This window comes from Calypte anna, chromosome 1 (assembly GCF_003957555.1).
Source record: "Calypte anna isolate BGI_N300 chromosome 1, bCalAnn1_v1.p, whole genome shotgun sequence".
NCBI lineage: Eukaryota > Metazoa > Chordata > Aves > Apodiformes > Trochilidae > Calypte > Calypte anna.
The window spans coordinates 19,144,418-19,216,506 of record NC_044244.1 but is presented as its reverse complement, the minus strand read 5'-3'; positions in this window follow the sequence as shown (position 1 = coordinate 19,216,506).

Genomic DNA, 72,089 nt, shown 5'->3' with positions numbered 1-72,089 from the left:
TTCTTAATGGTCATCTTAACTGCACCAGTTTTAAACCAGTATAATTATTAACTTCTTTTGCTCACCCATGCAAGCTGAGTTAGATTTGAGCCTACAGTATCTCTCTGGGTGTGTTAGCAGTCTGCATGTTAAAGATGAGTTCTTTTAATTGTTCCCAAAGCTGTTCTTTAAATATGGGAATTCCTCAGTGAATGAGTCCACCAATGTGTAAGTACATAGCAAATCAGTGGTTACGTTTAAATGATGTACATGACTGCACCTAGATGATAGCAAGGACTTCTTTCTGGACAGAAGCTTCAATGCTGAAAAGTAAATGTTGAAGCTTTTTTTTTTCATTCTGAGAGTTTTCAGGGTGGGATTTGTGACTGAAGACATTTCTTTATGTAACTGAAAATGACATTTGATACCAGTAAAATAATCACGCACAGGTAATTTTTATGAAACTCCAAGGAAGAGGCTAGATTTCATTTCTGCACACTGAAAGAAGAAAAAATTGCAGTAATTTTTATTTAATTTCATACAGTCACTGTGCTTTTTTCCCTTACTGAAATACGAACAAACAAACCCCAAAACACATCAAAGGTGATCATGTTCATTAAATTTTAAACTACAGATGTATGCAGACATTTGCTGCTTGATTGGATTCTGAAAGATTAACTTAGCATAGAATCTGCCAGTTCAGTTAGATGGCTCAAGTGGCTAACATGTGGCTGATTTATTGCTCTCTGGGGACAAAGGGAATTGAAATTTGACAGGCAGGATATGCTGTACCCACTTACTGGCAGAACATTAATTCCCAGATGTCAGAATGTGTGCATTACAACCAATGCATCTTTTCATTTTGTTTTGTTTCTCGAGCAGTATACAGCTGAAAATAACACATACGATTCCTGAATTCTTAAGTAACTCCTATATAGTGAACTCCTGCACAGGAAAAGGAAGTGTGGCTGTCCAAGAAGCACTTCAAGGAAGCCTTGCAGGCAGTGCTTGATTTAATGCAATGTTCAAGCCAAATCTTTTGAGTTCCTAAACAGCACAGGTCTCTGAGCAGCTGAAGCAACAGCAACATGCTTTTCTGGGAAGTAAGCATACAAGAAAAAATGTGTGAGTTATGGCAGATAAACTAGTGTACAAGTTGAGAGTATCTGTAAAATGTGATCCATAAAATGCTTATCATACCAAGTTTACTTCTTCCTTATTACATTTAATTCATCTAAATCCTGGATCATACTTGTTTAGGAGGAAAAGAACACAAAGCAAATGTACAATTTAAATGTGTTACACATATTTGTATTACCAAGTTTTTCTTTGACATACATAATCTTACATCATTTAAAATTAAATATCTTTAAAAATCTGAATAAAAACTTTTAGTTGTACATTTTCTTGCCATATAGTACTGCAACACCAAAAGTAAAGATTTTTATTATTCCAGATGTTATTAATTCTAAATGAAATAGACTGATTATGATAAAAACTAAGAATATCAATGTGCCATGCAGCACCTCTGGAAAATAAAGTGTCTTTACATAGCTAACTATATTCAATGAGCACACCCATATGGAGTCTGTAGACACCACAATGGGTAAAAATAAGAAATTCAAAATTATTTGGATGTTTTTCTGGTTGCTTTTGCAGCACTTTTTTCAAAGTCAGGTGATGAAATGTTTTAGAATGACCTACACTTACAAGAAGTTTATCATCAACAGAATCAGAGCTCTTAGTTTTCTTCTCTCCACTCTTACTCAGATTAGCTATGAGTACAATATCCCACCTAGTACTTGGTGAGCCAGACAAGGCAATCAGTGAAGCAAAGGGGACTTTTAAATGCTATGCCTTCAACCACTCTTCTTGTAACTGCCTCCTCTTTTTATTTTATCACAGGCCATTAATGTTTGCACAATACTTCATCTCTGTTTTGCCCTGAAGATGGAGCATTTGCCATAGGTATATTTACTTCTGGAGTTTTTCCATCTGTGGGGTGCTGGGTTTAGGGCTCTCATTTCAGCTACAAACACACCTTGCACTCTGTGAAAGCATAAAATGCTCTGACTAGATATCTAATGATTGATTGTGGTCAACAATGGTTTTCTAATTCCATTGCCATCATTTCCACTGAAATTCCATTTACAGCACTCTATGTTTAGACTCCAGGTAAATAAAAGTTAGTAATTTAGTGCTGTGAATGTGCCTACCATTCTAATTAACATGTTACTTGTTATAGGCCTTCTTCTGTCTTTCCAAGAGAAAAGATCCCAGAGAAATAACTGCCACATATTTTACGAAAAAAACAAACGAGGGGACTTCAGGAGTTACACTACATATATCACATAAATTATACTCTATTCTTAATACAGTCTGTGCACTGTAATTTAAAGCCAACATGCAATCACCTATTTTCCACTGCTGCTGAACTGTGTTACCACCTGCTTTGATTCCATCCTCTGGGAGGCTGCCAGCATTGTTACAATTTAATGTTATATCCCACTGTGTCAGGAAAGACATGACTCCCCAGCCTCACTGTCAAATGAGTGCTTGTCAACATCCCTTAATTATTGCTATTATTAGGAATGAAGGTTAAATATGTGTGCTTTGTGAATTGTTATTTTTATTGCCTGTTTTAGTTTTGTTAGGTTCAGTTGTACTACTAGGAAATAAAATATTTAGTTGGGAGATTCTGTTAGAACCAGGTGTCTCTGATTATTTGTCATTTTTTGCAGTGAATTTTCTGCAAGCTGTGTTAGCATTTACATTCCAAAATGCTGGTACAAGTGGAGAGAATGCATGTTCAGCAAACTGGGAAAAATATCTCTCTCAGTAAAAGTAAGATAAAACAAATCTCAAATCCCCAGGACACAGAAGTATACAGGGACATTTTCCTCCCAGTCTGGAAGAGGACTAAGAGAAATGATGAGGACTCAGTTGGAAAGTGGGCACAGCTCCCATACCTGATTACTTTTTTTCTGTACACAGGCAGATGATTACTTCTAGGAACTGTGGTTTTGCAAACAGTTGACAAAAGATTACAGGTCACAATTTTTTTAAATGTAAGTGGAAATAAGTAAATTCTTGCAAAATTTCCTCAGATAAGGCCTAGTTGCCCTTGAAATTATTGCTCATGTCCTATTTGCTTCTAGTATATATTTAGCCTATATATTCTAGTTTATGAGAAAGATATATTTTAGTTTCATTGTCATGACATGCCACTTAGTATTATAGTCCTGTTATGAACACCTTAATATCAGGCAAGACACTGGCTTATGGAGCAGGTGTGGTATCTGTGCTGGCACATCATCTCACCACAGAGCTGTTCTACTCTTTATTATTTGAAGCCTCTGTTCTAGCAGTGTAGCTCTAGCTCTTTATGCAGTTCCAGCTTCTATCTTTTGGGCTTTGGTACTCATTATTATTAAATCTTTTTGCTGCATTAGCATTCTTCATTCATAAGTTTAGCTGGCTCACGGAGGGAACTATATGTTACAGGCAGTGCAGGAGAGAAAATTAGTTTAGTCAAGAATGAGAAGGGAAAAAAACCCTGCTAAATACTCTGAAGCTGTCATTCTAACAAACTGGCTACCTGGTTAATTTCAGCCACATTCAGCAGAAGCACAATTTAGGTCAGAGTGAACTTTCCTCACCACCTGCTGCTCTTGGTCTTGCTCTGTTCACCTCATCATCACAACACTTTATACACATTACATTTTTAAATCTGCAGTATCTGTGAACTCAATGAGCTGATTAATCTGATCAATATCAGCACAAAATGGAACAGCTTTCAAGATATACCAGGTCAAATTCATTGTGTGATCACACAGCCTTCAGATCTCACAAAATGGGACTAGAGTGGTGTTGCATGCACTTGATCAGACATTGCTATTGGTCTTGCCCCTGCAACAACAGCCTGAAGCTGGTTGTGCCACTGGCAGGTTATAAACCATGACAAATCCACCCTGCTCTCAATGGGGTGATCCACAGCACTCCACATTCCTATGGCACAGCAAGTGGTCCCACCAGCAACATGACTTGTGTACATTCAGGCATTGTATCTTAGCAGGGAGCCAGCTGAGGAAGCAGAAAGAAACAATGCTTGACACTACATTACAGTAGACTAGAGGAACCTCTTTCATCAGACCAGACTGAAATACAGAAATAGTAGGAGTATTTTAAGTAGCTGTTTTATTATTATTTTCTTCAATCAGGAGTTTACTGGAGTATCACGTGGCACATTCTCAGCACTGCCTCTATGAGAGCTGTGGCAAGATCACTCAAGGGGCTTGGTCTTCTCACATTCAGACATTCTTAACTTCTTCCAAACAGGCCAGAAAGCACATCCAGGCAGTACTACTGTGTTTAGCAGTTTGGTTTACTGGTTTACTGAACAGAATAAAGCAAAGATTTTACTTCCATCTAGCTAATTAGACATGTTATTTCTAAAACATGATCTAATATATTGAGTAGGAATCTACTTACACATGCACAGTAAGTTGTGACAGACGCAGGGGAAGCATCCCATCTTCTTGATGGGAAGAAGTTCTTGCTTGCCTGAAGTGCATGTGACTGATTCAGAGCTGTGCTCTGGTCATTTCCATCTAACTTGGGAATTAGAAGAAATTCTCTTGTTGAGTTTGTTTCTGATTTGGGAGGAAAAAAAAAACAAAAAAATAAAACAAACAAACAAACAAACAAAACCACAAAAAAAAACCAAAACAAACAAACAAACAAAAAAACTTCAGCTTACAACACACCCTGAGAAAAGGAAGGTATTGGAAATAGTGCCCAAGTTTTCCATAGTACTCAGGTGTCCAATCTACTCATTACAGAAACAGGGAGATTTGAGTTCCACCTCATTCTCAATTAAAGGGTTCATACCCCTGTATTCCCCTTACTAGGAAGCTAGAATGCATGCCTCCTACCAGATATCCTCTGCAATCTTGAAGTGCTAGTTGAATACAGACATATAAACACCTCAACAGCCATGCATCATGTGAGAAAAGGCTTCTTGACTTAAAAGGCTAAATTCCCTCCAAGTGTTGTCTTAGGTCCTAAAGAAGATGGTCCTAATTCATGTCCTTAAATAGTTGCCTAGGTTTAAGGCAAGATCAGATCAGGAAAGCAAACCATCCAAGTTTCCCACCTTCCTTTTAGTAACTACTGCCTTCAGTTTCTGTGCTGTCTCTCTACAGTAATATGGAAGGAAAATGGCAAATCTAGATCCATTGAAAATATTTCAGGAATTTGAAAACAGAGTAGCAAGTATTTGACCATAATTATCTTCAAGGCTTATTTTGTTTCAATCAGGAATTTGCAGCAGACTAGACAGTGGTTAGTTTGAAGGATATAGAAATAAACATAGGATCATTTCATAGATAGTGAACACACAGCATTGATAATCAATGAAAAGGGGAAAACAAGCTGAAAGTATGCAATATTTTGCTAGTTGTTGTCCCTGAAGAGTGTTTATCACGGGCACTTTTATTTTCATATTTTAAAAACTGTATCTCCTTGTTCTGTTAAGCTACCCCTTATGAATCTGAACACCAAAACATCTCTAGAATTTTGGAAGCTTCTGGAAATATTTTAAAATAATTATTTTTGAATACTGATTAAATCAAGAATTATTGTTAATACTGAGATTTTATTTTTATTTTTCTATTGCAGAAAACAAATATTCAAGATTTTTATACATTAACTACACTAGCCTTTTAGTGCATTCTCTTAGCTGGAGTTTAAAATACTAATTTAATTTAAAAATAAAGTTGTATCCTGGAAGTACTACTCTTCTTTCTTTCACTGACATTTAATCCAGCAGCTGATCCCATTAATATCACTTTCTTATTCAATTATCAGTGGTGTTTCTCTCATCCCTTGTACTACTGAGCCTGCTTTAAGAATACTGAATATTTTCTTTTTCGTATGTATTAAATGTAGAGCCATCAATAACTCACCACCACATTTGATAAAAGACTGAAAGTCATATGCAGTGACTTTCACATTCACCAAGGTGAGAGAGGGTTTACAGCTGCAGGCGGTTGCAAGCTTTTGTCTCTTAACTCCCACCATCCCTTTTTTGAAGTTTTTTCTTTTAAAAAACCCCAACCAACCAAACAAAACCCCCCAAACAGACTATGCTGAATTTGGCAAGGAGAGAATGTTTTGGTGACTGTATCAGACCTTTTGGAGACCTGCTCTTGGCTATTTGTTACCTTTCGTAATAAGAGATTCATCTATGCTCAGTTGTTTCCCTGTCCTTTTAAAAGTCCCAGGACTCCTCCATCTCAGCAGTTCTGTCTGGGCTCCTGCTTAACTTCAAACACTACATCTTCCTGGGAACAACTTTCATGTCATGAGACACAGTTCCTAAATACCATCAATGAAACAAAGCTTCGGATGTTGAACTAACATAATCTCATCTTTTCTCTAAAAATATAGTATGTACAGGAAAAAGAGCTGGTGTTTTTGTTGTTAAAAGTAAACTGTGAATTGATGTGTTCTCTAGGCAAATATTTCATTAATTTGTCTTCTCTTTCTCCACTTCTCACTTTTCTTGACTTCTTTCTAAAATCTGAAACTCTACTTGGCAGCTTTTTTCCTTTGGGCTTCTGAAAGCTGCAAGCAGATCATCTGCTTATTGAATCCAGGCCAGGGATCACTCATCCTCTCAATATTGAGGAAAAATAAAATTGCAATAAAAAATCTCAGGTTTTTTTCTCCCCTGTAGGACATCTCTCTTATTGCTTGATACCACTGTTGCTCTTCTGTGTCCTTTGTCTTTTAAATCTTCTGTTGATATAATTTTTGTATTCTGCTCCGAATTTCTAGGCAAGATTTCCAGAAATGACTGAGTACAGGATTCTGAACCTTTTGAATGTAGCTTACAAGTCTAAATTTAGGTATTCATTTTAAAATCTCTGCTCATTCAATTCTAGCATAGAGAATTAATGCATTAATTCTGCATTATATGTCATCTGATCATAAAAGTAGAGTCAAATTTCATATTTTGGATACATAATGACTACTAAAACTGTTGGATAAAAGAATTTTGCTCTATTATTAAAAGATATCCAAATATCAAGAATTTTTTTATATTCTAAGGATAGTTTAATTCGTCTCTGTGAAGCATATGTGTGTATGCAGGAAGGAGAAAAGACAATGGAAGTGGCATAATCACCGGGTTTTGATTTGGGTTAAACTATAGTGGTCTCCTAACACCATTTTACACTTCAAAACCACTAAACATAGACGAATGTCAGCCTGATTATTCTGGATTGAGTCCTGAGTAACCCTGTCTAATTTAGCACAAATAATGTGAAAGAATAAAATAATCCAAGGAAAATTAAGACTCCTGGGAGATACCAACAGCAGAGCTACAAACAGTTTTAGGTGGCTGGAGCCTGTACTGCTCTTTCCCTTCTTTCCTCACTATATCACCCAGAGAACACATCACGTCTGGGAGCACAGGCTACAGCCTCAGTAACTTTTTACTAAACACACTTTTTCCATCGAAGGATTTTCTTAAAGGAGTAAAATGAATCCAGACAACATACAGAAGGAAAAAAGCAAAACAAAACAACCCCAAAAAGCCTGTAAATATAGACTATAATAGACTATTTGTTAGATATCCTTCCTTCTTCTTGATTATACAGCTGTTATTCTTTCATGAGACTTCCTTGTCTTCAGAACAGTTCATTCAACCATTCCTCATAACTGTAGTTTTCTGAGCTTCAAATTTTACCATCCACACCTGCTTAGAGGAGTGTTTAATGTTCAAATATAATTCTACTCACTCATATCTGTGGAGATGGGCTCAGAAGTGCTACTTACCATGATAAAAGTGGCAAAAAGCAGTGTATGTGCTGGTATTCTTATCAACCCTCTTTCCTGTAGCTGTGTTTTCAAATACAATATCCTCCACTGAAATCCATCTAAAGCAAAATAAGCTGTGAACAGAGCAGGGTAATTACTTGGTTTGCTTTACTCAGGTCACTCCTAATCTTAAATGCACCATACTTTTTCATTGATATCATTGTATTTGTTGGTCATGGTCAGTCTGTCACAAACTGTGACCTACCACCATTCATCTGTTTCCAACTGAGTCAGTGTTTTCTTTTATGTTCCTTTAAGGACTGATCCTGAGAGACACAAAGAACCTGCATCTGCAGTGAAGTTCAATACACTGCCCTGCAAGATGTGACACTTAATCATTTCTTTCTTCTTTGCACATAGTACATCTGCCTATATTGACTCTCATTATATTCCAGTGGTTTTCTGTAATAAATATTGCCCCTGTTCCTGACTTCTTCTATGTTTAGCATACTGTGTGATTTGTCATTTCCATTTTTAAATTAAAATCTCCAATGACACTGAATGTAAAATAGTCTCTAATGTCAAGGCTTCCTGTTCATTTCATGACAGCATCCCAGTTATGCTTTCTGATTAACCTTCTAGCCAAGTATGTTGTTAAATATACAGTATTCCTGTTACACTTGCATCCACTGTGTAAATGGAAAATACATGATATTTGATCTCTTTCCATCTGCTATGTTTTAGGACACTTCAGTCTGTAGTTTTCTTCAAACTGATCCAATCCTGCTTTCAGTGCTTTAAACATTGAAATTTCACTATCTAGCTTTGAATATTAACTTTGTTTTTTAATATATCCATCTTTTCCAGTAGAAAGTAGGACTAATTTCTGATGATACTTGCTGCTTCTTCAGCTAAGGACTGGAAAGACTTACTAAATTAATGTCTTGTGTTACTTTGTATGTTCAAGGCATCCTCAGTATTTAAACCTACCTATTCATCCAGTGTCTTCATCTGCATATTGATAGTTAATTTTTACATTCAAGAAGTTGAAAACTTTAGTGTTTTTAACCTTCTGTTCAGTGTCTTTAGTAAGCTGGCTACAGTACCTAGCAGTTAAACTTGTAAATTGTTATTATTATATTGTTATTGTTATTGTATTTGTAATCATCTTATACTTTGATGAAATTCTGAATAAGTGACTGTCTGCAAGATTCAAGATTTTATTCTTAACAGACAATTCATATTTGTACAAATGTAATGGATTTTCATTTAAAAGTCACTCTCATTTCCAAGGCCTGTATTTGTATCAGTGTTCCAAAAAAGAGAAGAAAAAATGGACACCAGTTAGCCTGTGATTAAATAAACTATTTAGACTATTAACACGTAGAGTGATCTGACTTCCTTTGACATTAAAAAGCCTGGAGGATTTTCATTCTTTGCAAGAAAGTAATTGTATTTCTCTACACGTGTCTTTACTGGATGAAGTGGACCTGTAGATGTCGTGGTCACAGGGGGAGTTGCTGTACGCGTCATGAAAACAACCATTCACTTCAGGTATGATGCAGCATTACAGTTACATTGGTATGGGGCCATGGAATATTTAATTTAGGTTATTTTTTTATTTATATAACCTTCTGCATTACAGATAGGGGTTTTTTTTGTTTTCTTGGAAGTGAGGTGAGCCATTTTCCATCTTCCAATAAAAGATTTGCGCAGAAAAATGCCCTTGTTTGGCCAAAACCTTAACACTCACAAGGGACCATGTCTTCAGAGTTATTACTTCTTAGGACTGTCTTCACTGCTTTGAACAGCATGTGACCATAGCAGTTACTGGAGAAAATTCTGTTTTCTATTGCTCCGTCATTAGCAACACAAGTTCCTAACTGCTCATGATGAGCTTGGGAACCTTGGTTCCAAACTCACACATCTTTTATAGTAACGGAATACAATATTCTGTTCTCCATCTCTATTCCTTCTGTAACAAAACCTTTCATTCTGGGGTAGTTTTTCTCTTCAAGAGGGCTGACATTACAAAGTATATACACATACACTACACCTGCATGGAGGCTTGACTTCTCTTACTTGCATTAAGACTAAAGGGAGCTATGCAGGCTGCAAATATATGGAGGTTTTCCAAACATGGAAATAGCTTAAGTGGTCCTTTTCACTCTCACTAGATGGTGCTGCAGAGTAGTTTTGTGAAAAATAAATAAATAAACATAAATATGAAGCATTTTTTTTCCTAGAAACTGCTGTTTTACATTTCACTTTTATTGTTGGTAAAATAATGTCTCAGTTATTTAGAGGCAAGAAAAGTCATAGGCAATGTTTGTGTGATGGACAGAGATCTCTAAAGTTAAGATCTTTACAGATTGTTTATGTCAAGTGCAGTGTAAATTAGGGTATTAAAATGCTAGGATTATAATAAGAATGTTTCAATACAAATATTTCATTGTGTTTCTTACAGTGTGCTGCAGTGGAAAGATAGTAATTCTTTCTTTATGTACTCCGCAAGTTAGTATCATTATAGAAGACCTTAATGGCATGGTGTCTTCCCAAGTTAACTACTTGGGATTCAGAATTTGGCTTTCCTAGAGCTTTTAAGATTCATCTGTGAAATTCTCACAGAGGCTCAATCTAATGCTCAGTAGCCACAAGACAACGTTTTCATTCAGAAACGCAGGGGGAGAATGTGCCTTCTGTCATGTAAAGGCTTAAAGGCTATGGCAGATTTCCAGCAACTGGAAGGTTAAAATACCACATCTTCAGCCTGATGTGCTGCAAGCTGGCACAGCCTATCTCCAGAAAGAACAGTAGACGAGGGAAAAAGGGATCAGAGCACTCATCCAATTGCTGGGCTGTGGAAGACCAGACAGAAAAATACAGCTTCCTGTTGTAATTTATTGATGTTAATATTCTCTGAGAAGAAGTTTGAGAAAAATAAGAATTATTTTGGGTTCTGATCTGAAAATTGTTTATGCTATTTTCATTAAAACGTTTTAGAGAAGATATGGAAGCTGCTGTGGACCAGAAAAGGACTAGAGATCAAGCTTTCTAAAGCAGCATCTCACCACTGATGTATGTTCTCAGTCTCCCCTCTGCTCTTACTTTTCCCCACCACGCAGTTGCATCCCAGGAGCAAGAAGCTAATTTCTTCCTTTTCCAATAGGGATGAGAAAATAAAGGAGAGCCTTGGGTCTTATGTTTTAATTTCCGTATATCTGTCTAATCCAGGTCTACAGGTAGATAGATGGGGGAAATTTGAGATACACATCTTCTCTAGCATTGCTAATGACTATATCCCTCATTTAGTATGTTGTACATGTGTGTTGCATTCTGAGGTACCTGGTTAATATAGTGTGTAGGGAATACAGGTATTTCCCTCCAATCCCATCTCAGTAACTGGTAATCTATAAAGAAAAATAAATGAACAGGTATGAAATGCTGATCAAGAAACTCCAGTTGGAACAACAGAAAAAATCCTGGCTATGCATCATAATTATCTATAAACAATAATAATGAAAAAAAACCCCCCTCCACCTATTGATCTCCTCCCAAGACAACTTTTACAATTAATTGCATCAAATTTATCAGACTAACACTGCTTTTTGGTTGGTTTTTTTGCTTGTTTGGGTTTTTTTCTGACTTCTGTTAACTCCTAACTATTGAGAGTACAGCTTACATCTCAGTTACAGAGTACAGTATTTCTCAAGCATGACTCTCTTTTTAATGTTGGTGTTTTGGCTTTAGAGATAAAGGATTAATCTATATAGCATATGTATTGAGTAGCAATCTGACTGCCTATATTGAAATCAGGGTCAAAGTCAGTTTTAAGAATAATTGACAGTATGACCTAATACTTATGGGTGGCTAAGTATTAGGAAATATAGTGCATATCTTTGAACTGGTACACAGGGAAAAAAATGAGACATCCTTGTATATACAATACCAATACAGATGCACACACAGTGCAGACATATGTAAAGCAGACGCACATATGTCTGGTGTAAGAATGACTACACAGAAGCTGATTTTTCCCCATTGCCTGTCTTAAATCTGATTCCATTAATTGCCAGCTGGTTGTGAGCTGGAAGAGGGCTGTCAATAGAAACAGCAAAAACAGATTCATCCCTTGATTTAATAAGGATGGTTCAGTACATATCGTCTGCACTATGCATTTATTCATGCCCTTTACTAATTGGTCTGTTCAAAATGTAGAAGATTACATAATTTTAGTCAAATTATATGGAAGGAAAACATCAAATAAAAGAAAGGGAGAGAGATATTATTAATTTATATTTAGTTATATTTAGTTATAATTAAGTGTAGTTAGATATTTTGAAATGTTTAACATTTAAATGAAAGACAAATGAGAATTACTTCAATTTCCTTATATTTTAATTCAAAATGTCTACCCCTCACTAAAGGCTAGAGCATAAAGAAAGCTATTTCATGTGTGAACTAAGAAGAACAGAAGGCGTGTTGACATAAAAAGAATACAAGATACAGTAGTTTAAAATTATAATGTTAAAAAAATTTAAAATAATTAGGATTTTAACTGGGACAATGAAAGACTTGCACATTCATGCCAAACTGTACCACCAGTTCTATTGTATGAAACCAAAGAAATTCATAAGTATTCTAGCTCCCAGAACTGCACCAAAATTTACTTGAGGAGTAAGATAATGCTTCAGTGACTATGTGTTTACAGGCACATTCAGTCCTACTGAAAAACTGCTTGATCATAATCAGTCCTGAGTCCTGAGCAGGACACTTGGCTGATGCTTTGCGTAAAACATCCCTACCCACAGATGCTGATTCATATGATGAAGCTTAGTCAGGCCTGCCTTTCTCAGCCCTCTAATATAGTGAAATATATAACATAATTAACTTGCATATATGGAGGCAGAGAAGAATGTCACTTAAAGATGTCAGCTGTGTCCACGTGAAGGTACCAAGGTAAGGTACTAAGGCCCCGCCTGATCATAAAGTCCAATTCCTTTCTCCTTTGATGTTTCCTCATTTGTGCAATTTGTTGTGGGCTTTTTTGGGATTTTTTTTTCTTCTTCTTTGGATACTTTGTTGGTATGCAAAAGCAGAGCTTTGTTTTGAATACCTATATACCTCAATTACTAGTTTTGAAAAGGTTTTCCATGTGAGAAAAAGCTTTCTCTTCCATGGAATGTTAGCACTTTATACAAGACCTCCTTCCATGTTAACAAGGAGCAGGTATTAGAAATACCTGCCAAAATTAAAATTTCCAATATACTTTACAGTTAATATAAAATAAATAAAAATGGTTACATTCAAAATCTAAAGAACTACCATTATGCAATTGTGAAGGGTTTATACAGTTCTATACACTCAGCCTTTACACTGAATGAAAGTTATTAAAGTGCTGAACATACAATTTCAGATTTTCATACAATTTTCAGGTTTTCCACAGATCTATGCCCTACCTCACTTTTATATACACGAGTATGAGAGTAAGAGACATACTTTTTTATTTTAAATGAGTTTTCACAATTGCATGGGTACTTAAAACTGCCCATGGGTACTTAAAACTACAAAACTGCAATACCTAAAATACTCTGGTAATAAACTAATTAACTGAATGCAGTTGCAGTGTTAATATAGCTTATATTTATCTAATTGCATATCTAATTTGAAAATGTTATTCAAACAGTGTAGATTTTTGCACAAAAAAACCTTACAGCTTGGCAGAACGGAAAGCCAGAAATGAGACTTTTGCTTTACTGTGCAGGATACAGGCTTAGGTATAAACACTGTTCATTTTACATATCCTTCTTGCACACAAAAATGTTTTACACCACTGATGTGCATGGCTTGTTTCAACTGGCCTTGATGTCACTAGGAGCTTTTCCATGTACTTAAATGGATATAGGAAGGACTGGCTATATATTTACTGAATATATCCTGCTAAGCAACCCAAAGAATGGTTTACCAGATGTTTTGCAGGATGCTGACCTTTTTATTAAATTATTTATTTTCCTAGCATGTCACAGTTTTAGGACAATTACATAAAACTGTGTGCTGTGTTGCCTGAAGGCCATAGCACAGTCTACAGAATTCCCCTGTAGACATTCCACAGTCAGAGCCCACATATTGTGTAACTGGGCTGTAGTGAGTGACTTATCACAGCAAATTATCCAGGGAAAGTGTTTAGCTTTCTGTACCCACATTTAAGAATAAAATGCAGAGACTGAAGGACTCTCTATAGGCATCAGGAACTTTTAATTTGATTTTCATAGCCGACACTAAGAGACAAAAAAATCCAGTTCGTGAGTTTATTGCACAGCTTTTTCCAGAACTGGTATATTGACTTTAGAAGAAATATTATGAGATTGAACTGCTTCTTACCCATGGTGACAGCAGTCCTGCCAGGCTAGACCTAGTTGGAGTTTGGAAGTCTGTCCATATTCATCTGCATATAAATTTTTACAAAAGCTTTCTTTTGCAGTTGCAAGTTATTTAAGTCAGAAAACCAGGCATTGGAATGGGCTGCCCAGGGAGGTGGTAGATTCCCTGGAGGTTTTTAAGAAGAGACTGCATGTGGCACTCAGTGCCATGGTCTAGTAACCACGGTGGGAGTGGATAAAGGGTTGGCTGATTCTATGATTCAACATCAGTGTTTACTTGGGAAAATCACACTTTGGAAAGGAAGGGGAAGCTGCAAGTAAAATTTTGATTGCAAAGCACAATTCTGAAAAAAAAAATTAATTTGAAAACCTATTAAGCTATGGGTGAGCAGGAGTGGAAAGTGTAATAGCCCTATTTTAAGTAGGGTTTTTCGCTCAAGCCTCTCTTCGACTCTTAATAGATAGCCCAGCTTCATTTCTAACTGAAGTAAGTTTGTGTGTCAAAACAACAGTTTAATTACCCAAAAATGGCCATGGGAATTGACTACAACTTTTGGAAGAACTGTAGCAACCACAGCAACCTGGCGTGAAGTGCATTAATTGCGCTTCAGTATTGCCTGATAATAGTGCCATTAACATACATCCAAAATGTAGTGTGTTTCTTCATCAGTGGAAGGGAGACCTAAGAAAAAAGAAACAGAAAATCTTGATCAGTGGTGTGAAGTGGCATTTTTCTTCCACTTCCTTACCTCTTTTATTCAGCAAGAAGGTCTAGGCACTGAAAACAATGTTTCCCAAATGAGTCAGTCATGATTGTGAATTAATACTAATTGCTCACACATCAGCAACCAAAGTCCTTTTTCCTGTTTTTCAGAGTTTGTAAAGGATAAAATCCTGGAGCCTGATGTTTTCCTGAGTGAGAAACATATCATCCTTCCGGAAGCAGACAGCCTTGTTTTCTGTCATTAAAATGGTCTGGAGAGAAAAAAATTTAATTGTTCCTGTCTTTTCAGGTTTAAAATAGATCTTTGAAGCGTGTTGGCATAACCTGCTGAACCTTTCTGTCATTTACTGTCATAAGAACTCTACCTTCTGGACCAAAGTTCAAATTAGAGAACATTGTATTTAGAAAGGAAAAGGGTAAAAGTATAATCTTTTTTTCTCCTGTTATTATATCTTGAACTAATTGGAGCTTTTCTGTGTTTTAAAGGCTTCACAGATTCTTGTTTATTTATTCTGGAACCTTGGAACAAGGGTGGCTTACACATTTCTCAAAGTGGTGTAGCATTGAGTTTGCTTTCAGTTTATAATTGTTTAAATTACCAGAGCTGGGAAAGGAAGATGGGGTGTGAACAAGAATTAGGTCCAAAACAAGAGATCCATAAAAGACATGTAGGCTTGAGAACATATCACAGAATCACAGAATTACTGAAGCTGGAAAAGACCTCTGAGATCATCAAGTCCAGCCTATGAACTAACACTACTGCTCAGCTGGGCCATGACACTAAGTGCCACATCGAGTCTCTTCTTAAGCACCTCCAGGCATGGTGACTCCACCACTTCCCTGGGCAGTCCATTCCAATGCCTGATCACCCTCTCCATGAGGAAGAGCTTTCTGATATCCAACCTAAACCTCCCCTGACCCAACTTCAGCCCATGCCCGCTTGTCCTGTCACTAGTTGCCTTGGAGAAGAGCCTGACCATCACCTGACTACAGTGTTCCTTTAAGAAGTGGTAGGGAGTAATAAGGTCCCCCCTGAGTCTCCTCTTTTCCAGGCTAAACAACACCATCTCTCTTAGCCTCTCCTTACAAGACTTTCCCTCTAGTCCCTTCACCAGCCTCGTTGCACTCCTCTGGACCCATTCCAGCACCTCAATATGTGAGGGGCCCAGAACTGGACACAGTAATTGAGGTGAGGCCTCATCAGTGCTGACTATAAGGGGAGAATTACATCCCTAGTCCTGCTGGCCACACTATTCTTGATACAAGCCAGGATATCATCTTACTGCATTTGACTTCTATATGATGACTTGCCCAAATTCATAACCTAGGTTTGTCATCCATGTTCCCAGTGCACCACATGCAGAGACTGAAGTTGAGTGGGATCAGCTGAGAACAGTAAATTGATCAAAGCAGCTGCTTAACCTATATCTCACATCTCTGATGGGGCATATCATTAGCATTCTGCAGGGTATCTATTTATAACATTGGTTCAGTTCCCTATCCTCTCATCTTAAGCATTTATATTATATCTTTAAATGTAGGTGATTGGCTGATATAAATGTTTTCCTCAGCCATCCTGTCCTCTGGAAAACTAAAGTCTCACAGCTGAAGGACTTGATCAGGAAATTGAAGACTTTTGTTTCTTCTCTGCCTGAGCAACGTTACATAGTTTGATAAAATGCACAGACAGCGTTCAAAAGGGAACAGAATTACCCCTTGCTAGATGAATGCTCCTATCACTGACCCAAAGGACTGACATTCTGTCTCGCACGCACTGTCTTTCTCTGGATACCATTCATTTTAATTTTGTTTCCTCATGGTAATAGTATCAGCTAAGGCAATAATTTTAAATCACTTAAGTATGATCATCAGGATGGCAAGGCTGAGGACAGGCAGGGCAGATCAGACTGAGAACTTGGATTATGTATAACTTCACACTCTCTGGGTTAATTATCAACTACAAATTTCATTTTATGAAAAAGATGTTTCCATTTTCTAGATACATTTTGGAATGGAATTCTTTTTTTATTTTTAGAATTCATTACATAGTAGATGAATTCTGGGCATCCTGTCAAGGTAGGCCTTTCATCAAACATAAATGGAGCAACATTTGGTCCAAATGTGAGATTCATATCATACAGCTTTTGGTCCTGTACTACAGGTTTTTATAAAGCTAGTTGTTTTGCATAGATGAAGATTGAATCACTACAGCCAGTGGAGAACAGAGAGCAAGCCATCTAGCCTTGAAATTCGACACAAATATTTAAGGAATTGTGCTGGTGAAATCTTATATTCAGTGGCTAAATGAAGCTTTTGAGGAATGCTAATCTTTCTCTTAGGAAGCTGAATATCACCTAAACCCTAGCAAATTTTAGGGAACTATCAGATTTCTGACTAGAGTGTGCAGCTGACATCTAGCATGTCAGCATTAGAATTCAAAAAGGAAAATGCCTACTTTGTGCTAGTTGTTTCAACGGAAAACAGAATCAGCTTACAGGGTTACCTATCAGCACACCTGTTACAGGCTGGGTTCACAGGCATTCTTGAGTGTCTTCCTTCCTCCATTCCCTTTAGACATCATAGATAAATAGCTTGCAATATATACATTTTTCGCAGAAAAAGTTGATTGCAGGGAGTCTAGTTTCTGTGTCCTACCTTCATAGCAATAATCTGTGAGTTAGACCTAACCTGGAAGTCACATTACAGTGGCTGCTGTGCCAAAATGCTCTAAAACCTTAAGTTCTGCTGAACGGCAGAATTTATTATCTTGGGCTTGTTCCCACACTGATGCAAGTAGGCAGCAGCTGGACAACTCAGAGGGCAGGAAGAGAATGCTTGAATCTGCCTTCCGAATGTCTTGCTGACATACCCTTGCAAGTGTTAATGGGAAGACATGGGTGGTAGTGTCTTTAGTTCTACTTCATTGGAGTTAGGGCAGTGGAAAAAAAAATAACCAAGTGCTTGAAAGTGATTTAGCTGGGAGAAGGGAGAAGTAGATGAGCTTCAGTCCACTACTTGAGTCTACAGAAAGCTATTACTCGATTAAATATTACTGAATATTTCCTAATCCAAGATATACCATCATTGAGTGTGGTCCTACATAATTTGGGATGTTCGTGGATGCCGTAACAACTAGAGGAGTATTGTTCTATTTATTGTTATCAGGGTATTCCAACTCTTCCATACATAGGCATTGTTGTCAATCACCCACATTTCTATTGCTTTGAGATAGCTTTAATATATAAAACTTTGTCTAGGACTGCCCCCTTAGGAAATGATGGTGAGACAGAATGTAGATACTACTTATTATTTAAATCATGATTCAAGGTTTCCATTTTCATTCTGTAGGTATAGAATAAAACATTTAATATACTATACAACAACATATGTACTATAGCATACTACTATGTCTCAAACAAAGGCATTTCCAAAATCTTGCATTTCTGGAAAGTTTTGGACCCTAATAAGCACTATATTACTTCAGATAGTCATTACAGGTTCCTACTTATAGCATACTATATTGTTTTGTTACATGCAAATTGTTAGGCATGCAGAAATTGTTCTTCTATGTTATCTATTTTAAAGTACCTCAGAATAGATGCTTAATAAATCAAGCATAGCAAGAGTGCATTTTCAATGCATGAATGTAGTGCTTGCGTAACCCCCTACCATAAAGAAATTTATAATAAATCAAGCTCTTTTTCAGGTACACTAGTAATTTATCAAAACTAAAATAAGCTGTTTTAATGCAGTTAATTATTGTAACTGACTTGTGGAAATGGGTTTCTTACAGTTCACTAAGGTCAAATAACTTCCAGGACAACAGTACCAAAATATGTTTCATTAATTCCTAGTCTTGAGTTTGCATCCCCAGCTATGGATTTAAACTTCGTTGCCAGTGCACTTAACATCTAAACTTGAAAGATTATTCTTTCAACTAGTCACACATAAATGATGAAAATTATGAAAGCCTATTCACTCTGATTTCTTTATCTGTAAGTCTGATTTGTGTTGTCCCTTCAGCCATTTAATTTTCCTTTAAGTTTACACTTCTTTAAGTTCCTTCCAGTTCTACAAATTTTAAATGTACAGAAGTCCTGTGAAAATCACTATTTATCTCACATTAGTAGAAAGTATTTTATTATCTAAATTATACATGTTATGCTCTATTTGTTAAGCCCTAAATTATACATATTATGCCCTATACATGTTATGCCCATATTTGTCTGATACACTCCTGGGCTGTTTTAGGGCTTCACAATCTGCCATTTAGAACCAATGGGAGAATATCCACTCAGTCTTCATTGTATTAGATTTTCACTGAATCTATTTAGTAGAGCTTTTTTGATAAGACTAATCTAAACCTGGGTAAGTATTTTCTTCCTCAATTCTTTTAGAAGAATATTATTCCATAGAACACAATATGAAAAATACCCGTACAAAACCACTTTCCTCTCAGCAAAATGGAATGAAATCTCCATTCAACCATTTTGATAAGGAAAAAATAAATTTCTTCTTTACTGACTTCTGAAATCATAAGTAATTCACAGTACTTTAAAATGGTAAGTATAGAGGGCACCTGCTTTATGGATGGAAAGTTAAAGTTCTCAAAGGCACACATGCAGCAAGAAGAAGAGTCAGAAGTCTCAACTTTCCTGCTCCTGCTTGAGCCACCAGACACAGGCCCACATATAGTTCAACTTTCTGTCGAACCTCATGTCTGTAATTAATCTTTCCTTTAACAAAAAAGGAAGTCCCTATAGACACCTATGATTTATTTCTTGGAATCCCACCTTCTGACCCTTTCCTGGAGGTCCTTTGCAACTTGAAATAATTTCTCTTCATGCACCAAAGACATCACTACATTCCTTACTGATGAGATGTCATATGCTTACAGGCACTAGCAATTTCTTGCATGTCATGGCTCAATACACCTAGTAAAGTGAAAAAAGTCAGGAAATCTATTTTCTAGTCTTCAGCAATCTGATAGACAAAGGCATCTCTGTATATAAAATCAGCCTCATAAATATGTATAGATCTCCAGATATTGATGACTACAAGAAAAAATAGACCTATAAAAATCACAGTGTCTCATTCCAATTCATAGTGTAAACATTTTGTGAAGTAAGCATGGCTTTAAGAATAATAACAGTATGTGCATATTTTATAGCTACATTTGATGCTGTGCAGCTGCTTATGATCCTCGGTTAGACCTGATGGCTAAAATGAACAGAATTAGCAGAGTATCTTGGGAGTGTTTTAGGAAATCTGAAAGCTTCAGACAGGTGACCCAGATCTATAGAGATGTCAGGTTGTTCTTACAGCCAGATTTTGCTAATGCATTGTCTAAAATGCTCCTGCAGAGGTTAGGTTTTTTAATTAGAGTTCAAGTTATTGGCAGGGCCCTTGGCTTGGTTTGTACCAGACTTAGCCTGCAGTATACAGTTAAATAAAGGACTACAATTTCCACTGCATCTTGCAGTGCTCACTGCAAGAATTATGCACAAGTGCTCACTGATAATTATTTATAATGGATTAAAGACTATTTTTTATGTGGTGCTTTTCTTGATTCCAAAATCTCCATCACAAGAAATGAATGCAACCCATCATAGTAGCATACATTATGGAAGTGATTTTCTACCAGCCATGTACAAGCTGATCTAACAAAAACAGAACACTACTTTCTTAAATTATATTTGTCTGAAGTGTAGCATAGTAACAAACCCACCTTGCTGCTATGAAGTGTCTGATTAAATTTAATGATCAACATGATCTTTTATGTAAAATCAATAGAAAAATATATAAAGAACATTTAAAAATATAATAATGAACAATTTTGTCAAGTGTAGCTAAAAGCAAATCAGAAGGCAGAAGCCCTCAATGAATATCATTCCAAGAATTCTGGCAACTTGATCCACAATCCCAGAAAAAAATATTTAAAATTGTCAAGTGAGGAAGTAGTACACTGAGATGTTTTTCTATTCTTGTTTTATATCATTCTTAAAATGTATTTGTGGATGGCTTAATGTCATTTTACTTCTTGTACTAAAGATACAAGCTGAATGGATTAATGGGTGTACATTCTTTTTAAGAGTCAAATGCATTCCCTACTCACTCATTCTCAATTAATTAATTTATATGGATGCTAATTTGCATGTTTCATTCAAGTGAGCAAATCTAGATGGTGGCACACCATTGTTTTTCTAAAAATGCATGAATAATTTATGGTGATTTAATTCTTTCAAAATATTTTTTTTTTAATGTTGTCAATACCGAGACATATTTTAGATGCAATTCTCAACAAAAATATTAACCTAATTGTTATCCCTTTACTAGTTCCTTGAATATTCAATAGTCAAAAAATTTTGGAGGTTTTGGAGGATTTGATGAAAGAAAACATCATATTTTTGTTTTCTCTTAATAAATGAGCCTTCTCAAGAAACTCTGTGTTCTGCCTGTCATGTCTCTTCCTCTTATGTAGCATATCTGTGGAGGTGCAAGGTGTGTTGCTGTCACCCTTTTGAAGGTGAAGTTTTTTTCTGATCCTATTGACTGAAAGTGGAAGAACTGGAGCAGAAAACAAAAATCTGTGTCCAGTTTCCAGGGACGCAGATGGTTTTTGCCATGAAAATAGACTACTCATTCCATAATACTGTATTTTCAAATCAGGCTCATCCTGAACAGTCTCTACCAAACTCCCTGAAAAGTAGATTATTTTAAAATCATGATAGAGTTCATCCAGACTAAAGACAGCTTTCCAAGGGGAAATACCATGAACTTATTTTAGAGGTAAAATTTGTGAGAGTGGCACAAAACCCGCATCCCCAAAAAACTAAAACTACTTTCAAAACACTGAGTTTTAAAAAGAAAAATGCTTTTCAGGAAATAAATCAGCATGTGTTCCTGCCAGATATTTTCAATGCAACTTTCAAATTACTTGAGTTGTGGCTCTGTTTTAATCTCACACAAAAAAAAAGTTACTGATGTCATAAATGTAACTACCTTTCATAGTCTTTCAATGCATTGAGCTAAAAACCACATATTTTTTGCTATGCTTTCAAAACTCTCTAGGGTTTTTTAAATACCTGCTCCCTTAATTAAACTTCCTTGTGATTCTGGGCTTCAAAGTTCAGTTTTTTGAGGAAACTGCACAGTCTTGCTGTCCTAGTGTGCAATCTTTCCTGTCACCCACTCTGGGGGCCTGCTAAGCATGGCTTGCTGCACACAGATTGTTTGTGAAGCTGCCAAACGGAAGTCAGTAGCTCAGCTTAGCTGAAAGAGATAAAAACAACATTATTTCATAGCTATAAAAAAACACAATAGACTTGTAAAATGGTGCCTTGTACAAACAGGGCTTTTCTTCAGGAAAAGAATAGCTCCTTCAACAGAGGCCAAGACATCTGCATTGTTCATTCACCTCTTGTGCAATGAGTTGCTATAAATAGTTCTGCATTAGAAAATCTTTCTATAAATAACATCTGAAATCTACTCCCATAATACCCTTTGTCCTTGATATGCCTTCATTAGGACAATTGTATATTTACCACGAATAAGAGAACAAAACAACTTTGGATAAAAAAGGGGCTATGACTATATCCAATGATTCAGTTCTTGGGATGGCTTTCATTTGGTGGGGGGAGGAGGAGGGAGGAGAAAGATATAAACAATAAACATCTCTCTGACTTTTCTCCAATATTCTAGCTAGACTAGCAGGCAAATAGACACAGCTTGACAGACAGATGATTGTCTTATCAACTGTAACCATCTTGGAAAGAGTACATCTAATTCTCCTAAAATAACTAATTAATTGGGAACCAGTCCCTCTGTTCTCTTGATATGGGAACTTTTCACAGCAGATGGTCTGTTCCATGATACAAACTGTATAATACTTTTCACATCTTCCTGAAATGGAAGACATCACTTAGCAAGCCTTTCCAAATGAATGATTCGAGTAGGAAAAGGCTAATGGATTATCTCATCATATAAAGACTTGACAAGATGTTTTATAAATTTCATTTGCACTCATTTAATTTGTTTGGTTTTTTGTTGTTTTTTTTTAACTTGCATAATGGTTTTGTGGTATGTCTTTAGTTGGTTGGTTTTCATCTGTGAATATGAGCAATATACTATTTGCTCTTCTCTTTTTATATTGACAGTAATGTTTATTGTAAGAGTGATGATAGATGGACCAGATTTTAAACAAGTATTTTCCTTACCTGTGGCCCTTAGTTGTTGTTAATCAAAAAGCAAAAATGCTGTCAATGTCTGGTTATGAACTTCTAAGGTTTTCAAGGTCCCGCTTCTTGCTGGAATTTACCTTCATTGTATCTTCTCTACTGTATGTCTCAAAACAGGATAGATAATGAAATAGAAGTAGATATTAAATACAAAAAGATAATATCATAAGATATGTGATTATTGTTCTTCATGTCCTCAGAAGAAAGAATAAGAAGAGAACAGTTTAATTTGAGAAAAGTGAGGTTTCCTTCTGTCTCTTGAAATTTGTTTTGCCTTCATTCACAACACTCACTTCATCTTTCATCGCTGAGTGGATCCTAGGCTTACAGGCTTTGGCTGACATCTCTTTAAAGAAGCTCTCTACAAAAACAACACCAATTTGTGCTGCAGCTGTTTGCCACAGCTGTTTCATTTTTATGGAAGAAAACATTCTCATTTTGCTTCCTTTCAGCTGGTTTCCTACTTCCAGGATGATAAAATATTTTATCCTTTTTAATCACTCCTATGGTTTCATACCCCTGTATAGTTCCTCCAGGTGTCTCTGCTGTGCATCTAGAGGAAGCATGTCATTGTACCGGGGTAAGAAATTTGAGAAAGGTAACATATTTCCTGTTTATTTCTCCTTGTTTGCTTCCTTATTCCGAAAATCAAATCATCTAGATGTCAAATCCCACAATGGAACAACTATGCAATACTGCAGCTACATACCAACATATGCTTTTATCCCTTTATTGTAAAAGGTCCCACTCACAGAGGTATAATGTATAATTTTAAACCAAAACAGTGTAGAAGGGACAACATATGTAACTTTATCTCTCATGTCTTCAGGTGATGCAGCATTTCTATTCCAGATATTTTGGTGTGTGTGTGTATGCATGAAGGTGCTTGTGAAAATATGGTTCTTCGATGGCTCAGTTTGCACTTCAAGTCCATGTTAACAAGACCACTTACAACTGGAGTAGGCTAGGAAATCATGGTTCCTTTTTTTCACACCTTCATCAGCCACCAGTGGCACATCAGCCACCAGTGGCACATTCAAGTCTCTGGATGTGCCGAATGTTTAAGCCTCGTCTTAGCACCCGCGGACAGTGAAAATAAGCCCTGTGTAAGATGCGAGCAGGTCAATGACTTGCTGAGCATGGTGGCAGAGCTTAAGGAGGAGGTGGAGAGACTGAGAAGTATTAGGGATAGCGAAAGGGAAATTGACTGGTGGAGTCACACCCTTTCGACTGCATTAGAAATGCAACAGGATACGGTAAAGCCCTGCCCCTCCTATCAGGCAGCTGATGCCGACCAGGTGGATAGGGGAGAATGGAAACAGATCCCCCACCGGAAAGGCAAAAGAATTCTCCCCCAACCCCCACCATCCCCCCAGGTGCCCATAGAGAACAGATATGAGGCCCTAGACCCAGAGGATCAAGAGGAGGACGGACAAGAGGATGATCTGTCCAGAAGGTCTCCCGTTCGCCCCCTGTCTAGCAGCCAGATTAAAACTTCACCCACAAAGAAAAGAAGAAGGGTAGTCGTAGTTGGTGACTCCCTTCTGAGGGGAACTGAGGGACCTATATGTCGACCAGACCCATCCCACAGAGAGGTATGCTGCCTTCCTGGCGCCCGGGTGAGGGACATTACTAAGAGACTCCCTCAACTAATTCGACCCTCAGATTATTACCCACTGCTGGTAGTCCAGGCTGGCAGTGATGATATCAATGGAAGAAATACTAGGGCAATTAAAAAGGACTTCAAGGCCCTGGGTCGATTAGTTGGTGGATCAGGAGTACAGGTGGTGTTCACCTCAGTCCCTGCATTAGAGCAGATGAATGAGGAGAGGAGCAGGAAAACATATCTCATCAATAGGTGGCTAAGGGACTGGTGCCACCGGAAGAACTTTGGGTTTTTTGACTATGGGATGAATTTCAGCATATCAGCTGGACTGCAACTATCTAACAGGGGAAAAAGGACTCTAGCCCACAAGCTGGCGGGTCTAATAAGGAGGGCTTTAAACTAGGTTCGAAGGGGGAAGGGGTTGAAACAAGGTCCTCCGGAAAGGAGCCCAAGGGTGGACAGCGCAAGTTAAGGGACAAATCAGCAGCCCAGCTGAAATGCATGTACACCAATGCACGCAGCATGGGCAACAAACAGGAAGAGCTGGAAGCCACCGTGCAGCAGGAAAGATATGATGTAGTTGCTATCACGGAAACGTGGTGGGATGACTCCCATGACTGGAGTGCTGCAATGGGTGGCTACAGGCTCTTCAGAAAGGACAGACAGGGTAGAAGAGGTGGAGGGGTAGCCCTGTATGTTAGAGAGTCTCTTGACTCCACAGAAATTGAAGTAGGTGATAATAAGGTGGAGTGCCTGTGGGTAAGAATCAGGGGGAAGGCCAACAAGACTGATACTGTGGTGGGAGTCTGTTACAGACCACCCAACCAGGAGGATGAGGGTGATGAACTCTTCTACAAGCAGCTGGCACATGTTTCAAAATCGTCGTCCCTTATTCTCGTGGGTGACTTTAACCTGCCGGACATCTGCTGGGAATTCCACACAGCAGAGAGGAGGCAGTCTAGGAGATTCCTAGAGTGTATTGAGGATAATTTCCTGATGCAGCTGGTAAATGAGCCTACCAGGGATGGAGCCCCACTTGATCTACTCTTTACAAACAGAGAGGGGCTGGTGAGGGATGTGGTGGTCGGAGGGCATCTGGGACTTAGTGATCACAAAATAATAGAGTTCTCAATAATCAGGGACACAAGGAGGGTTGTCAATAAAACCTCTACATTAGACTTCCGGAGGGCAGATTTTGGCCTTTTCAGAAGACTAGTCCGGAGCATATCCTGGGAAACAGCCCTTGAAAACAAAGGGGTCAAGGAGGGATGGACATTCTTCAAAGAGCAAGTTTTGAAAGCTCAGGAGCAGGCTATCCCGGTGTGCCGAAAGGCGAGCCGGCGGGGAAGACGACCACTCTGGCTCAACAGAGAGACTTTGAAGGAAATTAGGATAAAGAAGAGGGCCTACCGGTTATGGAAAAAAGGGTTATCTACTCAAGAGGAATTCAGGAATACAGTTAAGTTATGTAGGAAAAAAATTAGAGACACAAAGGCACAACTTGAACTAAATCTCGCCACCTCTGTGAAGGATAACAAGAAGTCCTTCTACAGATACATCAGTGGCAAAAGGAGGGGCAAGGAAAACATTCATTCTTTAATGGACATGGACGGGAATGTAATTGTCAAAGATGAAGAAAAGGCTGAGGTATTTAACACTTTCTTTGCCTCAGTTTTTAACAGTAAAACGGGCTATCCTGATGACAGCTGGCTTCTGGAGCCTATAGGAGACAAGAATCTAAACACTCTCCCTGCAATCCAGAAGGAAACTGTCAGTGATCTACTGGGCTGCTTGGATCCCCACAAGTCTATGGGACCAGATGAACTCCATCCAAAGGTGATGAGAGAGTTGGCAGAAGAGCTCGCCAAGCCTCTCTCTATCATCTACCAGAAGTCCTGGCTCACTGGGGACATCCCAGATGACTGGAAGTTGGCGAATGTCACGCCAATCCACAAGAAGGGCCGGAAGGAAGACCCGGGAAACTACAGGCCTGTCAGCCTGACCTCAGTGCCTGGCAGGGTTATGGAGCAGATCATCCTGGGGGCAATCACACAGCACCTGCAGGATGGACAGGGGATCAGACCCAGCCAGCATGGGTTTAGGAAGGGCAGGTCCTGTCTGACCAACCTGATCTCCTTTTATGATCAGGTGACCCGCCTGGTGGATGAGGGGAAGGCTGTGGATGTGGTCTATCTGGACTTCAGTAAGGCCTTCGACACCGTCTCCCACAGCATCCTCCTGAGAAAGCTGGCTGCCCACAGCTTGGACAAGCGTACTCTGCACTGGGTTAGGAACTGGCTGGAGGGCCGGGCCCAGAGAGTGGTGCTGAATGGGGCTGCTTCCAGTTGGCGGCCGGTCACCAGCGGTGTCCCCCAGGGATCAGTACTGGGCCCAGTCCTGTTCAATATCTTCATTGATGACTTGGATGAGGGGATTGAGTCCATCATCAGCAAGTTTGCCGATGACACCAAGCTGGGGAGAAGTGTTGATCAGCTGGAAGGCAGGAGGGCTCTGCAGAGGGACCTGGACAGACTGGAGAGATGGGCTGACTCCAATGGGATGAGCTTCAACAAGGCCAAGTGCCGGGTCCTCCACTTTGGCCACAACAACCCTATGCAGCGCTACAAGCTGGGGACAGAGTGGTTGGAGAGCAGCCAGTCAGAAAGGGACCTGGGAGTCTGGATTGACAGGAAGCTGAACATGAGCCAGCAGTGTGCCCAGGTGGCCAAGAAGGCCAATGGCATCCTGGCCTGTATCAGAAACAGCGTCACCAGCAGGTCCAAGGAGGTGATTCTGCCCCTATACTCAGCCCTGGGAAGGCCACACCTTGAGTACTGTGTTCAGTTTTGGGCCCCTCAGTTCAAGAAGGATATTGAGGTCCTTGAACAGGTCCAAAGGAGGGCAACCAAGCTGGTGAAGGGACTCGAACACAGATCCTATGAGGAGAGGCTGAGGGAGCTGGGGCTGTTCAGCCTGAGGAAGAGGAGGCTCAGGGGAGACCTCATTGCTCTCTACAACTACCTGAAAGGAGGATGGAGCCAGGCAGGGGTTGGTCTCTTTTCCCAGGCAACTCTCAAAAAGACAAGAGGGCATGGTCTTAAATTGTGCCGGGGGAAGTTCAGATTGGCTATTAGAAAGAATTTTTTCACAGAAAGGGTGATCAGACATTGGAACGGGCTGCCTGGGGAGGTGGTGGACTCTTCGTCCCTGGAGACATTTAAAAAGCGACTCGATATGGCACTCAGTGCCATGGTCTAGTGACTGTGGCGGTAGCTGATCAAGGGTTGGACTCGATGATCTCTGAGGTCCCTTCCAACCCAGCCTATTCTATGATTCTATGATTCTATGATTTAGCCAATAAAGTACTGTTAGTCTCTAAAATAGTAGTTCAATGTTATTTATGCAGCTGTTTAAGTACTCATCTTTCAACTATTCCCACATCTGAATGGTTGAAAATGAATAAGAAGTAGCTGCATGAAAAGATATCACAGCAACAACATTTTGTTATGCAGAGAGAGGTGTTAAATGTGGGCCTTTAGCTACATCATGTGAGATTGTACTCAGATCTTCAGACCTGAGTATGTGCAAAATACAGTCCATTTGGGAAGTGGCCCTTTCATAATTACCTACCAGGGATGTGTAATGCTATACTGTGTCTGATGATAGAATGGGATGATCAAATTTAGAGCTTATGTGGAAAATTTATCTCAGTTCTTGAAATCATTACTAGATTATGAGTAATTATAAATGGAAATATTAAAAGAAACCCATTTTTTCTCATTATACTATACCTGCCTTGAAGGAAAGAAATTGTTTCATTGCATACAAGTCATTTTCATCACAGTAATTTTTATTCTTAACAAACTGTTCACTTAAAACTGTTACTGTTGCATTGCTATAAGTGATTTGCCCAGTATTTGTGAATCTAGACCTAACTAGTGCTGACTTTACATTATTGCTTTTAATAGTGAATTGGAATTTTCTTTAAACACTTGGATTAATGAAAACAAAGATAAATAATTCAAAATTCATAGTTTGGTAAATAACACCAGCTCTTTGTGATAATATCTCATGCCTGCTGACCTTGTAATAGACATTTATTGGTCATGAAGACATAATTCTGGTACACTACAGATAGATGCCTGTGGCATGAAGCTAAGTTCAATAAAAGTGTATCCAAAGCAGACAGCTTGTCTTTGTTTTTATAAGCAGAATAGAAAAGGTATTTCCAAAAGAAACCTAACAGTGGTGTTAAATTTATATTGCAAAGTTTTATTTATTATTATCAGCCAAATTTTTTTGCTTTTTTTGGGTTTTTTTTTTTGTGAGAACTAAAATTTATTAAAGATATTAAAGAAGAAAACCTGCAGTGAAACCTTCTGCTTTTTATGAGATTACAACTGATACAAAACACTGAAATCAACATATAAAAGAAAAATTTATGAAATATACGAGGTTTGTTTTTATTGCATGAGATACTTACTGGAATGAGTTCAAGAGGATGCATTATTTGTGAACTGTAACCCACAAGCAAGTTATCTCATTTTCTCAAGCAAATATTGTAAAAATTTTTCATGCTGCACATTGTAGCTAAATAAAATTTAAAAGATACTTCTGAAGAATTCAGACTACATGCCTAAAGTTCAGGACATCTGGTCAGTATTCATTATCACCTTCTCTATCTCTAGAAGCAAAGTATACTGACAAAGAGGAAGACAGGAAAGAATGCTAGGAGACCTACCTGGATGAACAAGGAGCTCCAGGACACACTATCAGAAGAAAAGAAACTCTACAAGGAATGGAAGAAAGGACATCTAGAATGTGGGGGATATAAGGAAGCTGTCCAGGCATCAAGATGTGATTAGAAAAGCCAAAGCTCAGTTAGAACTAAGTCTAGCCAGGGAGATGAAGGGGAATAGCAAAAATTTCTATAAGTATATTAACAGCAAAAGGAAGACTGGGGAAGGTGTGGGCCCCCTCAGAAAGGAAACAGGAGAACTACTGACAGGTGATATGGAGAAGGCTGAAGTTTTCAATGACTTCTTTACCTCAGTCTTCACTGTCAAGTACTCCAGTCATACTCCTGAAATCACAGAAGACAATGGCAAGGGTTGGAAGGCAGAACTGCCCATTGTAAGTGAAGATCAGGCGTGTGACTATCTTAAGAACCTGAAAGTGTACAAATCCATTAGACCTGAAGGGATACATCCATGGGTACTGAGGAAACTGGCAGATGTGGTTGCTAAACCTCTGTCTACTGTGTTCCAAAAGTCATAGCAGTCTGGTGAAGTCCCTGCTGTCTGAAAAAGGGGAAACATAACCCCCATTTTCAAAAAGGGAAAGAAGGAAGACCCAGAGGGACCTTGACAGGCTGGAGAGGTGGGCCCATGCCAACCTCATGAAGCTCAAAAAGACCAAGTGTAAGGTCTTGCACTGGTTAAGGAAATCCCAAGCAGTGATATAGGCTGCGCAGTGACTGGCTTGAGAGTAGCCCTGAGGAAAAGGAGTTGGGGGTGCTGGTGGATGAGAAGTTCAATGTGAGCCATTAGTATACACTTGCAGCCAAGAAAGCCAACCAGATCCTTGGCTGCATCAAGGGCAGCATGCCCAGCAGGTCGAGGGAAATGATTCTTCCCCTGTACTCTGCTCTCATGAGACCCCACCTGGAATACTGTGCCCAGTTCTGGAGCCCCTACTACAAGAAAGACATGGACGTGCTGGAGTGTATACAGAGAAAAGCCACGAGGATGATCAGAGGGCTGGAGCACCTCTCCTATGAAGACAGACTGAGAGAGTTGGGGTTATTCAGAAGGCTCCAAGAAGGCCTTGTTGTAGCCTTACAGTGTCTTAAGGGGGCCTACAAGAAAGCTGTTGAGGGCCTTTTTAGGATGTCAGGTAGTGACAGGATTAGGGGGAATGGATTCTGACTAGAGAAGGGTAGATTTAGATTGAATGTTAAGAAGAAGTTCTTCTCTATGAGGGTGGTGAGACACTGGAACTGGTTGCCCAGAGAGGTGGTGGAAACCCCATCCCTGGAAGTTTTTAAGGCCAGGCTGGACAGGGTTCTGAGCAACCTGATCTAGTGGAAGGTGTCCCTGCCCATGGCAGGGAGTTAGAACTAGATGATCTTAAGGTCCCTTCCAACCCTGAAAATTCAATTATTCTGATTCTAATTTAAATAATTTAAATAAATAAATTTATGTAATTTAAATTTAAATAAATTAAATAAATAATTTAAAAAGCCACTTTTGAGGATTATTTTTACATGTCATATTGAGAGAATGGATGCCTTGTTTATCATGAGTCCATTCAAGACACCATCTTGAATTCTCTAAGAATAAGAAGGCACATAAAATATAATGGATTATTGGAGTCTTGAAATTTTTAATACAGTTTTTTAAATTTTTCCGAGCCTTACTAATGAATTTTTGAACAGTTGGACTTAATAATCTTTCCTCTCTCTCTCTTTGGCATAGACTTTTCTATCCATACTTATTTTCTTTAGTTTTCATAAAAATGTCTTGGTAAAAAAGGAGCATATTAACTTCCAGGATGACTGAAATTATCAGCATACCCATCTCAAAGCTGAAGAATATGAACAGAAAAAAGAAAAATATTACTTATAGGAGTCTGCTTCAACTGTATTTGTATCTCTGAATGAAAAAAAAAAAGACATTATGTAACATACTAAAATCTTTCCATAATTTTGAAACTAAATGAACCCTGTATCAATATCCCAAATTAAGCACTTAGAAATAATTTTAGGAATCGGTAAAGTCAATTTTTTTTAAATAAGGGAAACGTAGAATATCTAATTTTTAAATAGTTTGATAGTTATTTAAATACTAAAACAAATGGACCTACTACAGAATGTTTGGGAAACTGTTTGAAGTCAAGCCATTCCATTATTTAGTATAATTTAGAAAAATAGAATGTCTTGATCTGTCTATAACAGCATGAGAGGGAGCTTCTGTACTTTCTTGCCTCTATGTACTCAATGGGCTTCCAGTCCAATGACCAAAACACACGTATATTTATCCATGATGGATAATATGTGTTGGCCACATATGCACAAAGATCAATATAACCCTGAGGATTCCAACTGAACACTGCAAGGTGCATGGTCCTATAGAACAGTATAAGATTTTAGCTGGTGCTCCACGCTGGACAGTGGGAGCTGTACCACTGGTGGAGTGGGATTAGGGCTATCCCCTGGATGTGTTGTTTTCATGTAAATTTTAGAATAACTTTTCTCAGGAATGAGTATTTTTTTCATTTTCATATTTATGCAACTTATACTGAAGATTGCACTTTCTCTTTTTGTTCTGTTTCATTTTGTTTTTAGGGCTTTAGACAACTCCGATACAACAACATGTGCTATCACATATTCATCTTCCAAAATAGGTGATGCCTTTTGCACTTTATAGAGTTGCCTTAAGTTTTGGAACTGTTCTGACACAGTAAATGCTGTATATAAGAGCTACAGACAGAGTTACATGTCAAACACACAGTGAGTTCAGACAGTAAAACCCAGTAGTCCCAGACATTTCCAGTAAGATACATGGTCGCTCTGAAATCAGATCTCTGAACTGTAACAGATTTCTATGCTTTCTAATTTCTATCAGCATGAATCCTTTACAGCCCTACTACACTAAAGCTCATTGACCATATCTTACTTTCTTGTTAATACAGAAAGCTCTGAAAACATTTTTACAGTACAAAGTAATAATTGTAAATTGAGCCTTTCTGAGCAAAAAAATTTGTTTTATATAGAGGATTATATTCATTTCAGCTTTTACAAGATTTATGAGCCCAACCCCCTTGGAATTCAGAGAGAAAATGCAAGGGTGATGCTTAAGCCAAGTGCTAATTTCTTTCTAATGAATTCACATACTTTATGTGGGTGGGCCAATATAAAGATCCTGTGTATATCTATGCAATAGATCAATACACTCTTATATTCAGAAGTGCATGCTTTCACAAGTGTAGGCTTAAGAAATTTTTCACTCTGTGCTGGCCACCAACTACTACTGGAATGTGTAGTGTGTTCTTGGAGATTCTCAGTCTGGTCAAAGAAAATGTTTGGGGGTTTTATATTATTTTAGGTGGGTTTTTTTCTAGACCACAAGTTAAAAATGACAGAAGACTGCACTTCTAGATACTCCTTGAAAACTTTCTACTGAATATAGGGCTCAATCTCTTGCTCATTCACTACAGACATGTACCACAGTGATTTGTACAATAGCATGAATAAGAATCCTAGAATCTGAACCCTATCTATGATAGTTTCTGTGGATGATGATGAAAGTTTAACAAAACAAAGAATATAGTCATGTCCAGCTGCACGATCATTCAAGTAGATAATACTAGAACTCTTGAAATTTGCCACAGACATATTGCTCAATGTAATGATAAAGACATTTCTCTTTCAAAGGGCAAGAAACATAATTTTGTACTGAAAACTTTATACTAAAATGAAATATTTTATTTCTTCATTTTGGAATTTTTAAATATTTAAGCATCTTTATATTGTTATTCTTTCTTCTGCTTCCATTGTCCTCCTTAAACACTAGTCTTGCCAGTCTGAAAGGTCTATGTTGTATCTTGAAAAAACAACAGAGTACATGTCATTTACACGCAGAAGCATCAGAAAGGAACAGGTCAGTGCCTTTGTCTATAAATATTAGACTGATATCACTGCTTTTAAAAAAAACATTTTGCCTTATAAAATGATTGTAATCAAACACAATTCACAGCTGTCTCTGCCCTGAGTCCTGATATAGCCAGCTACTAATAGCAATTCTGTTACTCATTCCAGCACTATAATCTTGCTTGGACATCAGGAAAAAAAAAAAAAAAGAAAAAAAGGGAATATAAGAGAATGGAAGGCAAAATGCACTTGTGCTATATGTCTGCGGCTCTCTTAATATGGTCTTGAATATAATGTGGAGCCTATTGTGCAAGGTGCTTAACAAATAGTAGGAGACAGTCCTTGTATTAGTTCAGAGGCATAGAGCTAACCTATTGGCCTACATATGACACTTGAGAATTTCACCTCTATTTTCCAAAGAATTTTCTTAATGAAATGAACCATTAAGACCAGTGCCTGAATCTGAACTGTATGTACCACACTACCTACTATCACTGAATTTTAGAGCATGAGAAATGTGAACATGTTCAGGCATCTGTGAACAGAAATTGCAAGTTGTGGAAAATAAACCCCTTTGTCCTAAAGAGCTTTCAAGCAATAGTTCACTCTTATAGAAAGGTCTTTCCTAAGGTCATGCTACCTTTATTTCATAATCCCAGAACACAGCAAGGAAGTGAATCTGGACACGACCTCTTTCAACTCCTGTTCATTAGAGCAGATGATACAAACAACACAGGCCTTTCACAGCAAGGCCTGGGAACAAGCTGCAGTCAGGGCATAATCCAGCTAGAAAGACAAATCTGTTGAAATGGAAGCAGTATAGTTTATTAACGTATGTTTTCTGTTGAAGTTGTCTTTAGCCAGAATGAGTTACTATACAATTTTCAACCAAAAAAATGGACTCAGGTAGAGCATACTCTAATTAACAGATTTCTCCATTGGTAATGTACATTACAGTTCTTTTAGTTCAGTTGTCTATTTCTGTCTAGCACCACTATCTCAGTGAGATAAAAAGCATCAGAAGCTGTCCATGGATTGTTAGGTAAGCCAAAATCTTCCTTTCTGACTATATAAAATAGAGTCAGTCCTTCTTTCGAAAAAGCAGGGAGCATTTACAGCAGACAGCTGAGACAACCAAAAGAAGTTTAGGTAACAATTAATGTGATCTCAAGACAGGTCCTGTAGTGTGTTTAGGCACACTTTGTGTTAATTCAGTGTCTGTTTTACCTGTTAGGGTAAACTAATGAATGTCTTGCAGACTGCTGCATTACATTCCATACACTGTGAGCAGGGTCAACTTAATTCAATAGTTTGACTTTTTAGATGGTGAGTATCCACCTTTCACTATAAATCACTGAGACAAGAGGGAAAAGGTGGCTGAAGGGCAGAGCAAAACCAGAAAGCAGATAAGATTATTTTCAGTTTAGTCCTGAAAAATGGCGGTAGAAACGTGAGGAGCCTTTCAGTAAACTTAGGAAGTGATCTTTTTTTTTGTAAAAAACTGTGGATTTCTTACTTATTTCAATTTGCTGTAGGTTACATCCACTGCTAGGACAAAGCATGGGGGACACATTCATTTCTATGGTATAAAATCATAGAAAATTCTTGAGTACAGAAAGGATACCTGAAAAGGGTTTAAATTGGTTCAGGGCAGATAACATTTCTTTTGTTCTTGGAAATGAGCTCAAAGAGACTGATCCTGGGCATCATGCAGTAATTCTCAAAGTCTTCTATTACTCTGGAAAAACATGCATATTGGTTGTTTACCCTATCAGCATTAAGAGCTGTGGGGCCAAGTGATGTGGTTTAACACCAGTCCGATCTAGCACAGTCATCCAATGCACTGCTATGTGGGGAGAAGGTACAAATCACCATAGTGCTGTTTTGGGCTAAACCTTAGAAATTCTCTCCGGGAGATTTTTCAGGGCCACACTCTATCTTCCTAATTCGGCCATTTCTGAACCCTGTGTTTTTTCTGTTAGTCTGAGCAATTAATTACCCCTTTATGTACAGATTTTATGCATCCATAATGTAGATGAAAGATCATAATACAATTATTCTCTTAATTACTTGTATTCAATCAGCTGCATGTTTCAATTACAATTCTACAAAGAAGAAGCAACACACAATTCCTGTCCCATGCTCTTAGAATCCAAGTGTAGGAGTGTTTTTATTACTTTTTCCTTGCAGAGAAAGTTGCAAATACCTGGAGAAAAAACAGCCAACTTATTTTACTGTAGTTTTGTTACACTATTCATATTTAAGGATCGATTATTACAAACTGGAAATTAACTGTATCATTGGATATTTTTTTTATAGTTTTGTTTTAGTTTTTTATAATACTTATTCACATCAAAAATACATTTACATTGGTGGACTTAGCTGTTCTTTAAAGCTGACATTGGATCTCTTTAAGGCCAGACATCCTAAATCAGTTGTCATAAAATGCTGAATTCCTAAACAAGTTTCACCTTATTCTAAATATAGAAATTATTTAAATGAATAGAAAAATACCCATGCAATGCAAATGCACTAGCATTTTCCAATTGCTACAATGATGTTGTAAATGCTTATTGACACCAGAGCTGACAGCTAAACTTGAAGAAGGTATTACTTTTACTGTACCATGGAGAACAGTGATAGTGGTGCTATGTGGTGACATGTAAGCAATGTCATAGCATTAGAGGACATTATCCCAGTGAAATAGAGAACATTATGGCGTATATCAGCAAGTAGCTGTGGTGAACAACTACTTCAAAAATGTAGGTTTTCATCATGTGTGTGGATTTTAACTCATGTTCTTGTGAGAAATTACAGGAGTGTATAAAATTCTCCTCATCAGTAGCTGGAAAAACTGAAGATAAAGCAGCCAGCAACTGATTGTTAGACTGGCTATCCTTTAGTTGTCAATATTATATTTTTCCAGTTTACATGAGTGGTAATTTCTCTTAACAAAGCAGAAGAACTGGGATGTCTAACTTCTGAGAAGAAATCTAATTGGCAAAATTAAAAGAGCTACAGGATTGAAAATTGTTCTTACCACTGATGTGGAGAGAAGTTAAAAGAATTCTGCAGCAATGGATGGAGCATATGCACCTGTATTGTGGCAAATAAATATAAAAGAACTAATTATTTTGTACCAAAATAAAAAAAAAAGCAAATTTATCTGTTTAATATTTCCAGCTGAACAACAGGAAGAGAAAGTAAATTTTTACTGAAGTCCCTTAATCTCCATTTATTCTTATCTACACAATTAAACATCTGCAAGGTTGCTTCTTTTCCTTGTTAGGGAGAATTGACATCATGGACAAATCTGGGTGGTCACTTTGGGATAAAAACTGAGGTAAGTGTCAGAATAAAATGCTTGGGGTTTTTGTTTTTCTTTTTTTTTCCTCACAGGTTGTCAGAAATGTAAACTATACTCAAGATCCAGAGGCCATTTTAATCTCATTTCAGACTTGAATCACAAAATATTGAGATGAAAACCATGAGACTGTGAAAAGTCCATTTTGTTTTTCATTCATCTTGTTTTCACCAGTCTACACACTTTTATGCAACCAATTCATTTATTAGTGTTGCAGACTATAAGAGCAGAGCTGCATGGGTTTAAGTGGGGAGTCTTATCAGTAACTACCCAAGCTGCATTTCCCAAGAGATGTGTGAGGGTGTCACATCTACAGAGATGATGTCATGGCAACAGCTGAAGAAAAAAATGGACAAACACAGATTCAGATCTCCAGTTTCACTGCTGGGTTGAACTGGATTTGGACAATTGTCACCTATTAGAATGGTTACTCTCCCAGTACACCTTTGGTGATCACTACCCCTGAGACAATTCTTTCTTTTGATACACTGACAAGTTATTTGAGTCTGTGGTTACTGGGTTGGCTTGCTGATATGCTAAAAATTAAACCATCACAATACAAGCAGTTTTATGCTGAGTGCATGAGCAGATTCTGCTCTGGATGGAGAACAGACTCATGGCTATGGGTATTTAGTAGGAATTGCACTAATTCAGTTTAATCTAGTCATGAAACCTTCTTCACTGCAGATGAGGGTGTTCGTGTTAAACAGCAGTACTTCAATGATGAAGTTATCATTTTATACGGGGCGCTTACTACTAGAATAGAAAGATCAGAAAGGAAACGAAACCTCACAATTACTTTTAACTATAAAAACAAACAAATACCCCACCAACACAGCAACAAATAAATAATAAATATATTTATTTATTTATTTATTTACTTATTTACTTTGTTTTCCCCATGAAGAAGTCCTCAGCCTGAAAATCACATGAGTTCACTGGGTAAGCCCTCACATTGCTATGTGTCTGTGAGAAGAGAAAGTATCTGTAAGAAAGATGCTTTAGATGTCAGGGGGCACCTGAATTGGTAGGCTATGATGTTGTGTGAAAGCCAGTGAACAAGCAAAAGAACAAAGAGGGAAGACATTTTGCTTCTTTTTTTTTTTTTTTTTTTTTTTTTCTTCAGTTTTCTTCCAGCCAAATCATCCCTCATTCTCCTGGGATCCTTGTGTGATCTTCCAGCAATAAATTTTAAGAGGAATACAGGACAAGAATTTAGAAGAGAGACGTTTGCTGTTGCTGTATCATCACAACTTAATGATGTTTTCTCTCTCTTATTAATAAAACTTGATTTGTTTCAGACAGAAAAAGGAATTACATTACATGAGCCAAGTCAATGCCAAGATATTTGGTCTTTCCATTTCAGAAGCACAGGCTAACTTTGTGTTTAACAGTGAAAGAAACTGCTATTAAAATTAAGCCTTACCTTATGTTTAATAACAATTTCTTTGGTTGGTTGGTATTTATGTTTTGTTTTGGTTTTAATCAGATTCCTGAAAACAAGTCTCAGAAAGAGATTCTGGTTGGATCCCCCAGAAAGCCTCTAGTTAATTAGTGTTGTGGCTCTCCAGTTGTTAAATCTTAATGCAAACTTGGATGTGTCCAATATTATTTTTCATGGGAGCTATCAGGTGCAGGTTTGAAGTTGGGAAGGTGTTTCCTGTAAAATAAACGTAGACTTGAAAGGTATCAAATTAAGCAGAAAAATACAGGAAGGACTCCTGAACACCTTTTTGCCTGTAAAACCAGGTCATTTAGTCACAGGAGACTGAAGCTAGGGCAATACTTTCCAAAAGTTAAGCCAATTTCTGAAACAAAATTTTTACTACTCTAAAATTAAAGATACTATTCTTGCCATGGTGTAGCTTACTGGGATCTAGTTCTTTTCAGAACAAATCTTAATAGGAAAAAATGAACAACCTACTGGACTGAATATGATGATTTCCTAAGTACTAGTGAATTGACCAGATTACTGCGGACTTCCCACCTCTAAGTGTTCTACATCTATGAGAGGACCTACATGCAACATAATTAAAAAGGAAATTCCAGTCAAAAGAAAATGTTATATATTAGAAAAGGGAATTATTTGAAAAAAAATGGCTAAAGAGGTCAAGACCTCATATACATGAAAGAGAACAAGTTTGATATCAAACTCATCTGAACCAGGAGCAAGAAGGCACCAACTGAACACACAAAAAAAGCAATTTACTGATAAGAGAAAGTTTGAAATGGCAGTGAAGATAAATGAGAAATTCAAATGTATGGAATGAAAATATAAAGGAATCAGAGAAGTTAATGATATAACAGTAAGACAACAAAACCTGTGGCAGCTAACATCAAGGTGGTTTTGTGGTGTTACTGGGACATTTATTGCAATCCTGGCAAATAGTATTAGACAACAAAATTACTAAAAATTAACTCAAAAAGGCAGCATTGTTCAACAACTGCATCTTTATTTTGGAAAGGAGCAAGCATAGAATTTGTCCTTACAGAGCTCTAGGTGCACTAGACTATAAATGACAAATATTAAACAACAGCTTCTAGTGATGAATATATTTTTATGAATAGAACTGCATAGTATATTCCTATGAAATCTCGGATGATTGAACAAAGGGAGCAAATTTAACTGTGTTGCATAAGTAATAAAGAAGCAAGAAAGTGTAAATATTATGGCAATATTTAAAAGAGTAAATATAACTTGAACAGGTGTAGTAGTAAATCTGGCATCAATCCAGGCCACTATTATTAACTGTGACTCAAGAAAGTACAATTTTGATACACTTTATAGCCTCAACTTATTTTAAAAACACAAAGAAAGGATGTAGGGCTTATAATTCTTTGATTTCTTAGTGATTTGCCTGTTCATTCAAGATATAAAAGATCTGATATCTTTGATCTTCTTGTTCTGAAGCCATTTAAAGTCATGTTCCACCTTTGGAAGAGAGCTGTTTCTGTATCTTACCCAGTGGCTCCATAGAACACACAAACATGGTTTGGGCCAAAATTCATGATTTTGCAATCATCTGAGTGTTCCAAACATTAATGTAAAGAACTGTGTTCTCTCTTGTGTTTTCTTAACCTGATAATTCTTGCAGCAGGGTGTCACAGAAGGTCAGAGTAGTTGTGGAAAGTTAAAGGGCTGATGGTAAACCACAGGTCAGATCAAATGAAGCTCTGATTTCTTCTGGCTTTACATGTTCTTTGCCTTTTAAACCTGTATGTATGTCATCAGTATGCCAAAGCTTATTTCAATTTTTTCTTGATAAATTTTCTGCCCAACCTCACACAGATATTTATAAAACAGGAGATAAGGCTAAACTTTGTTGTCCCCTAGAAGAGAGTCATCAAGACAAAGAAGTCCATCACCGGACAGTCTCAAAGAAGCCATCCAGTTCTGTAGTCTCCATCCAACACTACCAAGTCACAGAGGTCTTCCCACGTAAAACCAGGACAGAGATTCATAAGGTTACTCTATCATATTAATCTATCCCAGAAGGTTATCTGATAAACACAGTCCTTTCAATTTCTCCACCATATGTTGAAATCTAGTTAAGAGAGCTAAAGAAATACTCCACTATGTGTACAGATAAGCATAAGAAATTTGCATCGTTTTCAGGTAAGTATGGGCCCTGGGTTATGGTGAGGAATTTAAGCTCTCAGATGTCAGGAGACTCAGAGCATGTACTGAAAATTCAATTTGTTTATTTCTGCACTTCTGCTTTACTATGTGCACCCCATTAGCTCACTGGAGCTAAGGAAAAATCATTAAAACCATAGGATCAATCAATATTAAGGATCAACCAACTGTACTGATTAAACAATCAATAAAGTAATTTTTCAGTGATATATTATCTAGAGTAATATAGATACTTTGATTTTACATATACACATATATTGTATTAAAGACTGGTGGCAAGATACACAGAATTTTGGTAAAAAGAGATTGTTTTGTTCCACTCCAGATTTAGTTCATGATAAAGTTTCATTTAAAAACACACTACTTGTATCTGTTTACTCCAGAGAAAGTACTGAAAAAATCAGAAATCCAGTTTTAAATTTATATTTCTAAAATTCGAAATCTACTGACAATTTGAGATTTTTCTTGATGCTTTTGTCACTCTTAATGACACTTCCACTTTGCTTGCATTCCCATAAATAATATTGAAAAAAGTAAACTAATACAGTTACCACTGTTAAACACTGCTTCTCATTTTCAAACCCCGTGTGTCCAGAGGGATGCACAGACTTGTTACATGATGTAATTTCACAATACGCATTCTAGAAAGGATCTAATATAGATAACTGATTGTCTTGTTGGCAATTATTTCTTCTTGGGGTTGTTTTGATTTATTTATGAAGGTTATTTTCTTGAGTTGAAAAATTTTAAGATTCTATTTTCTTCTCATTATATTTATGCAAATCCTCCGCTTATTATTTTATTTTCTTAGCTCCTTGAAACTTATATTTTGACAAGTACTCTTTACAAGATGCAGTAGAATTAGTACCATTAGCTGCAGTCTACACAGCACCTAGCATTTCAGAAAGAGACTTGAGCCCTTTCTTAATCGCCAGCCTCCCTAATTGTCCTTCTTTTCACAGGTATAGTTGCAGTTAGGAAGCATTTCTACCTCCCAGCCTCTCTAGGCTATCTGCTTCAATAAAGTCAGTGTCCTTTTTCTATAAACTGGGAGACAGCTAATCATGTTGACAAGTCAGATGATATAGCTGTTAAACATACAATCCTCTTTTTACCTCAGCCTAAAATAATCTCACTCTGACAGTAAGAAAGCAAAGTTTTTAACCGGTACAAGTATAGATATTAGGCAGTCATAAAAAGAACAAAAATCTGTACCTTGAACAAACATTCCTGGGCAATTTATTTTATTGGAATACTATGTTAGAGGATTTATATGGCTTCTTACTCTTCACAGTCAAGACTGAAGTGCCAGTTTGTCCTTTTGCTCACTTCACATTCAATGACTGGAGTGTAAAAGCTTATAAATGCACAAAACACAAAACACAACTTTTCTCTTTTTCTCTGCCCATCCCAACTCTGAAGATTCCTCAATATAACCTTTTACAGATTTGGTGATATTGCCTCAAGGCATAGACAGAGAAAGCTTTTTCCCTAAGGGGATGAGAGCAAAATTTGGCTTTTCTTCACACTGAAGGGGAAAGAGCATTACTAATAATTATGCTGAAAAAATAAAATGCATTTGTGTACTTTATTAATTTGTGATAATTTAGTGCTGCTTCACAAAATTCTATTCAGTCAGGCAAGCAATTTTTTCTTTTGACAGGCCAGTAAGATATCATTAATTTTTAATTCTCATCAATCACCATGGTAAAGGCTGTCTGAGAAGGTTTTTGTGCTTTGGCTGGTAATTTGTCATGACAATTTTACAAGGCTGTTTTAATGCCTTCTCTTAGTTGATTGAAAGTGTCTTATTTACTTCAATTAGTTTTGCCAGTGAGACACTGTGGTTTTATATGAAATGAATTGTTAATTGCTCCCGAAAGCCTAGGTAGACACCTGCTTTTCCATTAAAACACAGATCAAACTGCAAATGTGGTGAGATCTAAAATTAAGTGAATTTTGCAGGCTAAACAGAGAGACTTAGTGTCCTTCAGCTGTGATACAGTCAGTGCTATTTGTTACATAAAATAATTTCTGATTTTCAGTTAAGTATTATTTTGTACAATAAAGAAAAAATTTAAAGAAGCTGGAATTAACTAGGTTTTTTCTGCTTTCTAGATACTACTATATTAAATACATATTTATGTACTACTATATTAGATACATATTTATGTATATATCTGCATTGCCCTAAATGGTGGGTAGGCGCTTCATAAATTCTCTTTAAAACTGGTGAATTAAGCAATTTTTCAATGACAATCTTTTAAGTTTAACTACTCAGCTCTTTATAACATGTTTAATACTGACAGATGATATAGAAAGTAAGAAAAAAGATTTAAACAGATGCATTAAACAACTTTGAGGCCCCACAGCCCAGTGTCTGATGATGCGACAGTATTTGTTTTCTGTACAAACTCTATGAATTCTCATAATGACATTAATATTCACACATAGTGAAGTTGTACCACTACAGTATGGAAAGAATTGTCCACAGCTGATTTCACTAGGTCACCAGCACATTCTGCAGCTGGTATGAGGCCATAATTAGTGAAATTAATTAGCCTTAGGAAACTAAGCCATGTGACCTATACTTTAACACACATACTCGTTGCTATGGCAGCCCAAACAGGAGTATCTCTCAAGCTGTTAAGGCCCCTGATTTCCTTTCAAAATGAGCAGCTACAGGGTGTGGAGCTGTAGATAAAGTAAATCCATTTGTTGGACATGGTAAACTGCAACAAATAATAAATGAAATGACACCGATACCTGAAGGTATCATTTGATAGAAACCCTAAAATAGCATTTAAGATTTGTGATGAAAAGCTTGACTATTTTTAAACTTCAGGCACTGGCAGAATTTTATGGCACTGATCAGAAAGACTAGAGGCAAAATGAGTGCTGCACTGATTTTTTCCTTCTCTGTATCGATTTCTTTGCTTATATTTTAAATCCTTCTAAACTCAAACAAATGAAGGCTTTGGGGCAGATTTGGCAGAAAGACCTTTTTGATTTTAGATTTATGCTTTTTTAAACTTCCTGTCATTTTCTAACCATTCCATATATTGTCCTCCTTTTTTCATTTCTTTTCTCTACAAAGTCATATTTACATAGTGATAACCAATATATCTGTCACAAAAATAACTCAAAAGAAACAAAAAATGAACTAAAAAAAGAAAAAAACTTGTCAAATCAATGATAAAATGCTGTCAGGACACGCATTCTCATATTCTGAATAATTTTATAATTTTTCAATAATGTGAAATGGCAAAGTATTTTTCCAGATAGATGTTCAAAGACATATGCATTTGGAAAACTTATAAAATAAGAAAACTTGGGACCATAAGACATTTGTGAAGCTTCTTTGACTATAGGAATGCTTCATTTTAAAAGAAAGGCCCAAGAGGATTCTGCATGTTTTTGTAATTTGTGCAGTTTTTGCTGGCTGACACAGAATTTCCTGCTTTGGGAATTTCGAATTCCATTTTCTGCTTTATTATGTCAACTATGACCCTAAGCATTATTAGTCAACTTTCACAGTTTAAGAATATTTTAAATAAATGTAGATTAAGGGAGCTTTTGTTACAGTGAGCACTAATAGTGGTACAAAGGTTGAAAAGATAAAAATAATACTGGGAGGTGGTTTGAGGTCTCATGTATTACAATCATTCAGATGCTCCTTATATCAGACTTACTTGTGGGTTATATTTGGCTTCTGTGGTATGGAGCTGGGTATTTCCCCAAAGACTCTGCTGAAATAAGTGGTTCAGTTTCTAGCAACATCTTATAGGATGCCTACATTTCTGCTCAGATTCATTGAAGGAGTTTATCTGTTTTCTGTGATCATCTGAAAGGGAAAAGGGGTCAGATACCCACTGTCCTTACAAAGGTTCAATGTCAATAAAGTAAAAAAAAAAAAAAAAATTATTGTAAATAGATCTTTTCTGAGGACTACAAATAACTACATGGCTGGCAGTTTTTTAGGGGTTCATGAAAACTTTGTTGTGTTGGGCATTGCTGTCCAGGTAGTGGCTGAAGGATGTTGAAGGAACAGCCTCTTTGAAGAGAGAAGCCTGGGCTCCCCTGGGACAGACGAGCCAGTTCCTGATGGTTCAAGTTGGCTCAAATTGACTCATGGCAGGGCACAGCTTTGTCCAGAAGAGCCTTTTTCAACATTTTGATGCTCCTGGGAAAAAAAAAAATTAAATAAAGTAAGGGCAAAATAAAAAAAAATGACACAAAAAGCAGAGGAGGAAGGAAAAAAAATAGTGAAAACCAGCCCTGCAGACAAGCAGGTCAGAAAAGTAGGAGAAGGTGCTCCAGGGAGAAGAGCAGAGATTCAGCTTCAGTCCCTGGAGGAGACCATGGTGGAGCAGGTGGAAATTTCCCAAAGACACTCAGGCCTATGGAGATCCCACAGTAGAGCAGGGTTATCTTGAACAACTGTAGACCATGGAAAAGCCCATGCTAGAGAAGGGGAAGAAGAGAGGGAAGGAGAAGCAGAGGTGAAGTGCTATGAACTTATCACTACCCTCATACCCCACTGCTCAGGGTGCAAGAGTGAAGCTGAGCTTGGGAGATGAAAGGGAGGAGAGTTGTTTTAATGTTTGTCTCTAAATGTAATGGTAATGTTACCCCAATTTATCTATATGAATATTTTAGGCTAATTTCATAGAATCACAGCATGTGGTGAGTTGGAAGGGATCCATCAGGATCATCAAGTCCGGCTTCTGTCCCTGTGTAGGGCAGTCCCAGAATCACAGCATGTAGCTGAGCTGAGTCCAGTTTGCCCTTAGCTGAGTCTGTTTTGCATGCGATGGTAACTGGTAGGTGCTGTTCCTTGTTTTCAAGTTGACCCATGAGATCTGAGTTCTATACCCTCCCTCTTCCTCTCTGAGGAGGGAATAGGCAACTGAGTGAGAGTCTGGCTGTTGGACAAGGGTAACCCACCACGGAATTGGAAAGGCTTGGGACTGATGCAAACTTATAGCCAAATACTCTGTGGCTCCCTCTTACATATAAGCAACCTATTAGAGAACAAACCTAATAGAACCTATTAAAGAGTCATATCTTCTGTGACAGTAGTTCTGAATTGCATGACAGAATCTAAATTCAAACTCACCCTGTAAATAGTATTATATTATGAAATTATAATATTTAATTTTATGGGTCTATGCTTGAGGAAAGGTTCTTCTGCATCTCATTTAAGTGAAATTAGATATAAAGTTTTGCCCTAAGATACAGCAAAAGTTCAATAAAGCTAGCTAACATACCAAGCCTGATACTGAAAATGAAATAGCAATGCAGAAGACTCAAAATAATTATCAAAATACAAGTAATAGCATTAAAAAGTAATAATGTAAATTGTATAATTGTGTAATAATGTAAATAATGTAAAAAGTAATTATGTGAAAGATAATGAACACTTTTAATAATTAAAAAAAATATTATCAAACATCATCATCTGAAGATCTCATCTGACTTCCTCTTTCTGCTTTAACGAGGCTCTTCAGTATCTTTAATCAGATGATAACTTAAGCTTCCTGAGTCTTAGCCCATCATGGGGTCACATTTTTGCCAGTGATATGCTAAGCTACTCTGTGCCTGTTTCCCATCTGACTCATCCTCCTATCTAACAAGAAAAATTCTCCAGGGTGAGAGGACTTCTACTGTGTGTAACATCCACTGGTTACATCACTATCACTTGTGACACAGATAGTAATAAACATATTATTATAATATGGATGCTACGGATTTTATTTGTTGGTGACTGTTGACTTCAGTGAATGTTGTTACATAGGATTAATGTTTCCCTTTTCCAGAAATAGAAAAGCAAGAAACAGGCATGAAAGAAGGATATTGATTTGGCAAACACTACCTAGAAAGTTTATGGCAGTATAGAGAAGTGTGTCTGCTTCCAAAACTGTTTCTTAAATATTAAGGTATCACTTCTACTCTTTACAAATGAAGCTGTGTAATAATATTGACAGCTTTAGTATTTTTTTAAATGAATACTTGATTTAGTGTAAACAATGTTATTATGGAAGGCTAACAATATTAAGATTTTTTTTTTTTTATCTGTGATAAGTAGTTTCTGGAAAACTTGATAAAAGAAAGAGGCTGAATTTTGGTTTAACTAATTTTAGTTAATAGAAGAATGTGGTACTGTGGCAGATGAAACAAGCATTGGTTCCTTGATCTGGCTGAATATATGATGTCCACATTCTGAATTATGTAATTTTTTTAATGTCTAGGTCAAAATACTCATATATGTTATATCATAATTCTTGTCTATCGTACCATGACATTTTAAATTACATTAAAAAGAAAATTAAATTCTAAATAAAATTAATTGAATGAATTAACAAAACTCAATGCATAAAGGAGTCTGGAAGACAGAACAAAAAGTTATTTAGTCCATCCACTTCTATCAAGAAAGAATCACATTATTCTGTGCCATTTTTCAGAGGTACTTTTTCAGAATATAATTAAAAAAACCCCTCAAATCCTGTTTTTTAGTTTTTCTCAAGCTTTTATTTCAGTGTTCAGATATATTCACTATTGGATGTCCGAACTACCCTTGCACCTGATGAGTACTAGCAAGCTGAAGTAGGTATAGAAGTTTGAATTAGGAATTAGATAAACTATTTTGAAAGTAAGCTTATAAACTCTGATCGTTCTTCCTCTTCCTCTCAGAAATGTATAGAATCATCTCTATCCCACCAGAAATATTTCTTCTAGGTTTTTTGGTTAAAGGCTCATTGTCATGAACACAGCATTGACCAGAGGAACAACTACAGGAACATCAGCAGCCCTTGACCTGGCTCCTTCTAGGGCTACCCTGAAAGGATGATAAATCCCATGACTTCACTGTGAGAAGAAAAAAATCTTACCAATGTCTCTACTATTTGTAATTCTCTAATTACTTTGTCTAATTAATGAATAATGCTAAAAAAGTCTGCAGAGACTAGATACAACTTCCTGAAGAAGGCAGAGAGATGAGAATTTTTGCCATGCACTTCTCATATTGCTACTCTCAAAGAATGCATCCCGCAGCAGTGCTGCTTCACTTCATTTTGACAGTCAAAACTGGCTTTTCTAACCATCAAAAAGTATTTACCTGACTCTAAGCAGTAGCATTACACTAACACAATTCTGTCATTATATTTGAGGAAAATGAGTTCATCTGAGATTAGGCACTTTTTTTAGATCAACCACCCTCATGTACGGCTAATTAAAAACTCTCCAGATTTTTTCTGGATTAAAGAGAAATATTTTCCTTAAAATGCACTAGCCACTAATTCTCAGACTTAGGTATTCAAAAATACATCTTTAGGAATATTTTCCCTTTAAGAAAATTTTCATTGCTTTGGATAGCAATTTTGCCTACATAAGGAATATGGAGATAGCATTGGAAGAACAAGGCTGTCACACTCAACACTCATTTTCTCCTGCAGGGCCAAGTTTTTGACTGGTGCTTCTCTTTTGATGGCCATAGATTTTTTTTAATGTTGAGTTTTCTCTTGCTAAATCACAAGCTGGTTTAAACAGTTCAGCTGTCTTCCACTTCCTACCTCATATGTTCATGTGAAAGAAGAGGAATAGGTGAGAGGAGGTCAAGTGATTAGCAGACACAAATAAAGCATTTAAAAGCTGACAGGTGAGTGTAAATGCCTGACTAGAAGAACATCACCAAATTTTATTAAAGTAGACATGATTAGATGGGTGCTTACATGCAGATAACCAGCACTGTATTATGGTCATTTGCTGAACTCGGGGATCAAATGATTAATAATTCTAGCATCAATACAGTTCTTTTCACATCTGAAATGTTTTCCAAACACTGTCTAATTAGAGTAATCAAATGTCAATTTAATTAGTCAGTCCACCCTGTGTGATTAATAAGTGTTTTATAAATAATTCTTGTGATGAAAAAAGGCAGAGGGACATCGATACTGGGACTACAACTCAAGAAAAGACTTAGCAGCCTCCCTTCCTGTCCTGCCTTGCTTCTAACAAGATGTTAAAGACAATTCATTCAGAAATGAAACTGAACTGCTTCTGAGCCTGGAAGAATCCAACATAACCCATCAGGCACTACTTGGCAGCTCTCCAGTACATCCTATGAACCACCCCTAAAATCTGTTATTGGATTAAACTGATGTGTCTGGCTCCACATTTGAAGTTCTTCAATAGCTTCCAAGACATCTGTCATGATTGTATCTGGCTATATGTGTCTGTGACTTACCTCTAGATGCACCTTCACCTCTTTATCTCTGCCAAGCATTTAACCAACTACCATTATTTAATAATATATGGGACTCCAGGCATAGCCTGGGATCATTTGTGTCAGGCATTCCATAGGTTTGTGCTAAACTCCTCTCTGCAATAAAAAGAATAGGGGAAATTAAAATTTCTTTGTCAGCATATATACAGACCCTGACATAGTGTTCCCTAGTTCCATTTAGAATGTTATTACCACACTGTCAAAGATTAGTAGAAAGAAAAAGCATGTGTCTATTAAGCAAAAACAAACAAGCAAAAACCCTACACACACATACAAAACCCCACAAAAACCAACAACAAAAAAACAACAACAACAACAAAAAACAAACCCCTTAAATCTACAGAGCACATAGGCATAAAATGTTGTCAAGTTATGAAGAAAGAAATTTCTATATATTAACATCTAGATTTAAGAGATAACTAGCAAAAAAGGAAAAAAAACATTTATTTCAACCTGTGTAGAAGAAAAAGAAGAGGTATAAACTGCCTTTTCATACTTTGGGGCTGTACTAAGTTGGTTTAATCCAGAAAGTTCTGAGTGCTTTCAGGGACAGAGACACCATTGGGAAAACAGATAAAAAGGTGTTAGAGGTGATACTGTGAGTCAGTTTTTGGCCATTCATTCACAGAAACCACTGTAAAGAAAACATTTATGTGATAGTTTTTATAACATGAACTAAGTTTCAGGTCAGCTTTCCTCTGGTTTGGCTCCAGAGGAATTAAGATTTTAAATAGATTTGGGATGTTGCTGTGCCTTTCAAAGATGAATTGAAACTGCAAGCTGTTACTCATACAAAGTAAATATTAAAGGCAAGGTAAACAAAAGTTTGTTAGGTCATAGAAATTTGCAAGTATAAAGAAGGCTTATACAAGTAGGCACACGTGGAAATTAATCTACAAACTTATCGTTTCTGAAGGGTAAGGGAATGTAGACTGATGGAGACGTGAATAAAATGGCAAAGTTAATTTTTCAGAATTTTGTGGCCTACAAACAGGTAGATATGGAAGAAGGTTCTTTGACAGAATATGGGTAGAAAAACTGTGTCTCCTAACTGATGAGTATTGTGCTGTTTCAGATCCTCCAACAGAAGCGTGAGATGGTGCTAATGAGAGGTGACATTAAATATTATGCAAATTAGACTTCATGTCCTTCTAATGTATGGTACTTTAAACATGGCTATGTCAGCTTTCATATTCTCATGCAATACTTTAGAGAGCACTGTGTTCAGACAAGTTATATGTGTTTACATGGCATGAAACAACTCAATGTAGTTAAACCAGCATAGCTCTGGAAGAAGCACAGCAGCAGTAATGTGACACTACGCTCATCCCATACTTACAAAACAGTACTTTTTCTGATGTGGGAAATAGTCTCCTATTACTTCAGAAAGCTCAAATTTATAGAGTACCATTACCAAAACAGACCAAAGGCTGACTTGAACTGAGATGACAGCAAATAAAGCTGTCTGGATTTCTTTTTTAATTTATTTTTTTAAATATATATAGTTTAAAAGGTGAGGGAGGGACAGGATGCAGCTATTCTCAGGAAAGTTCTCTTAAAAGGTATTGCTATGAGCTTCTAACATAATTCATCTTTCAGGCTTGAACCATAGATTGGGAAATCTTGTGTATTACTGGGAGGAACTTCCTGTCTTCCTATGGGTTTCCTGTAAAATATGCAGTTAATTGGTTTTTTTGTGATGGGTAAAAAACCCCACATATTTCTTGGAAACACACGTTTTATTTCCAAATGTATTGTGTCATTCTGGATCGAATGAAGCCCTCAGTTATTTTATCTGGGGTCCATTATTAAAGTCAGAACATGTTCCTCATCTCCCAGGAACAAAATAGAAAATGGACTGGAAAAGTACTCCTGAAAAATGTTTAAATGTGAGGTATGATAATCATTTAGTCTCCTGATTGAGAAGAAATAAGAGCAATGATGATTTTTGTTGTGGGTGGAGTGTCAGGAATCATGAGGCTGTAATCTCTTACTGGAATGCAGCTTTGGATGGTGCTAGGAATTGCTTACTCACGCTGAGCTTCCCCTAGGAGTCATATGAGACTTTTGTTGTGGTCACATGCCTGCAATTACCATGGTGTAGTACCTTTATCAAAATCACAAGGAGAAGAAAAACACTGTTTTTTAAAGCAGGGCTTATGGTATGAAATCTATTTGCTTCATTTCTGCAGAATAATGAACTCACAGAAACTATTACCAATGTTCATTTGAATTCGGTCATCACCTCCCTTATACTTCCAGATTTTGTACTTTAAAAGCTCCAGTTAAAATGTGTCTATTCTTACTAAAAAGACTATTTTTTAAAGTGTTAAAATACAGGGGATGGCTTATCTATCAAGTTTTTTATTTTCTTTATAAGTTAAAAATACGAACGCAATTTATTGTGTAGCATTGTACAATAGATGAAAAACTACTCAAAGTAAATTAGGACAAGGAATCTTTCCTTATGGAAATTAAACTTACCCTATATCTTAGATTAAAAATACACAGTATTATGGAATTTTATTCAATGTGCCAAACGGTCACAGCAACATTTTTACATGTACCAAACCAGAGCTTGCCATAATGTCATTTCTGAGAGTGCAGCCTGAACTTTTGGTAAAAGTTAGAGAAACCTAGAGATAAATTCCAGTGACTACATCATTTCAGAATGCTTCTGGAAGTGAAGAAAATTTTTTCTCTGACAGATACAAAGTGCTAGTATAAACTTATTCACAATTACACCTCATGATGTCTGAGTACAGATATATGAATGAGAATCCTGCATGTAAATATTCCTGAAACCCTTCACTACAGGAAAAAAAAAACCCAAACCAAAAAACCAGAAGACTGGCTTCATGTTAGAATGAATAAAAATTAGCAGAGATTCAGCAGCAGCAAAGTTTGTCCTGGTATTTTGTGACCTCATTTAAAAATTTGTGAAATACTGTGTTTCATCCTCAATTTTTTTTCTCACTGTAATAGTTCATCAGTTTTACAATATGGTTCTAATATTACCCTAAGCAGGTAAGAAAGAAAGTCCTTACTGAAGACTGGTTTATGGTGCTCGACTAGCTAAGTGTTAGCCTACTTTGATTGTTCCTAATACATGGCTCCTAACAACCTTAATATCTGTATATGGAATGACCTTATCACAAATACATTATGAAACCAAAATAATATTATGAGAAGAGTCCATCAATTGCCAATACAGCAACCTTTCTCATGTGAATAATTCTTCTGATAAATGCTCATGGATATCTCTGCAATATTTCTGGAACATAAAAATAGACGTGAGTTCTTACAGATCCTTAAATTCAGAAATAATAAGTAAAAATGTATATTATCAAATTACATCCTCTGTTCTTGAAATTAAGGTACCATAGGTCATCTTTCTGTTTTTGAACTCTCCGAAGCTGTTTGTAGGCAGAACCTGTTCATGTCCTTCTTGCACAATTAATGTACAAGAGATTTAGAGATGTAATTTGTATCAGTATTGATAAGGAGGTGTAGGAAAAGGAAATTCAAATATATCTCCTACTTTTGCTTAGCTCCTTTTAGACCTTGACACAGCTTCTCCTAGATTTCTAGCTCTTACAGATCAGTAGAGAGACTGCAAACAAACGTAGAAAAGAGTGATTTTACAGTGTTACTTCAAGCCTGGCTTACAATTATTATTGGTCCTAAAAGCCACTGAACAACTGCATCATTTCTAATCATATATTGTATAGACCGAAGTACTACCCCCTGTAATGAAATTTACTCACTAGTAAAGGAATTATGATTAAGATAAAATCATACCTTTCTTATTGATTAGAGAATGCTCTCAATGTTAGAAGAATGGGATGAATTAGTGCTGTAACATTTTAAGGTCAGAGCTTGCCAAATACAAGTGGGTGCACTCTTGGCATCGCCTCAGCCACGTCTGCCTGAAGGCTGTCACACAAATATGCAGTTAAATAAATATGAATCTGAATTTTATTATTTTTTCTGAAGAATAAAAATATGGAAAATATATAGCTCTTTGATGTATGAGAAAGGTTTCTGTAGGGAGTAGAATTTATGTTTTATGGACTGATTGTGAGCAGTTGTTTTAAACATTCTGAATTGTGTTCCATCTAAATCTATGTGCAGCTGGATTAAGTATTCTTTGGTGCAGGACATGCAATTAAAATGATAAAAGAAAGTAGTCACTGGGTATCTTGATTGGCTGCTAGAGATTTCAAACCATAACATGTTCCTGGCATAAGATCAAGTGTCACATATTGGATGTTCATCACATGTAAAATACCGGGAAGCCAACTGCTTTCCATCTAGCCAAGCAATTCATTGGCCCTTTCCCAGCAGCTGGCTGGTACCCATTCAAAATTCACAGGTTGATGGGGGCTGTGATCTCAGCAATCTTTTTTTCCTCATTTTGCTTCATTTTTGCTTATGGTTTCCACACGCCCCTCCCCCCCCCCCCCCCTTTCTTCATGTCTCACTGATGATTTCCAGTTCTCTACTTTTTCCTTTCATTTTCATGATTCTGTATTACAGAATCATTTCTTTCTTTTTTCTTCTCATTACTTTCCTTTTCTTTTTTCCCATCTTCTCTATTCCTTTTTTTTTTAATTTATTATGCCTTTATTTTCCATGTTGCTTTCCCCCTCTTTGACATTCTTAAATGTCACTGTCTCATTCCCTCAATTTCTCCTTACTTGGCAAATCAATCCAACCCAATATACACAAAATATATTAAATGTATATTTTTATATATTATTAATATATGTGCAATATGGATGTCATCTGGATAGAGTGTTGTGATATGTTGTGGTTTAAAACAACTACTTTAAACATCCTTCAACTTAGGGGCTTAATCCTCCTGGACATAAGTCTGTTATTCTGATAAGAGTGAACTGTTAAATCTCCTAGTGCAACCACTGCTGAATTCTCCCTGTTCCCTAGGGTTATGTGCTAGTTTTCTTAAGTTCTTTCTCAAGTAAAGCCTTGTACTACTTTTTCAGTCATCACAGCACTGATGAACTTAGTAGCATTTCACATAAACTTAATACTAAACCTAATCCACATTCACATGTAATGTTTTCAACTGTCCTGGTTTGGACCAGGATAAAGGTGGTTTTCTGTTTCTGTGCTTTTGTTTTCAGCTGAGCCTCTTTAAGTAGTTGCATTTGCTGAGGTTAACAGTAAGTTTCTCAGACAGTGTGTGTGCTTTTAGAACTGATAACACTTGATGTTTATAGTTACTGCTAGAGACTGGTATGCAGGCCAAGGACACTGCTCAGCTCTGCATGAAAACATTTTACCGTCCAGGAGGATACAGAGGTCCCACCTGAACCCTCCTTTAGGGAGGAACGGACAAGATAGATGCCAGAATTGACCAAACAGAGTATTCCATCCCATATACGTCACACTCAGTATAAATTTGAGGCATCACGAGGGCCGAGCCAGATCTTTTCCTGATTTCCTGCTTCCCTTCCTTCACCCGGCATCCTGGAAGGATCCTGTCTGTTCATCTGCCTGTGGTCCTGATCCGTGCCAGCCCATATCTGTGTGTTCCTGCCTCCAGTTCCCGACTGCTGCCGACTCCAGGAGTCCAGCCTGGACTTTCCCAGGGCTGCCCTACAGCCTCGGTGGTGACGTGAGAGTTATTGGGGGAAAGGAGGGAGGAATGTGGTTTCCATTTTCCTGTATATTTGTATATATTTAGTAATTTTTCCCTATTTACCATTACTGTTTCATTAAAGTTGTGTAGTTTAGTTTCCAACTCATAAGTCTCTCTCCCTTATTCTCTCTCCTTTCTTCATCGAGGGGAGAGAGAGATTAATAGAGAGCGTCTGTTATTCGGTTTAATTGCCGGGCCAGTGTTAAACCGTGACATCAACACATACTGGAGTTATGCAATAATTTATGCCATCATATGAATTTAAAAATCTAATTTTAAAAATCTGTATTTAATGTAAATTGATTTTATTTTATAATGTATTTAACGTATAAAAGAAAAATCTTTTTCTTTTTCTGTGACATAATAAAATGTTAAAGCTGTATTAACATATATTATATAAAATTTATTATTGTATTTTATTATATAAATTATCTAATTTAATATAAAATTTATTGTGTTCTATATAACTTCTCTTCTAGTGTTCTATGTAACTTGTCTTCTTATATTTTCCCTGGAAAGAACAAAACCCAAGCCATATCAATCACACTTGAATACTGCACTTCAGCATGCCTAATGCAATTACAGCTCCTGTGACAAATCCAGAGCCACTGCAACTTTCACATAATCTAGTTCAACTGGGATATCTGCAATTCTGTTGCCTCCTTACAACAAAAAAACTCCTGTCTTCTCTTGTCCTAGGAGCTCATGAAAGGATTTAACTGCCCTTAGTATTCAGTTACACACAGTAATTTAAACAGTGTGGTCGTGAGATACCCACCATATTTTTCGTAGCATTTACTTTTAGATCATTGAAAGCTTTCTTAGTAATTTTTCTTTGCATTATTGAATAAATAATGACTATGATTAATGAGTGAAACCAATACATTAGGAATGGGGCTCATCCTTAAGGTGCCATAGCTCATAAAATCTTGTCTGAATTTGAACAAATCTATTGGAGGTTTGTATGAGATTTATAGAGCTGATCCTCTGAACCCTAAATTTTCTGAGGGCCATTATCTGCTATTCTTACAGTCATTAAAAGCCCTAGTACAGTCATCAAAAGACAGGGTGTCAACAGCTATCAGCTAGAGTATCATCCTTAGGGTGTTAACAGCAATCAAGTTTCAGGAAGCCTGGGAAGCAGCAAGATAGAAGTGAGATGAAATGTTTTCCTCTGAACGTGGATGGTATTTCAGAGAGTTTTCAGAGACGTATTATCAGGAAAAGTGCAATGGACAACAAGCCGATTGATATAATCAAAGTATTGCCCATAATTGAGAATAGCAGTAGCCCTTTTATCCAGTCAGGCTGATAATACAATATAAGCATATTGTTGATTGGTACAACACATTCTTTATATGCCACAGGGCACTATCTAACTGGTTAAATACAACTGTTTATGTGCTGTCTATGTGATGCTTTCCCATCCTGTTATTCTTCTTTTCTGCTGCCAACTCCCTTATCTTTTGCCCGTAGCTGATCTTTTAATTACCTTGCAACTGGGCCTCAAAGCCCTTAGCTCACTCTGGCTAAAGCTAAATAGTCAGGATTGCTCACATGTCCATTTTCTTCCAAAAACTCTCCCAACAATGTACATTTCTAAAATTCTTCTGAATTTGAAGAAGATACAATTTAGGTGAATGTGTCCAGGCCAACAAGTCCTCCTTAGACTCAGACATAACATGAACTTCTTCTTACTGTTTTTTTTTTTTCCAAAAGTGCCATTTATTTTTATGAGTGCCCCCTGGGGCAGCCATGATTTAACTTATGATGAATTTTCCCATGAAGTAATTTCTATCATGGACCTTCTTTGTATTTAGTGGCAGCAAGTTTAACCATCTAATAACACTCTAAATAGCTAAGTACATCTATGCACTGCCTGCATTGTAGTGTGAGGAGAAAGTTAGAGCCAACTGGCTGTTCAGACTCTGTTTAATTCTATTTCTCAAAGCCTGCACATCATATGGAAACACCCAAGAAACAAGCTTTTCAAAATAATAATATATTTAGTCTCAAAACCTAAGTCTTTGGAGAAGTCTTTGGGAAAACAGGGATAAAAGTTTTTGACTTATGTTACAGCTTTTTTTCTTTGGCATTATACTTCGGTCATAGATATTTTGGTAACAAATTTGGGATAAAAAGCTGCAACAATAACCCTAGAGCTCCAGAAAACATTATTCTCCTCTACTGTTACCATCAAAGACCTCAGGAAGATAAGTCTGGATGAGTATTTTTCTCAGAAGTAATCCATGGCTGCATCCTGCTCTTGCCTCTTACCTGATCATTGTCTTTCAGCCCTACCAGTCTAGATAGGGGATTAAATGTTAAGCAAAATTTCTCACATGACGTTTTCTTCTGTTTTTCCTGAATCTGCATGTGAAGTATGTGTGTTTAAAATTGTACTGACCTCATTCAGAGTGTCTTCTAATCCTTCTTGATAAGTCCTATTAATTGAAACAAACTATTTCTACATAAACAGGAAACCTTTAAGAAAAGAGAAGTTGGAATCTGTGAAAGAGTTGAATCCACTATTCCCCCCTGTTGGAAAACAGATAGAAAAAAGAGGGAAAAAAGAGAAAGTAGTAGATGTTGTAAAGGATTGTCTCAAAAATGCTTCATATGTGAATGAACAAAAGGTGTGCAAGAACAGTTTTAAATAAAAAAGTCAATAGGGAAAAAAGAATTTAGTAGCCACTTAGTCTGAGCAGCTATAAAGTAGGCTGCATTTGAATTAGATATCTTTGTCTCCCTGTATAGTCACTCATTGGAGGAAAATAGAAACTTTGAAGCTGTGATTCATGGGATCTATTTTTAGGTTTCTACATAAGGATGAGGAAGAGATATGACAGAAATTCCCTAATTTTATCTTTCAACTATAAAGGGAGTCCTGACATGCATTTCAGATGATTATGTCTGTACTGTAAATGTCTAATATCACGTGGCATCTGTACACAATAGTGGAAGAGATGGAACCATACATAAATGGTAACTTCCTTAGAGTAAGGGGATAATTAAGGTAATAGGGAAGGGGGAGGGGTATGAAAAAAAATAAATTCCTGCAGACAAAAACATACAGAAACACTTGAGCAGATGGTGGTGGAAGATCAGCCAGAACTCTGTTTACCTTCATAGTGAAGTCATTGTGCAGATCAAACCTCCTTCCTTTTCCAAAACAGAAGTATTGAATCAGAGCAGAGTTAATGAATTAATAGATCTACTACAAAAAAGAAAACCAAACAAATCCAAAAAAAGGTTTATCGTGAGACTTTCTCAACCTTTTACTGATCACAAGTTGTAAATAAGTTCTGATTCCTCCAGACTATGGACTGCAAATATATATCTGTAGGTAGGTGCATGAAGTGTCTTGTAAGGAATCAGATACTAATGGAATTCAAGGCTGGTAGTATTGAACCAGCAGTATGTATTGAACTTGTGGTTATCTTAATTTAAGAATTCTTTCCAGCAAGAACCTGTATATCTGATACTGAAATAAGCAGTACAGTAAAAAACAAAACAAAAAAAACCCAAAAAAACCCCAATGATTACAGGAATGGATAACAAATTTTGTGCTCTAAGAAATGTTTTGGTATTTAATATGGCAGTACTATGAAGACAGCTTTTATTACTGTATTTAAACATAACTATTCTGTGTTAGTATTTTCTCGCTGTTTTCACAGAAACTTTAATTTGCAAACCAAAGTATTCTTTCCTGATGCGTATGAACCGCTATTTGTGTGGCTCAAACATAATTAATTGTATTTTTTAAAGCTGTGTATTTTCCTATGAATTATGTTAGTGAGGTCAGGCAACAATGTGTCCTTAGCTTTTATTGCTAACATTATTTCTTTAAAACAGAAAGAAACGGCCAAAAGCAATTGTAAAGGAGAGAAATCTAAGAAAAAAATACTGGAAAGGAAGTAAGGTGAAATATGAAAAGGTGATTTAAGAAAGAGAAGGGTAGATGAAGCCAAATATCTTGTTCATTCTTATAATCAAGGTAGTTCTTGAAGACCAGATATATGATTATATTTTAATAATACCTCTAGTTTTCAGGATAACACATCACCTGGACATGTACCCCAGTCCTATTTATTTGAATGGTTTTGTTGGGAACACTACTGTTCTTGCAGATAAGAAAATGTCATCCAGTCTGCTTACTAGAACAGTGTACTTTAATTTACGAAATCTCAGTATTAAGTCGACTCTCCTTTGTTGTCGGCTTTTAGGTGGTATATTCTTTCTATTGACCAAAAGAGTTTAAGTTCCATAAGTAGTGACAAGAATGACAAAAGCAATATGAAGGTGTCATTGAAAAAGAGGAAATTATTATTTGAACTATAAACTGTGAATGAACTTACACTGAGTTCAGTTCCTAAGTATCTAAAATACTGTTAAAATATTTTATTTCAAAATAAGGAATTACATGAGAGAGAGGTAAGATTAACTATCTTCTCATCTTGGAGGCCAATTATTGCCAACTGTTGTAGCCCTCAGTTTCCCCTATTTAAAGAAAAATGCATTATATAAAATCCAGTCTTACTCTGTTTTAGCAAAGCATATGTAATTCATATTCTCAGTAGACCATATGTGATCATCAATTGTGTTAAATAGATGAAGGAATATATGAATAACTCTAATGCACTGACAAAAAGGCAGTACATAATATCAAATACAGTGACAGCACATCTACTTCAGTAAGCAAGCCGAGAGAAATATTTTTTTAAATTATTAAACACACAAAAATTCTTTCTGGGTTTGGAAATGATGTTTGCGCATGGCATTTACTAAAAAATAACAGCTCATATTTAAATTCTCAGAGTTACCTTTCAAATGAACTCAGAACAAGCATAAAACTTAAGGATCATTATAAATTCTGCAAAAAAGTCTTTGTCTAGTTTCTTCTGACCGCGGATATGTATTTTACGACATTTATTTAAAATTAGTTCAGAATATCACTTTTTTAGTTCCTTCTTTCTCTCAGTTAAAGGAAATCAGATATTGCATTATATTCTTTTAAATAGGTAATTTTTAGTGACCTGGCACTGATGACTGGTCTTTTCTGCAGTGTTTTCTTGACACTACAATAATGGAATCTGAGGAAGTTTCTAGCATACAGCATACACTAATACCTTTCCCAGAAACTCAAATATGCTCTCTCCAAGTGTCAATTATCTGTCAAACAAAATGATGGTTTAACTGGAATGCATTCACAAAATATCACTGTGTTTGGCACTAACTGACACATCTGTTCACATCAGCAGCTGAGAGGTTAAGGGCAGTTTGAAGACTAAAACTACCTTTTTATTCCTGTAAGACATTTCCTACATGCCAGAGTTCAAGTGCATGTGCAGAATAAGACAGGGATCTAGCTCATAAAGTGACAAAGCAAGATTGTGAGTTTCTCAAGTAATTTTGCAAAAATTATTTTGTAATTGTACCCCCTGTGTAAGAAAGCCCTTATGTCACCTTACAAACCCTTAAACATTCTAGTTTTCTACAGGAGATGAAAGTCCATGATGGAAAATGAAATTGTACAGGGTTGCAGGGTTGACTTTATTTCTATGAAAATATCTCCTACAGTTTATCTGATATCTTTTTTTTTTTTAATATATTTTTATATTTTTATTTATCATATGCTCAGTTGTGGACATCTTTTTATTATGAGCCATTTGAATCCTGAGGATTGCACGTACAATTGACAAAATGTTTTATTTTTACCAAGAAAAAAATCAAAACTTCCAATGTGAATTGTGACATATATAAAAAACCTAAAATACATGGGCCTTTTCTGGTTCTAAAAAGATCCTCTTGCATCCATGGAGATCTTATTTTTAAATAATTGAGTTGTTACAAGATGTTTTGAAAGGCATGAACTTGCAATTTAGCAATGCAATGTAAATCACAGTTTGAGTGTTGTGGGATTTCATCTGATGATCCACAATTCATGAACCATTTGTTTCAGTAATTCTCCTTGATACATCAGTTCATAAGTGCCATGATGTGCCAGTATAAATCATTGCCAAAAGGTCTGTGGAAACTCCCATACAAATGGCAAAGTATCGCCTTGTCCTTCAGGGTTCAAAAATCCCTGCTTGTACTACTGTTCTGTACACTTTTCATTACATTTCTCATAGTTCAATGTTCTATAACGTACACCACCATACTTCTTTGTGTGGTTATTTTTCGAGTAAGTATGCAAATATTTACATGATATAGTAATTTAATTTTTTTCTTTCCCACAGTAAGCACAGTTAACAAAGAATTATATGTGACAATATAGACCAGACAATACTGGAGCAGGAAATAGAACAGGGGAAGACTGATCAAGCAGGAGAAAATTCAAGTTTCATATTCAAAATCGCATATATCCAGAACAAGACATGTATCTCCTATGCAAAGGAGAAGTCGAAGGAATGCACAAACATCAGAAAGGTGATGTTGGGTTTTTCACTAGTGATATTTGCTTTTTTAATGAAGGCAAAAGAGAGAATTAGAAACAAATGAATCTTGAGACATTTTCCAAGGGAATTTCCAGGCCTATGAAGAAAAATTAACTCTGCGAAAAAACAGTGATCTCATTATGTGGAAAGGATCATGGTTTAGTGCAACAATGATTTTAAAATTTCATAAGAAGAAAAAATAATTTTCTAACATGTTAGGAAAGTTCAATATATCTATTTCTGTTTCTAGTTTACTAGTCTCTTTGCATTTGTTGTGTTACTTTGCAGATGATTTTAGGATGACAATAGGAGGAAATTCTTTACTCTGAGGGTAGTAAGATACTGGAACAGGTTCACCCCCAGACAATATGGAGGTGCCCCACCACTAGAAGTCTTCAAAGCCAGTTCACAGAAGTCTGAGGAACCTGATCTAGTCGGAGGTGTCCTTGCCTGTGAAGGAGTGTTTGAACTACACGATCTTTAAAGTACCTGCCCACACAAACTGTTCTATGATTCTATGATTTACATATTTCTTATGTTTCATTTGCATTCAATTTTTTTTTCAAGAAAGTGTCAGATGTGCCACCTTAGGTTTCACAGACCTTTTTATATAGGAGTAAATGACTAATTAGTTGACCCGAGTTTATCAGTTATCTGCTCTGATTTACAAGCAGAAATTTTAGATTTACTGTGCAGTAGATAAATTGCAGTTCCTTCATTATGGCTGTCCCAACATATGCTCCAGAATGTCTTTTGATTCAAAGGTAAGACAAAAAACCATTAAGTGGATGTATTTCCAGTTTTTGGCAGTAGCAGTTATTTGATTATAGATATCCATACTTCCTAACTGAAACTTGCATGTTGCATTGTCTTCCTTAACCTCTCCATTGACAAAGAGATAAATGTACAGTGAGGTGGATTGAAAGCTGGCTGAATTGCCAGGCCCAGAGAGTTGTTATAGGAGGCAAGAAGTCCAGTTGAAGGCTCCTCACATTGCAGATCCCAGGAATAAATAATGGGACTAATACTGATTAACATATTCGTTAATGATACTGATAATTAGAGAGCACTCTCAGGAAGTTTGCGGAGAATGGAAAGCTCTGTGGAATGCCTGGCACAGTGTAGGTCTGTGCTGTCATTGAAAAGATGGAGAAATGGACCAGCAGGAAGTCCATTAAATTCAACAAAAGAAAATACTGTGTCCTTCACTTGCAGAGGGGAAAAAAAGATAAACAGGCACAGGATGGGTATTGACTGGGTTTTCAGAAAAGGATTGAGAGTTCTGGTGGACAGTAAGTTGAAAATGAACCAGTAATATGCCCTTGCAATAAAGAAGGCTAATGGCATCATGGTCTGCATTAGGAGGAGTGTTGCCCTCAGGTCAAGAAAGGTCGTCATTCCCCTCTACTCAGCACTGGTGAGGCAAATCTTAAGTATTGTATTCATTTCTGGACTTCCCAGTACAAGAGATATATGTAGCCACTGGAGACAGTTCAGCAAAGGGCCACTAAGATGATTAAGACAGAAGCATCTCTCCCATGCAGAAAGTCTGAGAGGGTTGGGACTGTTTAGCCTGGAGAAGAGCAGGCTCAGAGAGTGATCTCATCAGTGTGTATAAATAGGTGATTTGGGGAACAGTAGAGAAGATGGAGCCATGCTCTTTTCACTTCTGCCCAATGACAGGGCAAGAGGAAATGGACACTAGCTGAAATAAAGACAATTCCATTTAAATAGAAAAAATCTTTCTAGTGTGAAGGTGCTCAAACCCTGGACTAGCTTGCCCAGAAAGTTTATGGAGATGCTGAAGACCAGATTGGATATGGTTCTCAGCAATCTGTTGTAGTGGTTCCTGATTCATGTATGAGAGTTGGACCAGAGACCTCCAGAGGACCCTACAAAGCTCACTAGTCCTGCTATGATTCTGTGAGATTGTCCTGGGGTCAGTTCTTCTCTGTTGCAGTAATTTTGGGTAATTTTAAGACTCTGGTCTTGACTGGTCTCATAACAAACATCTTCTGGAAAACTTTTCTGAGGATCTCATTACCAAGCAGCACTCAGAAATTAACCTTGACCACAAGTCACAGTTCCTTCTGGATAACATGCTCCAACACTGACTCTCCCCAAGATGCAACTTCTTTGAGTCCATGTTCACCTTCTCTGGCATGGGGTCTTCCTTGGGCTGCAGTGTGGATATCAGCTTTAAAGTGGCCCTCTCTGGGCTGCAAAGGGTCAACATGAATCACCATAGTCTTTCCCTGGGCTGAAGGGGAATATCTGCTCTAGTACTTGGAGCATCTGGTCTCCCTCCCTATTCTCTGACTTTGGTGTCAGCATGGTTGTTTTTCTCCCTTTCTCATTCTTTTCTCATAGCTCTTGCATAGTGCTTTTTACCCCTACTTATATATAACAGAGGAGTGACCAACATCACTGATGAGCTCAGGCTTGGCCTTACATATGACCTGTCTCTGTCATAAAAGAAGGTTGACCAGTGTAGCATTCCATTTAGCAGCAGCAGGCCATACTGTATAACTGCATCTGCAATTCAACAGCTCCTTCCTTCTTTACTGCATCACTTGATACATGTAAGCCATTTTAACACTCATACCATATTTGTTCATATACTCTTATTCAATGACAAACAAAGGATTGTGTTAGGACACTTGGGCTGACTGTCTGGCTAGCTGCTCTAGACCAATGTGTCTTCCAGTTGCCCAGGCAGAATATTGACTTGACTAGCTTTGTGCTTTGTGTTCACTGAATGAATTGATCCATATTTTAAACCATCAAACTATTGCACTCGTGCAGATTTGTACTTATTTACTTTATTATCACATATCCTATTTCAAGTGTCTTACCTCTCTTGTCCAGCAATGTGCTTAAATACATATAAGTTTAAGACCAGGATTAATTGAGTTCCCTAGATAGGACTATTCATATTTTAAGGCATACATATATTCTTGAATCAGGGTCCAAATGTTACAGCTATTTCTCTTCAGATTGTTTTTGTGTTGAATCAAATCATGTTCTCATGAGTCTCATGAGTAATCCTATAATCATGAATCATGCATTCAACAAAACAGCACAAATCATCAGCTTTATTTGTTATACAGATAGATCATCTGACTAACTCTAGATGTTTCTGAATGAATAATCAACTCTTGCCCACTAGCCAGTGTTGTTACCTAGTCTGGATTTTTTTGCCTCTCTAGTCCTCTTTTAACTGGACTACAAAGGTCATTCTATCTGATCAGATCATATAAAAGTGTATCTTTTAAAATAAAAAGACTTGATTTAAAACACTGGAAAAAAATCTAGAACAAGGAAATGACACATGAGGTTTGGCAGATGGGGGACATTATAGAAGGATGCCTCCTTTTCTGAGACTTTACAGAATTTCTCTCTCTCTCGCTTTTACTGTGAGTCAAAGCTCTGTTTCTGTGGGAGAAACCATTGCATATCGTATTTGGATTTTAAAATGCCATGGATGTCAGCAAAGAAATCAATACTTCTTTGTGTAGATTTTTCTCTGGCTCTGCATTTGTACTAACCCTCTGCCTACTCCTGAAAGAACTGGTGACTCCCAGACTCAGTTTGGCTTCCAATCTTGTGAGCCCAGCAACAGTATCTTTTATTATAAGTATTTTTCTTCCAGTCTGTCCTCCTTGGGTTTCTTTTCAGAATAACTGCTTCACATTTTGAGCTCAGAGAGTATCCTTTGGCCCAGGTGTTTTTTTTTCTGTGTTCTCAGATTTATCATCATCAATGGATCGGGATTTCTTAGTAAATGGCATTGTTTTCTCTAATCACTTTAAAGTTTGCTTAAAATTATAATCTTTTATTTATAGATGCATCCTTGTGTTAGACTTCACCCATCTTCAAAAGCCGTGGCAACAGTTCTACACAAAGGAATAAACAAGAGGCCATGTTGCATGCAGAGCAGTCTTTTTTTTGTTGTTGTTCAGTGCTATGTGAACAGCTAAACTAGTATGAAATGCTGACTACTTAGAGAGCACTGCATAAAAGGTCAGGCTTCTTTTTTTCTTTAGTACTTCTTTATTTTTTTCTCTTGATGCCCCATTTACCTTTGACCAGCAGTGTCTGACAGTTTGGATTTATCAGAGGCACTTAGAGTAGAAGAGCTCTGTGTCACTGTGCCTTCCCACTATCAAAGGAGCTGGGAGTAGAAGAAAACACAGTTGCCAGGGCATTGTGACCATATTTGAGGCTGGCAGAATGCCAGCAGAGAGCAAAACTAACAGATCTTTTATTACCAGTGCTGTGTAACAGTGAAGAGAAATCCTTTATGAAATAGCAGCTCTTCTGATGTGTTCCACCGCTGCTGCATAAATAATTTTAAAGCATAAAAAGTAAATATGAAACTAAACATTCAAATCCTTTCTTTCTGTATGTCTGTGTTAATTATTGATTGCTGGTTACCCTAATTTATAAAAGAAATAAAAGAAATCATTTGACCCACTTGCAGGTGTTTCACCTTCTGCCTCAGGGAAATCCGCTACTCTCTCTGCAATAAAACGTGTGTGGCCAGCTCCTCCTCCCCCGGCCATGACGAGGTTGCTCTTGTGGTAAATGTCTCCTCAGCGTGACTGTCTGCACTTTGCTAAATTACAGTGAATCAGTTTGTTACACTTTGAATTGTATAAGCTCGGAGGCACTGAGACACTGCAGTAGTCAGTAGGTACATGGTGATGCAGAGAGGGTGGCTCATAGCATGTAGGGGGAGCGCTTAGGCTTAAGATGCTAATTTTTGTGAAATATTAGCTGCTGACTCAGAAGCTAACAGCACCTACACAGTTTCATTTTTCATAGCTTTACAATCCCCTCTCTGGCACACGTGTGTTTTTTAAAGAGCAAAATGATTTTTTCAGCAAGTGCATTGCTCACATAATATATTTATGCTTCAGTACCACTTCTTAAGAGAGTAATTTTTTTTTTTATTAAGCTGTTAATCAAAATATTAATACATGGAAAAATTATGCTATGTAGCTTCTGAGAAGGATGCTGTGATGGATTGTGAAATAATAAATGTGTGGGTGAAAATAGCAATGAACAACAAATACTGTATTCAACTTTGGTTTATCAGCTATACTGAGAGTTGAAAATATTCATAGATTATCAAGCATTGCATATACCTGGAGTGTAATTTTTCATGCATGGTGCATTTAGGTTTGGACTGCACTATGTCAGTCAGTTTTGAAAATGTGTGGATTCATTTTGCCACTGCAGATGAGGGAGTAGGGTCTGGGTACACTGTGATCACTGCCTGCCAGGCAGAGGAGCATCATGTTAGCCAGAAAACTGTGCAATGATTTGGGTTAGAACGGGTCTCTAATGGTTAACTGGTTCGATCTGGAGATCAAGTTAAGGCTAGAACAGAGCAGGTTACTCAGGAACTTGTCCAGATTAATCCAACAATGTTATCATATTAATCTTTCCTTTTCAAGATACTCCTAGCTTTCTCCTTTAAAACAAATCCAGTTTTCACAACATTTTCTTTGTATACATTGTGATCCAGCCCCTGACTATGTTGGTGGCTCTGCAGTGGTCTCACTCCAGTGTCCCCAAATGTGTCCCAAAATGGACACAGCACTCCAGGGTTCTAAGGATGAATAGATACTCTGAGTTTTGGAATCAGCATTGATTTCAGCTAAAAATATTCAGTCAGAGGCAGTGATCTGGACTATAAAGTCTGCAGGAAATCAAGATGGTACACAGCAATATTCACTGTGCTCTGTTAATTTTCATATTGCACACTAAAGATAGTTATCTGACTAATGATAATTCAATGGGCAAAGAAGGACACTGCTGGACATTTTCTTCACCTGTAGTATCTCAAATGTTGCTAAAGAATCTCAAGGATGCAGAGTGTGTATTGATCCTTACAGTCTCTTCATCTAGCTCATCACATCTAGAGTGAGTCTGTATTTGTACAAGTTTGTACAAATTTCCATACTTAGGAAATGTATGGAAACACAATCATATTAGAACAAATAATAATGTTTTGGTATCTCAGATTACCAAACTGAAAGTGAGAAAAGAAATTTTTAAAAACATGTCCAAGTTTAGAACTGAAAGAGACCGATTGGTGACTGTAAAAACTAAATTTTAGCATTACGTGGTCAAACTAATGATTTCATTCATGCAATAGAAATTAAAAATTCAGTTTAAAAATACAATGCCTGAAAAGGATCTGTGCACCACTAGCAAGTTCAGCTGGAAAAGGGTCAATAGTAGAAACTCTATTTAAGCCGGGTCAAGCGCAAGTGATTTTGGAGATTGCTAGAAAGTATTTCTGTATGCAGTGAGTTGCTTCCACTGGAAGATGTTCAAAGACTGCACTGTGGGACTTTATCTCAACAGGAAGGAAGAAACTTTAATACCATTCAAAAAGGACTAAGGCCTAGGAAACTATGGTTAGTGACTATTAGCAGCATAAAGTTTTTTTGGTGGCAAGAGTCCTTTGTGGTCATTTACAAAAAAAAGTATTTTCTAGTAGGCTTCCTCATCTCTTCATAACAAAACCATAGCAACCCCCATGCAAAGTATGTGAACAAACATGCTGCTGAATGCCTGTTTTGTAGGAGAATGGCTGGCAGATTTGGAGCTGTGACCCTGGCAACAATCATGCCTGGGTGTTTTCCTGTAAGTACTGGAGTTATCTCATAGACTCTTGGAGAGAAGGAGCAGAAAGGACTGTTCTAGTAATTTACCCTGACAGCCAGCATATCCCAGGCCATAGAACTTCCCTCAAACCTTGCCTGGTATAAATCTTTAAATGGTGTTTGAATTAAAAAGCTTCTGCTTTTCAGCATTTATGGCACTGCTGAGAAAACATGCTTGCATGAAATAGAGTCATCTTGACATTTTCATATCAGTTAGAAAAATCTGTGCCCGAGCTGTTAAGATACTGCCCTTTCTTAAAAAAACCCCACGACTCAAAGAGAAAATAAATGAAGCAAAAATAAAGCTAAGAAAGAGTCTGTAGGAAATAATGCCTATTAGAAAACCACTGACAGCCACAGAATACTAAAAAAGGTAGAGCTGCAATATAGTAATGCTTGCCATTATAGTAGATTAAAAACTGAACACAAAGTTGTGAATCAAAATCCTTAAACAGCAAAAAACCAGACTCAATATTTTGTACTGTTCAGATGGCAATTTTGAAATTTCCTTATGCATGGTTACTTCATCAAAGTCAACTCCTTTAGGGACTAGAAATTAGTAGTGTGAATACTATATTTCTTTTAAGAATTTATTATTAAACAAGTACAAAATAAGATGGTGCTTTCCACACTGGGAGCAGTAGTTGATGTGAACTGCTATCTCCCCAAAGATTCTTCATGAATCTCAACACACCATGACTAAGTATATGGTCTATATAGATACCTACCTACCTGTTAGCTGGAATGTGAAATGGAATACAGTGCATGCCATTTGTCCAGAATAGATTTCCTCTTTTCTCTTGGAAAGATCTCTAAGTAGTCCTCTGTATGACATGACGATGGCTATGATTCTCTTCTCACTTTTGACATTAAGAGGATGCCTTATTTCACTTGGATTACGACAAGCACAAATGACATAAATCAGTTTGGATTGCTCATTATGTTGGTCTGACTACACAATCTCCTTTGACTTTACTTCATTTGTGGTGATGTGTTGATTTTCTTATTCTGCTCTCTATGTGATTGAATCTATGTAAAAACAAACAAACAATAAAAAAAAACCCCAAACCACACAAAAAGTAAAAAAGCTACCACCTAAAAATAATATTGATTTCTGTGAGAAACTACACTTAAATTTCAAAAGGTCTGGTTACTACAGAGGTCCCTCCTGCCTTTAATGCATTGCCTTTGATGTTCTTCAGCCACTGAGAGCCATTTATTGCCCTGTAGAGTTGCAGGCAATTATCTTTCTGCTATTATATCCATTGTCACAAAAATGGTTCTCCTTTATACTTTCTTTCATTTTCTCTGTGTCTCTTTCAATAGGTATAGTCATTTGGCAGAAATTTCTATTACTCTTGAGATGCTTATATTTCTAGTGTTTCTGTGTGGAATATCTTGTTTCAGCAAAGAAATGAGAAAAAAATAGTTTTAGGAACAGAAAACAAACAAACTAAAGATTACTTGAGAATAAGAAGTATAACATATTTAAATTTTTATTAATGGAGCAATTGTAATGATGTTTGCTTTAAGAGTAATTAAGTTAGGCTGTAAGAATTAAACAAAGTCACATCCATTCTCAGCAAACAGTTCAACTCTCATGTAGCAGGTAGGTTATTTTAATTAAAACTAAATAGTAGCAAAAAAGGGAAATTAGAGTAAATATGCAGATTATATATTGAAATTAAGTAGGACAGATCTTCTGCTGGCCTATAGTGTTGTAGCTTCTTAAAAAAAACCAAATAAAACAAAACAACCACAGCAACAAAAAAAAACTGGCATGTTTTATCCCTTCTGAGGAAGTCTTGATGGGTCTGTTTGGGTTACAAGAACATCAATGAAGGGAGGATTTAGTCCACTAAATAGAACTATGCTTCCTAAACGCATACTCACTGAGCATTTTTTCAAATTACTTCTTTGGAGTGCACTCAAGGGTTTATAAAAGAACAAAGTAGTGACAAATGTGTTCTTTTGTTACTTGCTTGGAAAATTGAGTTCTGTTCAGTGTTGTAAAGACAGAACAGAAAGAACACTGTGAACAAGAACATCAAGACCTCAAAATCTGACTTTGATCTCTTTCTTAAGAACTAACCAGGAACACTGTGACATTCTGTATGGAGGCTAGATATTTTAAAAGCTGTAGCTGTATATGATGATGGCTTTTACAAACAATAGGAAAGTAATCTCATTTGAAGCTCACAGCACTTTTTTTCTCTGACACTCTACAGTGTATGTCCCCTTTTCTTTGCCAAACTGTTGCTGGGACTCATAAAATAGGTGTACTGAAAAGATCCTTTACTTCTCTGTTTTCCAAACCCTGTGTAACTACATGAATTAAGCTCAATATGTACCTCTAATAATCTGCAAGCTATGTGTCAGGCCATTTTCCAACTCCAAATTTTATTTTTTCTACCATCTAATCCCTTGATGCTGAACCTGTTCTGCTCAGTGGTGGGCACCCTCTGCAATCTGCAGCAAGGAGAAAAAAAAAAGGCTGGAAAAAACAGTGGAGGCTCTTGTGTGTAGGAGTCAGTAGGTGATGCATACTCTGGCACTGTCAAGAATGGAGCACAGTTAGTAAAATGGGTGACACGAACAGTTGTATCTGTGAAGAGAAAAAAAGCCTGTAGACTTTAAGTTATAACAGCTAGATGATACATGACAATATATTTCTGAATGCTTGAATCCAGAAAAGGAAACAAAATGTGAACTGGAGTTGTTATTTTTAAGAACCCTTTTTTTATGTTATTTCTTAAAGTCTGTGAAACTTATTTGGAAGTGTTTTCTGCCTTCAATCATTTTTTTCTCCATATCTATTTCTAACGCTTGTTTGATCTCTGTTCTCCACCTATAAGGAATTTCTGTTGCAGATTATTTGCATACTCAGTTCCTGCATAAATGTATTGTAAGTTAAGTTTTTTAAAGGATTTACACTTAAACCAAAGATAAAAAGGGCCTATGCTGATGAAGAAATTACATCAAACAAAGCAAGCTAGCCTTATCTTAGGAAACAATCTGTCATTATGGGCAAATTTGATTTGAATTATTGAAGTAGAATTGTTACATATTGAAAGGATTCAAAGTGAAGGAGTCGTACTCATTATCCTTTAACTGGAGTCTCCAGCTGTTACTGTATTTTTATATGACATAAAGGTCTAGTTCCAATCTTTTATTGCTAACTTGGATTTATAAACCCTGAAATAAATTACATTTCATATTATCTTGAACTTGATTATGCCTTTTATCATATTTTTTTCAAATGTGTAACACAAAGTAAAGCATTAGAACTGTTTAGTCAAAGGATATTCTATAGCCTTCCTAAGTTAATTAATTCCCTTAAACAGTTTGCTTTATGTGGGCTTTGAAATGTCCTATGGAATTTCATTATATAGAATTCCATGAATAATTATATAAGTCTTTACAAAAAATATTATTGTCTGCTATATTCCTTGAGCCTTGGTAAGGCAGCATGAAGGAGTAAAAGACACAGTTCTGGCTGCAGGAGAATTCCCTTTGCTTATGTAGAAAACTTGATACAAACCAAGCAGCTGAGTAATCTAAGCCATCTTCCAAAATCCTCTGTGAAGAGACTCTGACAAAATTATCCTGCCATGCAGGAGTGGGGCAATCAAGATGCATACATCTGGATTAATGCCACCAAGCATATACTCTAAGAATACCAGCAATAGGATAGTCATAATTAGGATAGGCATCAGTGTTCATAAATTAAAGGAACTACTCTGACTTCCTGGCAACCATCACCAAGACACAGTATAAAGTCAAACTTGTGGTGACTTTCTCAGATCCTCATTTTGCCTCTTATTAGTGAGGCCCATAATAATATCTTACATACTTTTAGTGTAATTTTAACAGAACCCTTACAAATTGTCTCTTTAGGTGTTTTCTGGAGAACAGAAATCTGAGTTGAATATTAATTAATTTAAATTATGATTGATATATCTTTTAAAAATGCCTGTGCTGTCAGTTGCATGTATTGCTCTACAAAGAATAAACTGAAATGCAAATGATGGAGTGTGTATTAAAATACTCTTGACAGGGTGAAAACTATATGTTCAAATAACTTCATTTATTATTTTAAAAAAATGTGTTAAAATCAAAATCAATCACCTGCTTGTATTCTAAGTGCCGTAGCACATTTTACTCCATGATCTTGCCAGGCACAGACATGAAACTGACGGGTCTGTAGTTCACTAATTCTTCCTTTCTTCCCTTTCTAAAAAAAGGGTTATATTTCCCCTTTTCTCCTATCAGAGAGTACCTCACCAGACTGCCATAATTTCCCAAATATGATAGACAGTGTCTTAATAACTTCATTCACCAGTTCCCTCAGGACCCACAAATATATGGCATTAGATTTCATGGTCTTCTGCACTTTTAGGTTTCTGAGGTGTTCTCAAACCTGACCTGACCTCCTCCAGTGGATGGTTCTTCACTCTCCATATGATGGAGCTATGTACATTTGTAAGCCTTATCTACTTTTAAAACATATATAGATATCTACTACCTTAACTAGTGATATCAGTAATATTTTAAATTATGGTGACATCCAGAGATAATGCCCCTTTATGCTGAAAACTACTTCATGTTGAAAAAAATGT